Source organism: Thamnophis sirtalis, unplaced genomic scaffold, assembly GCF_051295495.1.
Source record: "Thamnophis sirtalis isolate CommonGarterSnake01/CBP01778 unplaced genomic scaffold, rThaSir2_p1.2 scaffold_2, whole genome shotgun sequence".
Taxonomy (NCBI): Eukaryota; Metazoa; Chordata; class Lepidosauria; order Squamata; family Natricidae; genus Thamnophis; species Thamnophis sirtalis.
The window spans coordinates 19,846,475-19,918,563 of NW_028261382.1; the positions used below are offsets into that span (position 1 = coordinate 19,846,475).

The window sequence follows — 72,089 nt, forward strand, 5'->3', positions numbered from 1 at the left end:
GGAGGATTTGAGATAGAGGAATTATTTTTTGTAGCCAAAACAAAATACTTTCTCTTGGGAACCAAGGACATTCTCACACCTGGTCGGAAGAAGGCGGAGTGACGCCATCCGGTTGATGGACTGCACGGTGATTGGACCATGTGACTGATTGTTTTGAGAAAGTAGAAAATCTTTTACTTCTAATAAGGTGAAAACCATGGGACTTTTCAGAGTCAGTTTTCACCAGATATGTGCCAATATGATATTTCCAATAAAAATAATCTTTGAGGAATTCAATTGCCTTGGAGTCTTTGGTTGCAATGGATTTATTACTTGGAACTCTTACATGTTGCTGAGCTGGACCACAATTTTGATTTAGGACATTTTCCTAAGGAATAACATTTCTTTCTCTTCCTTTTTATATAGCTCGGTTTTATGACCCTGCATTGATAAGAGGGAAACAAAAGAATGGTGGTTGAAAGGAATCTGTGCATCACAACACAAACCAGCATTGAGAGTGCCTGTGAAACCAGGCTTAAATAGTTGTAAGCCTTGAAAACTTTGACACGGAGATGCCTCTCTTGTCTTGTGCAGCTCTACTCTGAGTGTGATTTTGACAAATGTTGTGGCCAACCTTCCCTTTAATGAAACAAAAACAACAAGGGACTAATTGGAGAGGAGAGGGCTTGTGCGGTCAATGCTGTGCAACTGAAAACTGGAATTATCCAGGCAAGAGTCAAAAAACACAAGGCTTTGTGGTATTGGCTGCCGTATATGTCATCTGCTGCTTACCCAGAGATTTCCAGGACAGCTCTTGCCAGATGCACTTTTGTTGATTTTAGGGGAAAAAAGAAACAATCCCAAAATAAGACCCAGCCACCTCCCAAACCTATAGTAGTACAAGGGGAAACCCATTACGAAGTAAAAAAGATTTTAGACTCTAGGTTGTATAGAGCTCGCTTACAATATTTAGTTCATTGGAAACAGTACCCTACCTGGGTGAAAAGTTAGGATTAGGGCTAGGGTCAGGTAGGCTAGTCAAACAATTCCATAATAAATACCCTTATATGCCAAAGGGTCCACCTGGGGGGGGGGGAGTGGTTAGGATTTTGATTGTAACCCCGTGTTAATCTCTTTATAGGACACAATCTTCTGATGAAGGGGGGGCGGCCTGTCAGGCCTGGAAGCCATCTTTTGCATTGGGCCTTTAGGCCTGCCAAATATAATACTGTGGGAAATTGGGAGGGGGGATTATACGTAGTGTGAAGACGTAGTCAAAATAACATTCCTTTCTCAGAGAGTCAAGGACGTTTTGCCCTGCACCTGGAGTGGGGTGACTGGGAGGCATCTCCAGTTGGGACGGTGCCTCATTGGACCATATGATGGACATGTGGGTGCTGGGGGCAGGGACTTGAACTTTTGTTGGGGTAGGGAAAACCTGGAAACTTCCAGATTTGGGTTTTCCCAGATGTGCCAATAGGACATCTCTTATTAAATGGAACTTTGAGGAAACTCATGCCTCGGAGTCGTCTTTTTTACTCAGAACCCTCACATTTAGATTATTTAAACTGATACTCTGGTTGTGATAAGAGAATTTGTTGATGCAAACATGGATTGCATTCTCCTTGTAATACGGTACTTCGTGGCACAGAGAATGACTAATTTTTCATGAATGGCCAACATTTAGAACATACAACCTAGAATAATAGGGTTGGAAAGGACTTTGGAAGTCTTTTAATCCAACCCCCTACTCAAAAAGGAGACCATATACCATTCTGGACAATCCAAGCTCTTTTTGGAAACCTCCAGTGATGAAGCACCCACAACTTCAGGAGGTAGGCCATTCCATTTATTAATTGTTCTCCCTGACAAGAAATTTCTCCTTAGTCCTACGTTGGATCTCTCTTTAATGATCTTCCACTTGTGTTTCAGAGAATTGACATATTGCTTCTTCTTTGTGACTGCCCCTCAATACTGGAAAACTGTTATCATGTGTCCCCCCCCCCCCCCACAGTCCTTCTCTTCATTAGACATACTTAGTTCCCACAATTGTCCATTAGCCTCCAGATCCCTTATCGTTTTTGTTGCTCTTCTCTGCACTCTTTCTAGGAGCTGAAGGTTGGGTTTTGTATCTTGATGGACAAAAATTGGACACAGTATTCCAAGTGTGCCCCATTCGTAACCAGGCCGTGTCAGTGGCTGGCTGGCACATGTGTGCGGGTCAGATCCTCCCCCCCCCCCCAGCCACTAAACTGTAAAGTTTGGGAACCGCTGGTATGAGTTTTCCTCGGGGGTGAAATGCTACCGTTTTTGACCAGTTCGCTAGCAAAAAATGTTAAGGTTCCCCCAAAGCAATAGTAAAAATAAAGTTTTAAAAAGTGTAAAAAAAAAAAGGTTCCGTGACACTCAGCTGTGCGGCGCGATCATCTGTACCATTTTTTTTCACTTTTTAAAGCTTTTTTTGCTACCTATTCGACGGGACCAATAGTAAAAAAAAAAAGTTTTAAAAAGTGTGTGTGGGGAGCGGGGAAGGTTCTGTCAGGCATGCCTCCATCAATAACCAAGAAAATAACCAAAAAAACTCCCAACTCCAGGGTTGTTGGAATTAAAATACTTTTACTGGTTATGAAAAGATAGCAGCGAAAGTAAAGCAAGATCCGAGCCAGAAAGGCGCGAACAAGTACATATCAAATGATAACCCAGCCCCCTCCCTCCAACGACCCCACCCCAGTGTCCAATCTGCAACTCCCTTAGGTGTCATATGGGATGCATCTCCAAAAGGCATCATCATGTTGGTATACAGGACGCTTGACCTTGACCAGGTCCAGACACCGGCCATCAGCATGCGCAGAAGATGGTGAGAAGGAAACTCCCTTTTCCATATCCCCTCCTGTACCATTTATTCCCATCCCAAATACCATGTCCCCACCCTCACCGTTTCTATGGAAGCTGATAGCAAGTAAGCGAAGCAGAGGCTGACAGGTTCTGACAACTGCATGGATCAGCTGTGAGCCGTGCGATTGTCAGGCCCTCTTTATTTCACTTTTTAAAGCATTTTTCCCTACCTATTCACCTGAACAGGCAGGAGAAAAATGCTTTAAAAAGTAGGGGGAAGTTGACCATGCCCACCAGGTCACATGACACCCCCCCACAAAGCCACACCTACAAAACCAGTGGCAAAAAAAATTTAGATTTCACCACTGGTTTTCCTGCTTGAGGAGCGGGTTGGACTAGAAGACCTCTGAGGTCCCTTCCAACTCTGTTATTCTGTTGTCTCCAGCGATGCAGGCAGTTGCCATAGTTTGGCGAGATTTCTGTTTGTAGGTGAGACACAATAAAGCAAAGTGCTCAGATGTGTTTTTCTTGGTTCTTGGAGCCTGACACTCCTCCAGCTTGAAAGTTCATACCCGCCTCTGTAATATACTGATTGGAAGAACATTAGAGACCGAAAAAGTCATCGCTGTAACTCTCCAGAGCCCCGTTTTTTTACAACAACAGGGCTAGACAGATGCAAGGGCCTTCAAGCTGAACATCTTGCCCAGATAGTTGGGATTTTACTCTACTCTGATGTTCTCCCTTCATTCTTGATTCCTCTCCTTCCTCTCCCCTGCTTCTCCATTGTAGCAGGAATAATCTAATTTCCCTCTGTCACATGTTGCCGTTTGATGGATGGATCGCCAAGGGACATTTCATGTGTCAGCATCAGTGGAAAACGGCTTCTGAAGAAAGCGCGCATCCTTGTATAAGCATGGAATCCAAATCGCAGGAAAGCTTGTGCCTCCGTATGCTTCACTTTTCACTCCCAGATAATTTATTCCTTTGCCTCAGGAAAAGAAAAGAAAGGATGGAGAGTCTCCAGCGAATACTGATACGGCAACTGGCGGAGGGAGGAAATGTATAATTAGGAATATTCAGATGATGTGCACAATCACTTTACTGGTGCATTAAACGGCTTAAAAACAGAACTAGAGCCAAATCAGCAACTCAACATTTTGATAGGAATGAAATGAAAGGAACAAGGTGCAAAAGAAAAAGAAAAAGGGCATCGCTAAACAGCAAGGTGGAAGGTGGATTTCCATAAGTGATTTGAGATTCAGAAAGTTATTCTTGTTGCTTTTCCTGAGTGGTGCGGTGGCCTAGAGGGGGAGCTCTTACCTCACAATCATGAGGCTGTGAGTTCAATCCTAGGTAGAGGCAGATATATTTCTCGCTCTGGGCACAATGAGAATATATCTGTTGAATATACCTCCGCATTGGCAACAGGAAGGGCGTCTGGCCAGTAAAAACAACTCCATTCAGTTGCCCAGACTCCACACACCCCCGCAACGGATTATGGGGTCGTTGAAAGATGACGATGATTCTTGTTGCTTTTCCTCAAGCAAAGTAACTTAGTTCATTCTCTAGTTGAAAGATAAGAAGAAAGCAAAAGAATACCGATTGAGAGAAGTGATATCAATTTCTCCATCTCCGTGAGCATCTTACATCAGTGTTTCTCAAGCTCAGGAACTGTAAAAAGTTAAACAATAAAGTCTTAGGCTGCATCAACAGAGGGATAGTATCAAGACCAAGTAGGAACTGTGGTGGCGCAGTGATTGGAAAGCAGTATTGCAGGCTGACTCTGCCCACTGCCAGGAGTTCGATCCTAACTGGCTCAAGGTTGACTCAGCTTTCCATTCTTCCGTGGTCAGTAAAATGAAGATCCAGGTTGTTGGGGGAAAGATGCTGACTCTATAAATTGCTTAGAGAGGGCTATAAAGCATTATAAAGTGATATATACGTTTAAGTGCTATTGTTATTGCTATCACATGACATGCTAGTACCACCTTATATTGCACTGGTGAGACCATACTTGGAATACAACATACCACGATACAAAATAAACATCGAGACCCTAGAAAGAGTGCAGAGAAGAGCAACAAAGAAGACGGGAGGCTAAACCACGCTATGAACCGTTGCATTAAATCAGCACGATTTCAGAGTTACAAAGCTCCAATTAAAGCTTTGTTAAGCTGAAAAGCCTCATCAAAGCTTTGCAGACTCTTAAAGATTATACTGAAGACCGCAAGCAAGAAAAGAACAGGAGAAATAATAACAAAAAACTGCATAGTGTTTTCCAGGCTAAGATCCACATTTGGCCTCAAACCATCTACCAAGTAGCTTTACTCCAAAATGTAGTGAGGAGTGGGGCCAGGCTATCAACTAATTAAGATTCGAATGCCTTTCCAGTTACTGAAAATTAAATGGAGTTAATATAACTCTGCAGTTTTATATTTTCTTATTTATATTCTATATTTGTATTCTATATTTTCTGTTCACCTTTTCTTGCATTCAAAAAATTATCTGAACGTCTCCGGGAACGATCTCAAAAGTTTTGGGGGGATGCAGACCAGAGATGGGTTTCACATACGTTTACCACTGGTTCACCCTGTGTGCACACCGTCACTTCATGCAGGCCCACCAACTTGCAGGCCCAGGCAAGTTGCCACTACCACCTAAACCGCTCCAAACCCGCTGAATACCACCTCTGAGGCAGACCTCCAATTGTGGATCTGTTTCGCAGGTAAAATCCATTGGAACCCTTCCTGGTGTGAGGTAGACATTCTGCAAACTACAAGTTTAAAGCAGGACGTAAAGTGAGATTTGGACGTAAAGTGAGATGGTTCGGCATCAGACTAGATGACCTTTAGTCATTTTTATCTTTGTGCTTTGTAAGGTACAAAAAAAACATCTTTGAGACAGGAAGGTTGAACACAGGAAACTTGAACTTGGGAAATGGAAAAGTCAAACCACGGACACGTGCTTGTAACCACATATGTCAGAATGAAACTAATGTTTCCTGTATGCTTTTCTGCCTAGAAATAAGGAATTTAGCGAATAGAAATGATTTAGCAAATTTCCGTGTTAGCTGTTTTGAGGAAGTTATAAGAACACGCTTCTCCCTAAGAACCTCGCTCAGGTGTCAATTGTGGGTTTACACCGTCTGAGTCATTTGGCCAAATAAAGCTATTTCTTTCTTTTTTTCAATATATTTTTATTATTTTTACATTTAAAACAGTGCTATTTCTTGATCTTACAGTCCGAATCTCCTGATTTTCTGCAACAAGATCGTTCAGGAATTTCACCCAATTGTCACAATTTTACGCCACAGATTTTGCTACCCCAAACTGCCAAAAATTCTATCTCAGAGTTACATAGATTACCTCCTCTCTTAGTATGACAGACATAGCGAGTCAAATACACACCGGTTGTGTCGCACTGCAGAACCCATCTTCCTCTGCTGCCCGAGCACGTCCCTTGCAGCAAAAGGATTCTGCAGCTATAGACTAACGTAGCTAGAGGAAGCCAACTTTTTGAAAGCATTAGGTAGCTATACCAGCCGTGTGGTCCTTCTGCTTTGGCACTTCTCCAGTTAATTTTTTGATTCAGAGGAAGGGGAAAAAAGGAAATAGCCATTATACAGTTGCCAATTATTTGTACTCACTGGATGCATTAGAGGCTGGTCTTAACAGCCTCCCTCTTAAATGACATGGCACTGATGCTATTGACGCATTAGCTGTTTGGAATCAAGAGTCGGTTTTTAAAAGCAGTTCCATTGGCTTTATGCCTTTCTTTGTGATTATTGTTGTTTGTGGCTGCTATATATTGACTTTTGAAGGAAAAAAAGGTGAATATAAAAATATTAGTGACGCCAATAGAAATTCAATGTCCCTTGCTCGGTTTCTTCTTCCTGAAATTCCAAGTTTTAGCCACACTTTGTTGAAGGGAACTTTGCATGAAATTGTCTAGAGCCAAAACGCCTTATGAAATGTTGCGAGAACTGGGTTTGTCCAGTCTGACAAAGAGAAGGACCAAGGGTGGCATGATAGCAGTCATCCAATACTTGAGGGGCTGTCACAAAGAAGAGGGGATCAAGCTACTCTGGAAAGCACCTGAAGGTAGAACAAGAAGTAACTAGTGGAAACTTATGAAGGAGAAATCCAACCTAGATTTAAGGAGAAGTGTCCTGACAGTGAGAACAATTAACCAGTGGAACAGCTTGCCACCAGAAGTTGAGTGTGCTCCATCACTTGGAAGCATTTGTTTGACATGGTACTGGGTCTCCTGCTTGAGACAAACCTAGTTCTCTCAATCATTCATCATATGCTTTGGATAGAAGGAGAGAAGTAACATAGAATAGAATAGAAAGGAATGGAATGGAATAGAATAGAATAGAAATAGAAATAGAAATAGAAATAGAAATAGAAATAGAAATAGAAATAGAAATAGAAATAGAAATAGAAATAGAAATAGAAATAGAAATAGAAATAGAAATAGAAATAGAAATAATAGAAATAGAATAAAATAAACAAAAAATAGAATAGAAATAGAAATAGAATAAACAGAAAATAGAAGAGAAGAGAATAACAGAGTTGGAAGGGACCTTGGAGGTCTTCTAGTCCAACCCCCTACTTAGGCAAAAAAAAACCCTACACCACTTCAGATAAATGGTTATCCAATATTGTCTTAAAAACTTCCAGTGTTGGAGCATTCCGAACTTCTGGAGGCAAGTAGTTCCACTGGTTAATTGTTCTAACTATCAGGAAATTTCTCCTTAGTTCTATTCTATCCTATTTTTTGTTTTTCCTATTCCATTCTATTTTCTGTTTATTCTATTCTATTTCTATTCTATCCTATCCTATTATTCTTCCCTTTGTTACTCTTCTCTGCACTCTTTCCAGGGTTATTATTCAGTGAGAGTATTCTACAGCCATCCTCTGGGTGGCCTCTCCTGCGTCTTCATTGGGAGTTCTTGGAAGGAAAAACTCGTTTCACCAGGGAGATGGGATCACCGAAAGCTAACTGTTGATCTTCAGATGGCTCCAGGCCCACAATCTGTGCTTCGAGTTATCCTACTTACATTTTCTTTTCTTTTTTTAAATTAGACAAGAAGACAATATGATACAAGCCACTGTGCCGAGCTAATTAGGCCCTCCTGGGCAACACACAGCAGCATAAGGAAACTGAAACAAACAAATGCATTCTCCTTGTATGATTAAAGTTTAAAAGATGTCTGTCCCCCCCCCCCCCCCCCAAGGGTACACTGGAAATTCAGAGGTAGTAGCTTTCGGTTCTAAAGGACTTCACTGAAGCCAAAACTGTATTCCTTGGAAAAGGTGGGGGGACTTTTTCATCTAGAAAGAGAGCCACTGGGGGTGAGGGCGTATTGCCTCCAAACCTAAGAATTCTCTTAGAAGTTGGTAATTAGCAGGAGCTGTTAATGGAGTTTGGCTGTGATTGCAATGCAGAGAAACACGATTGTGGTTTTGTCAGCGCACAAATGCCTGGGAGACAGACGGGAGTTTAACAAGGTTCCGGTTGTCAGATGCACCCAGTGGGCTTTAATGCCACTGTTCAGCATTCATAATGCAGGGCAAAAACCATGCACCAGTTTGAGTTGCAAGCAGCCCTTCAGACACCAACAACGTCTTGCTTGTCTGGGTGACGTTGTCTCCACAATGGCTTATTGTCAGCCCTGGAGGCCCTCTTTTTCTTTGGATCTTCAGGGCTGCCATGGGAAAGGGGGAGAGGAGGGTTGCATGGAGCCGTAGAAGTATTTAGGCATAACAACATTCTTTTCTCTGGGAGTCAAGGACGTTCAGCCTGCACCTGGAGGGGTGTGACTGGGAGGCATCTCCAGTTGGGACAGTGGATTGATTGGGCCATGGGATGGACATGTGGGTGCTGGGCAGGGGTTTGGACTTTCGTTTAGGTGGGAAAAACCTGGAAGCTTTCAGATTCGGGTTTCCCCAGATGGGCCAATAGGGCATCTCTCATAAAATGGAACTTTGAGGAACTTCAACTTGGTTGGGGGTGTTACTTGGAGACCCTGGCATTTATCTTATTATGTTGTTTTTCTTCTTTGGAGGGTGTGGCAAAATCATTATGGGATGTCTAGAGCAAGTGCCTGTAGGAGCAGTAGGAGGGCGGCAACACAGATCTTGCCAGAAAGAGGTTGGGATTGTAGGAGACAACCAGCTGGAGAACTGGAGGTGGGGTTAAATGTGTCGTCTGTTTGGAGTCTCTCCACTTCCACAAGACGCCTAAGTCCAGCTGCCCCCCTTGAATTCTGTTGACTCTTATCTAGTGCCAATCCCCCTTGGCCATTAGGAGATCAGTTTCTTGCATATAAGTAGCATGTAATAAACCTAAAGTACTTTCTTTCTCTTCCCTCCCTCCTTTATTTCTGCTTTCTTTCTTGCCTTCCTTCCTTTCCTCTTTCTTTTTCTATCTCTTCCATCCCTCCTTTATTCTTTCCTTTCCTCTAAAGTAACTCTAGTAACTCTAAAGGAACATGGGGCTCTTCCACTAAGTAGAAATTCCTCATAACAATGATCTCTGCAGCTAAGGCCTCCGTGTCCAGTCCTTCCAAACCCCTGATTTTCTCTTTTTCTAATCAACAGAAAAGATGGTTGGATGGTGAGATGAGTGACATATAAATTTAATAAAGAAATAAAAATATGGTTTCTCTGATACCATCTATATATTTGTTTAGTTTCTTTGCCACTCATCTGAATAGTCTTTCTCTTGTGTCCTTGGATTCTCCTGGCTGCTTTACATTTATTGATATGTCTTTTCTTTCTTTCTTTCTTTCTTTCTTTCTTTCTTTCTTTCTTTCTTTCTTTCCTTCTTTCTTTCTTTCCCTTCCTTCTCCTCTTTCCCTTCCTCTCTATTTCTTGCTTAACATGATGCTTGGATAATCCACCTTCAGAATTACTTCAGGTAAATAGTAACAACATTAAACTAGCGAGAAAAACAATTGGTTGAGGTGCACCCCGTTCATTTGTTTGTTTGTTTGTTTTCTAACCCCTTATCTCGTGTCCTTTGCATGTGTTGGGACAACAACTCCCAGAATGGCCTAAATTTAATCACGGTTAGCCATTCTGGGAATTGGAATCCCATAGACATTTTAAGACATCTGGAGGAGTGGGAGGGAATACTTTTATTTATTTCTTTTATTTGGACTTCCCGCCTAGAAATTCAAGCCTTTTTTTTTCTTTTGTTTATGTTAATAGAATTGTTAAATTCTTTAAATATTTTTTTAAAAAATGATGTGGGGCAGGTTCTGTCAAAGATCAATGTACTTAGTGATACAATCTGTAAAACACCCTGGAAACTTACAGATGGAGTAAAATACTATCAAGAAAGTTATGACCAAACTGATCTTACTTCATAAATTGTTACCCCGGTTACTAATTCATTTATGGGCAAATATCAGGCTGCTTGTTATATTTAAATGCCTAAAAGCTTTAACACTTAAGATATCTAAAGAAGAAGCAATTTCCATGTCAGAATGACTACAGATACTATGCTAAGGTAAAGCTAAAGGTTCCCCTCTACATATGTGCTAGTCATTCCTGACTCTAGGGGGCGGTGCTCATCTCAGTTTCAAAGCCAAAGAGCCAGCGCTGTCAGAAGATGTCTCTGTGGTCATGTGGTCGGCATGACTAAACACTGAAGGTGCATGGAATGCTGTTCCCTTCCCACCAAAGTGGTCCCTATTTTTCTACTTGCATTTTTACATGCTTTCGAGCTGCTAGGTTGGCGAAACTGGGACAAGTAACGGGAGCTCACTCGGTTACGCGGCGCTAGGGATTCGAACCGCCGAACTGCCAACCTTTCTGATCGACAAGCTCAGCGTCTTAGTCACTGAGCCACCACGTCCCTTAAAGATACTACTCTACAAAGGGCATATTTCTCTTTGCAAGGGGAAAACCATAACATCTCTACATTGGAAGCAGACAGCAGGAAAAAAAAGAGTTGGAAAGAACCTTGGAGGTCTTCTAGTCCAGCCTCAAGCAGGAGACCCTATCCCATTCTAGACAAATGGCTCTCCAGTATCTTTTTCAAAGCCTCCAGTGATGGAGCACCCACAATTTTGAAGGCAAGCTCTTCCAAGAATTGATTGTTCTCAGCGTAGGGAATTTCCTCCTTAGTTCTAGGTTGCTTCTCACCTTGATTAGTTTTCAATCATTGGTTCTTGTCCTGCCTTCAAGTGCTTTGAAAAATAGGTTGTCAGCTCCCCCTTCTTCGTGCCGGTCCCTCAAATAGTGAAACATTGCTATCATGTCACCCCTACTTCTTTTCACTAGACTAGACGTATCCTGCTTCTGCAACAGTTCATTGTGTGGTTTAGCTTCCACTTCCCTAACTTTTAAGCAATCCTTTTAAGCAGTCTTCCAACATTTTTGGGGGAAGCTGAAATTTCCAAAATAGTATCTCAACAATTCAGCCAGAGAGTCCCTTTGGTTCAGTGAGCTTCAGCCTCAGCCAGTCTAGTCCAGAATAGGTAGAAACACCCATACAACCTTCCCTTTTCTGCGACAGTCCCTCAAATATTGGAAGACTGCTTTCGAAATCACTTCTAATCCTTCTTGATTAGACATTCCCACAATTCCCACAGTTTATGGTACAGTTTAGCCCCCATTTCAAATGAAATCAGTACAAAATCAAATGAAGAACGTTGGCAACTTTCCACTCAAGAAAGAGAAACTGTGGCGGGCACCTTTTGCCAAAAAAGCTAATCTCAATCATGGCAGATTCTCAGGTGGAATCCTATTTGCCTTGAAAGATGAACGGGTGTGTCCACGTTAACCTGACTCCCCATTTGTGGACCAGCAGGTGGTCCTGAAAGAAAGCAGGTTGTAGTAACTCATTAAGCAGACCATGTTCACACTCTGGCTTCGCAACTGAAAGCTGCCCAACTGTTGCAGCGTTGACGACATAGGGATGAGCACTCTTCGCGTTCTTCCAGGACGTAATGTACTTTTCAGGCATATGCTGTTTCTTGCCAAAGCATTTATTGGGATGAGAAAGCGCTGGGAAATGTTCTAGGAACATATATACTGTTTAGTGAAGCAACTCGTTGGTCTGGCAGACAGAAAGGTCTCTTCTGGCCAGCAGCAGCAGATGCCCAAAACCGCACAGAGAGCACCATCCTTCCTTGACCTGTTTATTTGAGATGCAAAGATTGCAGATCTGTGGGGTTCTGTGTGAGATCTTCTTTAATTAGAGGTTACAGTTGGCAAATATTAGATAAAGAGAGAAATAGAGACAGAGAGGTAGACAGATAGTGTTTGTGAGAGAGGGAGGGGGGAGAAAGAGAGAAAGAGGGAGAGAGGTGGAGAGACAAAGATAGAAAAAAGAGAAAGAGATGGAGCGACAAAGATAAAGAGAGATGGAAAGAGAGAGGGAGGGAGATGATGGAGAGAGTCAGAGAGAGAGAGATGGAGAGACAAAGAAATAGAGAGAGAGACAGAGAGGTAGACAGACAGTGTGTGTGTGTGTGTGTGTGTGTGTGTGTGTGTGTGTGTGTGTGTGTGAAAGAGAGAGAGAAAGGGAGAGAAGGAGAGGTGGAGAGAGAGAGATGGAGCAATAAAAGAGATGGAAAGAGAGAGGGAGGGAGATGATTGAGAGAGTCAGAGAGAGAGATGGAGAGACAAAGAAATATAGAGAGAAACAGAGAGGTAGACAGACAGTGTGTGTGAGAGAGGGGGGGAGAGAAGGAGAGGTGGAGAGAGAGAGATGGAGCGATAAAGAGAGATAAAAAGAGAGAGGTAGAAAGTTTGAGAGAGTCAGAGAGAGATAGAGAGAGATGGATAGCCAAAGATAAAGAGAGAAGGAAAGAAAGAGGGAGGGAGATGATGGAGAGAGTCAGAGAGAGAGAAATGGAGAGACAAAGAAATAGAGAGAGAGACAGAGAGGTAGACAGATAGTGTGTGAGAGAGAGAGAGAGGGGAGAGAGAGAGAGAGAAGGAGCAGTGGAGAGAGAGAGAGATGGAACGACAAAGAGATAGAGAGAGGGAGGGAGATGGAGAGTCAGAGAGAGAGATGGAGAAAGAAAGAGAGAGAATGAGAGATGGATAGACAAAGATAAAGAGACATAGATAAGAAGAGAGAGTGTGGCAGATGGAGAGAATCAGTGAGAGAGAAAGAGAGAGATGGAGAGAAAGAAAGAGAGAGAAAGAGAAAGGAGAGATGGAGGGACAAAGAAAGAGCAAGAGAGGGAGAGAGGGAGAGTCAGAGAGAGAGAGATGAGATTTTGATTTTTTTTCTTTTGTTGCTTTTAAAGTAATTTTAAAAGAAAAATGTAAAAATGAAAACACAAACACAATGTATTAAAAAATGTAAGAAAACACATAGAAAGTGTTTTTAAAAGAAAATACAAACAAAAATCTCACTGTAATAGTAAATATTTATCAATTCTATATAGACTTGTCTAGTGCAATTAGCACTCAGGTACATATGCAGAGTCATATTCAGTCAGATGGGTGGCTATATAAATGTAATCAATCAATCAAATAGAACTAGTTGATTTGGGATGACCATGAAATGGCTATAAAGAATTAGATTTTTTTCATATGTTCCAACTAGAGTGCCTGGATTTTTGCAGACCTGATATAGAAATTTAAGTCAGGCTTTCAATAGATGCAGTTCAGACGATCCTCCTCACATTTTGTACACAAGATTAGTAATTTAGGGTTACATATGGTGCAAAGCCATGTCTTGTTAAAGCAATGTTCATTGTATAAGTTACAACTGGCAGGGTTTGCAATACACATTCACATCCCTAAGCAAAGAAAGTTTGCAGCCACCATAGATAGTTTGCAAAGCATGCTAGACCAAGCACATCGTAACACTGTAGTTGAATTCATGCAACAGACAGAAACAGCAGCTACATTATCATTTCAATCTAAGCCTGGTCAATTTTAACTTTGTTTACGTTTGTGAAAGCGAGTTGCGTGAAGCTTGTTTGGATCCCTTGAGGTTCAAGCCAATACAGAAAAGGTTCAAGCCAATACAGAAAAGGGATTCGTTCAGTTAAACAGGTCCAGGGTATCGCATGAATTCAGTGCTATGTGTCAGCCCTGACACTTAAGTCAAAATGCATGGAAGACACTTGTGTCAAAATATGGGCGGACGCTGGTCAGAGGAAGATCCAACCTAGAACTAAGGAGAAATTTCCTGACCGTGAGAACAATTCATCAATGAGACAGCTTGTCTCCCAGAATTGTGAGTGATCCTTCACTGGAGATTTTCAGGAAAAGACTGAACAGTCATTTATCTGAGCCACAGCTGCGCAGTGGTTAGAGTGCAGTACTGCAGGCCAGTTCTGCTGGCTGCCTGCAATTTGGCAGTTCAAATCTCACCAGGGCAGGGGTTCGGTCTGTGCACGTGCGCATTAGCACATAAATAGGTCTGTTCATGCGCAAAATGTTTAAAAATGGGGAAAAAATAAATTTGTGCAATTAGAATTGTTCTGCGTAAGCACAGGACCAAAAATCAAGATGGTTGCACCATAGGAGAACCAGTTCTGGAGCGTGGCAGGCCTGGGTCGCTGCTGGTTCCAGCGGCCCAGGCCGCCAAACCACTACTGGTTCAGCCGAACCGGTCCAAAGCAGCAGGAACCCACCACTGCACCAGGCTCAAGGTTGACTCAGCCTTCCCTCCTTCCGAGATGGGTGAAATGTGGACCCAGATTGTTGGGGGCAAGAGGCTGACTCTGTAAACCGCTTAGAGAGGGCTGAAAAGCACTGTGAAGCGGTATAGAAGTCTAAGTGCTATTGCTATTCTTATTCTATTCTATTCTTCTATTGTCATGGTGGCACAGTGGATAGAATGCAGCATTGCAGGCTAATTCTGCAAAATTCCGTGGTCATTAAAATGAGGACCCATATTGTTGGGGGCAAGAGGCTGACTCTGTAAACCGCTTAGCGTAAAGCTATGTAAAGCAGTATATAAGTCTAAGTGCTGTTGCTATCTGAGATGGAATAAGAATTTCTGCCTTGGAGGGGCTTAGACTAGAAGGCCTCCAAGGTCCCTTCCAATTCTATGATTCTATTTCTAGAAACATGGGCCCTGTGATACAAGCAATTATCTACAGCAATGTTCCCCAACCTTGGCAATTTTAAGATATCTAGATTTCAACTCCCAGAGTTCATGCTGGCTGGGCAATCATGGGAAATTAATCCAGACATCTTAAAGCCACCATGATTGAGAAAACCGATGCACAATGATTGCCAGATATTTTTTCATTAAAATGCCAACAATTGAATTTGGGCCATGCCGCATACAAATCATGGTTCAATCTTTTCCAGGAAAGGGAATAAACCATTTAGTGAAAGCAGGAAGGAAGGAAGTGTAATATTTTTCTGGGGTTCTGTTTTGAGGAAATAAATCAGCATTTGGTGTGGGCAGCATGCAATGATGCTAAATAAACACCAGATGGCGCTTCTCTGCAAGGAAGGTTGACCCAGTTTATGCAAAACTAGCCAGCCTGATTTTGTTCTTTACCAAAAAATGAAATTAACCAAGCTTTGTCAGGTGGGACTTTCCATGCCACTATATGCAAGAATTATATCTTCAAAGCAATATCAGAGGCAGAAATTGGAATTGACAGCAGGATTTTCATAAAGACCACAAAAGAAAAAGAGAGGGGGGGGGGAGAGAGAGACAGAGAGAGAGACAGAGACAGAGACACACACACACACACACACACACAGAGAGAGAGAGAGAATTTTCCTTTTTATATATATAATAATTTTTATTTACTTCAAAGATAAAATAAAAACTAGAACAAAAAAACACCTACAGAACAAAAAAACAAAGAAAAAAATTACAAAACAATAACAATGACAATGACAAACACAAAGAACCACCAACAATCCAAACTGTCGACTTTGCAATGAAAAAGTTGAAACTGTTTCACATTTAATATGTGAATGCAGCAAAATCGTGAAAACTGCTTACAAAGCTAGACATGACTGCATTGCTAAACTAATCCACTAGGCAAAATGTAAAATAATATGACTTACTTCTATCCAAAAAGTCATGGGAGCACAAAGTGGAAAAAGTTGTCGAAAATGAGACCTTGTGGGACTTTCAAATACAGACGGATCGTCATTTAGAACACAACACAACAGATATCACAGTCATCAGAAACCGAAGCATACAATTTATTTATTTTTTAAAAAATTTATTTCTCATATATACAGTCACAATTATATGATCTCATAACTGTTATTAATAATATGTATTTGTAACAATTTTTCTCCCCTACAGTTGACAATATACTTGAAATTGCTTTCTTACCATCCCATAAACCCATCTTATCTTACAACAATCCTACTTCCTCTTCCTTCCTTCCCTCCTACCTTCCCTCCTTTCTTCTCTCCTTCCCTCCCTCCTTCCCTCCTTCCTTCCCTCCTTTCGTCTCTCCTTCTCTCCTTCCTTCCCTCCTTCCTTCCCTCCTTTCGTCTCTCCTTCTCTCTTTCCTTCCCTCCTTCCTTCCCTCCTTCCTTCCCTCCTTCCTTCCCTCCCTCCTTCCTTCCCTCCTTCCTTCCCTCCCTCCTTCCTTCCCTCCTTCCTTCCCCCCTTTCTTCTTTCTTCTCTCCTTCCTTCCTTCCTCCTCTCCTTTCCCTTCTCTCCTTCCCCTTCCCCTCCTCTACCCATCCCCTCTTTTTCCCTTTCCTCCCCTCTCTCCTACTCTTACATTCCCTCCAATTCTTCCTCTACTTTTCCCACTCTCCTATTCCTCTCCTTTCTCCTCACCTTCCTATCTTTCCTTCTACTACTCCCTCCATCCACTCTATCCGTTGTTGTGTTTACATATTTTCCTCTTCAGGGGGTGACCTGATTCTTTTTTTCTTTTCTTTTTTTTCTAATTGAAAGTTATAAAAAAGGCAAGATTTACAAAATACAGAGTACAAAAAGAGATAAAGCTCTTTACATATTTACAGCGCAGATGGCGCTGTTCATCTCCCATAGTTCATCTCACCTTGCCTAGTATAAGACTAGGTTACTAATTCCATGCAGGTAATTATAATGGATTTTCCTATCAGATTTTCAAGTTTTTCCAACATTGTGGTCTAATGGTATTACTTGTAGGTGAATTCTCACCTCTAATACATTTCTACTCTCATTTGTCACTCAGTCTTTGTGTATTGTGTATTTAAGTTGTTGCTTAGATCATTTTAAGTTAGTCAACTATCTCCTTTTATATCTTAATTCTCACTGTCTTATCAAGCCATTTGTATAATTTCTCCCAGACTTTGTAGAAGTCTGTGCCTTCTTTTTCGTTAATCCGCATTGTCAATCTCTTCATTTCCGCTATTTCTAAGATTTTATTGATCACCATTGTTCTAGTGGGGGCATTTTCATTCTTCCAGCACTGCGCGTAAGCGATCCTTGCTGCCGTCAAGATATGGACGAGAAGATATTGATTATTTTTACTTATTTTTGGATCTATTATCCCTAATAGAAACATTTCCGGATTGAGGCTTAATTTAGTTGACATAATTTCATTCAGCCACCTTAGCGTTCGCATACAATTTATTGATATTGCTGTACCAGGAGATGCCCAAGTCGAAGAAAAAAACCTGGGAAAATTACAAAATATCGCAACCTGACCATCAAAACTACCCGATTATGGATGAAGCATGTAACAATGATACCCATTGTCCTCAGAGCACTTGGTACCATGCCCAAGAATTTTACAAGATACATCAACAAATTGCAGCTTCCTGCAATAACACCAGCAGAACTGCAAAAAACTGTGCTGCTCGGAACATCTTATATTTTAAGAAGGAACTTGGTTGATACCTAAGACGCTGGCAGCAACCTGTATCAGTCATTAGCACCAGCCAAAGGTATTTGTGATGCATTTTTGAATGTTCAGTTGACTGAGTTTCATGTTTAATGAATAAAGTATACAATAATAACAGTTGATACCCATTGTCATCGGGGCATTTGGTACCATGTCCAAGAATTTTACAAAACACATAAAGAAATTGTAGCTTCCTGCAATAACAGCAGCAGAACTGCAAAAAAATGGGCTACTAGGAACATCTTATATTTTGAGAAGGTTCTTGGTTGATTCCTAGGATGCTGGCAACAACCCGTATCAACCATTAGCACCAGTGAATGGTATTTGTAATGCATTTTTTGAATGTTCAGTTGGCTGAGTTTCATGTTTAATTGATAATAATAATAATAATAATAATAATAACAACAACAACAACTACTACTACTACTACTACTACTACTACTACTACTACTACTACTACTACTTAATCAGTGGGTGCAGCAAAATTTCACAAACTGACTACCTACAACGCCATGACCATGTTGCTAAGATCATTCACTGGAAATTGTGCCAAAAGTTTGGATTTGAGTACAGCAAAAACCACAGGAACCATCAGGTTGAGAAGGTTTTAGAGAATGAGAAAGTAAAGATCTTGTGGGACTTCAGAATTCAGACTGACAGGCACTTGACCCACAACACACCTGACATAACAATAGTTGAAAAGAAAAAAAGTATGGTTCATTGACATTGCAATACCTGGAGATGCACGAATTGAAGATAAACAGCAAGAAAAAAGATATTACAAAATCTCCATTCCCGCCCCACTCTGGGGCCAGTCAGAGGTGGTATTTGCTGGTTCTCCAAACTACTCAAAAGTTCTGCTACTGGTTCTCCAGAACCGGTCAGAACCTGCTAGATTTCACCCCTGGTAGAGAGTCTCCTGCTTGAGCAGAGGGTTGGACTAGAAGACCTCAAAAGTCCCTTCCATGTCTTTTATTCTGTGTTCTAGAGGGAAGCAAAGAAGGGTCTGCTTTCTGGAGTTAGATCTTTCCAGAGTGCCCCTACTGATCCAGGGTTGTTTGCTACTGAAAAATGAAGAGGAATCCTCCTTGTAGGAAGCATGGAAGGTGAAAACAACAACAAAACAACAACAACAAAGCCCTGATGATTCATAATGTGTGATCAGAAAATAAGAATGGTAGCAAGCCGAAAATGCTTCCTGTAAGGTTAGCAAGGCCAATGGAAATGTGGGGGGTCACGTCCTATTAAAAAGAAAAGCGGGGATGTCATCATTTTAGTTAATGGAACAGCAGTGCTCTCCTTCTCTTCCTTAACGGTCCAGGGGAGGTGATTAAAAGGTAGGCGAGGAAAGAGAGCGGAACGATTTTCCCATTAAAAAAAGAGGAAGGGCAAACAACCACCAATTTTCATTAATCCCCCTGATGGCAAATTGTAGTTCTCATCATCCTCGCCGCCACCATCAGTCACCATCTACAAGGGCAGGAGCTGAATGTGTGAAGCTGCTTGTTCCCCAAACCTTTTCCCTGCCCCTGTAGTTGGCCGGTGTTTAATCCTGAGAGATAAACCATCTTCCAATAGAATAACTTTGTCTCTCTCTTTACTGTGGCAAATAACCAGTGATGACTCTACCTCTCATAGGTACATTCTTGACCTCCTCACTAGCAAGGACTTCCACTCAGGAATGAAATTCAGCAGGTTCTGACAGTTTCTAGAGAACTGGTTGCGAAAATTTTGAGTAGTTCGGAGAACTAGCAAATACCACCTCTAGCTGGCCCCAAAGTGAGGAGGGAATGGGGATTTTACAGCAGTGTTTTTCAACCACTATGCCGCGGCACACTAGTGTGCCGTGACATAGTGTAAGGTGTGCCGTGGGGAAAACACCCGCCTATAGTCAATATAGGCACAGAGTGTTTTTTTTTTAACATTTTCTAATGGTGGTGTGCCTCGTGATTTTTTTCATGAAAAAAGTGTGCCTTTGCACAAAAAAGGTTGAAAAACACTGTTTTACAGTATAATTCCCCTGGAGTGGAGAGGGAATGGAGATTTTGCAGTATCCTTTCCCCAGGAATGGAGAAGGAATGGGGATTTTGCAGTATCCTTCCCCTGGAGTGAGGAAGGAATGGGGATTTTGCAGTATCCTTCCCCTAGAGTGGAGAGGGAATGGAGATTTTGCAGTATCCTTTCCCCAGGAATGGAGAGGGAATGGGGATTTTGCAGTATCCTTCCCCTGGAGTGAGGAAGGAATGGGGATTTTGCAGTATCCTTCCCCTGGAGTGGAGAGAGAATGGAGATTTTGCAGTATCCTTCCCCTGCCACGCCCACCAAGCCAGGCCCACAGAACCGGTATTTTAAAAATTTGAATTTCACCACTGCTTCCACAGGTAATTTTATTGTTGTTTTTTCCTAGTCTGATAGTTGGGATACTGGGCACTGGGCACCTCGCAAGTGGAGACTTAAGTCACCAAGAACTCAACTATAGTGCCAATTGGATCATGTGACTGGTGACTCTGGGGGAAAGTTACAAACTTGAAAGTGAAACCGGCGGTAAAATAGAGTCGGTTTCCCACCAAAACTGTGCCAATATGATATGTCCCAATGAAAGGTTCTTTGAGGAAGATGCTGCCTCAGGGTTCTCTTTGCTGGGGATGTATTAATTGGAACCTGGACAGGGAGTCCCTTTATCACAATGAAGTGTGGGCCTCATTTGTACAGGCTGTCCTCGGCTTACAATAGTTCATTTAGTGACCATTCCAAGTTACTACAGCACGGAATAAAATGGCTTATGGCGGTTTTTCACATTTATGATGGTTGGGGTGTCCCCATTGTCACGTGACCAAAATTCAGCCATTGAGCAACTGGTTCTTATTTATGAGGGTTGCAGGGTCATGTGAGGGTCACGTGACCTTTGGAAATTAACTTTCAGTTTCCGGCGCATGCATTCACACCGGCCGGCCAGTTATGGCACGGCTGCATGCACGACAATCATTAGCTGGCCCGTATGCTCACACAGGAGAATGGAAGACCACCTCTTCCAGTTTCGGCACTGCTGCATGCATGAAGGACAGCTGATCATCGTGTGTGTATGCATGCCAAAAACCCAGAAGAGGAACAGTTGACGCCATGCATGCCAGGCAACATAGGCTTGTCATCACAGATCCAGGGTGTTGGCTATTCCTGCCAGCTTGGTATCATCCACAAATTTGGTAAGTTCCCTTTCTATTCCCTACAGAGGAGAGGAGATGAGCCCTACAGTCAGACACAAATGAACAGAGAAACATTTACCTTTGGTTAATGACTGCCATAAAGATTGATTTGATCTGAGAATCTCCTTAGCCTGGGGCGGTGCAGCGGAGAACGTGGTGGTGGTTGTTAGTTGCGAAGTTGTGTCTGACCCATTGCAACCCCATGGACAACGTTCCTCCAGGCCTTCCTGTCCTCTACCATCCTCTGGAGTCTATTCAAGCTCACACCAACTGCTTTGGTGATTCCATCCAGCCACCTCCTTCTCTGCCGTCCCCTTCTTCTTTTGCACTCAATCGTTCCAGCATTAGGCTCTTCTCCAAGGAGTCCTTCCTTCTCTTTAGGTGGCCAAAGTATTTGAGTGTCATCTTCAGGATCTGGCCTTCTAAAGAGCAGCCAGGGTGAATCTCCTCTAGGACTGACCGGTTGGATTGCCTTGCAGTCCAAGGGACTTGCAGGAGTCTTCTCCAGCACCAGAGTTCAAAGGCCTCCATTCTTTGGCGCTTAGCCTTCCTTGTGGTCCAACTTTCACAGCCATCCATTGCAACTGGGAAAAACATAGTGGTGATGATATTGTGGTGCTAAACCCCTCAAAATCATTCCAGAAATGGCTGGCCACACAACAGGCAGCCATATGTGGCACTCTTCAGCTTTTGTTTTACCGAAGAGCTGTGTAAACAACAGCTTAACATCTAAGGCTGAGAAATTGAAACGCTTGCAGATGCTAACAGCTGCATAAGCAACTTTGCATGTTTAAAATCACATAGCTATATCGTCGAGGATGGTGGGGGAAAGCATTTATTTTTGTTTTTAATCTACCATAACACAGCTGGCAGCATGAAATTATCATTAAAACATTGTATTTAAGATGATTTAATGAGTTTGATTGCCAAGTGAGAACTACAGCAGTTTACTCAAACTACTGACAATAAAATCGGGTGCAACACTATAAAAGGGTTTGGGTGAGTGAGAGAGAGGAAGAGAAGTGACAAGAGAATGATTTTGTAAAAGAAAAAAAAGGAAAAACAGGCAAAGTGAATTCGGCTAGCTGCTAATTTTTCCTCTTTCAGAAATTGCTTTCACTCGGGGATAATCTGTGCAATGTGAGGAATCAAGAGAATTTCTGGGAAGGGTCACCATGGTCTCCTTCCCAGTATCCCTTCTGACTCACCAGCACTCAGAAGGGATTTTCCCAACCCAACATTCTATTTTCACTTTTTCTTCCTCTTTCTCAAGAAATAGATGGTTTTTGCCAGAAGAAGAACATTCTTAGTAGAGTTAGAGAGATATACAGATAACAAGTTACCACTATTCGTTTCAACGAAGTCAGAAGTTAATTAAGAACAACAAACAAAATTTGGCCTCCTAAATGTTGATGTCCAGTCACTATTAAAAAAACGGAAATCCAAAAATAACAAGCCCTAACATTTGCATTGCCCCTCCAGTTCTGTAAGTGCTTCCTGGGCATTAGGAGTTCCTATTCTCACAAAAAGTGCATAGAAGTCAATATTATTATTGCGGCCCCCCTCCCATATGGGAAGGCCAGAGGGATATCTAGCAAAGCTTGTCCACGCAATGCACAAATTGTAGCAAGTAGGTTGTGCCAAATCAATAGCCTGCAAAGATTACTTAAAAAACTGAAATGCTTCTGCATGATAGGACATTTTTAAAACTTAAAGGTGAAAGAATCTAGGTTGTCACTCTTCAAGCACATAACAGGTAATTTCCAATACTAAGAACTGACAGAAAGAAGGGAAATTGTTGTATAAAACAGACAAGCCTGAATATTCTAGCAAACAATCGCTGCTCCCCATTCCTTCACGCTGATAATATTAAAGGTTCAATGAGGATGTGTGAACCTTCAAGTCAGTTTTTTAACTCCTGGAAACTGCCTGGAAAAGTCTCTGTTGTTTCTTGGCAAGGTTTTTCAGAAGTGCTTTCTAGAGTTGAGAGAGAGCGGCTGGCCCAAGGTCACTCAATCCTCAGGTTGCCTTTGTATCTAAAGCAGGATTAGAACTCACAGTCCCCCCCTTTCTAGCTTGGTATCTGAACCACTTCCACTAAAATGTCTTAATATTAATATTAAACAATATTCAGTGATCTAATAAAAGCAGGTCCGTGTCTTAATTCCAACAGGGGTAGTTAAACTCTGCCTCTTTACAGTAAATGTTGATGGGTTATTCTTCCTAACTTTTCTTAACACTGATCAAAGCACTCAACTCAACAATATCTGCCCAGCAGTGGTTTCACCGGCCATGGCTCAGCAGCCAGGCATCTGTAAGGCAACCTACGAGGTTTACAGCCGTGCTGAATTTTGTCATTCATCAAAGATACAAAAGAAAGAGAGAAAGAAATGAAGGAAGAAAAATAAATAAATAAATAAATAAATAAATAAATAGAGACACACACACAGAGAGAGAGAGAGAGAGAGAGAAAGAGAAAGAAAGAAAGAAAGAAAGAAAGAAAGAAAGAAAGAGGAAGGGAAGAAGGAATGAGAAAGAGGGAGCGAAAGAAAGAAAGAGGAAGGAAATAGAAAGAAAGAGAGAGAGAGAAAGGAAGAAAAAGAAATAAATAAATAGAGACAGAGAGCGAAAGAAAGAAAGAAGGAAGGAAGGAAGGAAGGAGAAAGAAAAAAGAGGGAGGAAGGAAGGAAGGAGAAAGAAAGAAAAAAAGAAAAAAGAAAGAAAGAAAGAAAGAAAGAAAGAAAGACAAATGAAGGGAGGGAGAAAAGAGAAAGAAAGAAAGATAGATAGAAAGAAAGATAGATAGATTAAGGAAGGAAGGAAAGAATGAATGAATGAAAGAAAAAAAGAGGAAGAAAAGAGAGAGAAGGAAAGAAAGAAAGAAAGAAAGAAAGAAAGAAAGAAAGAAAGAAAGAAAGAAAGAAAGAAAGAAAGAGGGACAGAGGAAGGGAGGGAGAAAAGAGAAAGAAAGAAAGAAAGAGAAAGAAAGAAAGAAAGAAAGAAAGAAAGAAAGAGGGAGGGAGGGAGGGAGGAAAGAAAGAAAGATTTTAAAAAGCTGCCTTCCAAATAGGCCTCTTCTCTTTGAGCATCAGGTATGTTTGCAATCTATTTTATAACCTTTTCATTAACTTTGAGATAAATTGAGGGCAGGCTAGGGGATAAGCTCTTGATTTTTTTTTTGCATTGTAAAATCAGCTTTACTTTTGCCGCAAGAACAAATACTGGCCAAGATTAAAATACACTCAATTCAACTCTCCAGCCAGTTTACCTAATATTTGCCTTTTAAAAGAGGGTGCGTACCTCATGCCAGCACAATCTCCTGCATTTAGCGTGTTGTTGATGGGCTAGGGATCAGAATCGGAGGGTAAGATATGTTTGCTCCAGCTTTGAAAAACAGCCATTCCTGGTTCCCGTGTTCAAATGTCACCTTGCTTTTCTGAGTAACAGCCTGCTGGTCTTCTCAGCCTCGCTAAATAAATCAAAGATAAGAAAAAATCTGCACAACTGGATACAAAAAAGGATGTTGAGACCGTAGAAAGAGTGCAGAGAAGAGCAACAATAGGGGTTAATTTATCTGATGAACAATTGCAGGAACTGGGTATGTCTAGTCCAACAAAGAGAAGATACAGATACAAATTAAGAGAGTTGGAAGGCACCTTGTAGGTCATCCAGTCCAACTCCCCCATCGCCCAACCAGGAGACCCTACCCCATTTCTGACAGATGGCAATCCAGTCTCTCTTGAAAGCTTCCAGGGATGAAGCTCCCACAACTTCTGAAGGCAACTTCTGTTCCATGGGTTGATGGTTCTCACTGACAGAAAATCTCTCTCCTTGATCAGTTTCTATTCATTATTCCTTCTCTGGTGTTCAGGTACCTTAGAAAATAGCTTGACCCCCTTCTTCTCCATGGCAGCCCCTCAAATATTGGAAGACTGCTGTCATATCTTCTCTGGTCCTTCTCTTCACTAGACTAGCCATGCCCAGCTCCTGCAACCATTCTTCATATGTTTTAGTCTCCAGTCCCCTAACCAGTCATCCTGGTTGCTCTTCTCTGCACTTTTTCTAGAGTCTCAACATATTTTTTTCAGTGTGGTGACCAAAACTGGATGCAGGGCTCTAGGTGTGGTCTTACTAGGGCTTGATAAGAGTGGTGTTAGAGAGTGGTGTTAGCATCTGGGTTGCCATCTGACGTCTCCTAATTTTATAGCCAGGAGAGCTAAATTACAACTCCCCCTAAATCCTAATTGCAGAAACACCTTGAGCAGAAGATAAGGGGGTACATAGGAAACTCTACACTCCCATACAGCTGTAGGAAGTTAGCACCCACCCCTCTCCTAGAGAAATGAAATATTTTAGGAAATATTAAAAGGGCAGAATATTTCCCCTAAAAGGGAGGCAGTAACTCTCACACACACCGTTTGTCAATGGAACATTAAGGCCTGGGCCAGTCTATTCTACATAACAAAGATCTACCTGCTTCAGGCAGAGCCATAATAGGAATTCCAAAGCCCTTTCATTGCATCATCACCCAGCAAGAGTCAACCAAGCTTGGGACTCAGGACAGCCTACAGAATTGTCCCTGCATAGCCACAAGGGCGTCTGACAATCAATCAGAATACAACCTCAAATTCAAATCCCAACAGAGCCAAGATGGGTTGCTCCCGGTTCGGCTGAACTGATAGTGGAATTCAGGCCCGGGTTGCAGAACCGGCGGTGATCCAGGCCTGCCAGGCCCCCGAACCGGTTCCCTCGCCACTGCTGGGCTGCCACCATTTTGGTTTTTAGTGACTGCGCATGAGCAATTCACTGTAAATTGTTCTGCGCATGCACAAAGAACAATTTACTTTGAACAGTGCAAGCGCACACAGCATGCATATGGCATGCACATGAGCAGTACAAGAGGGAGTCCAGCTATTCTCCAAAGCACCAGAGGGCAGGACAAGAAGCAATGGGTGGAAACTAATTAAGAAGAGAAGCAACTTAGAACTGAGGAGAAATTTCCTGACAGAACAATTAATCAGTGGGACAACTTGCCTCCGGAAGTCGTGAATGCCCCAACACTGGAAGTCTTTAAGAAGAGACTGGATAACCATTTGTCTGAAATGATATAGGGTTTCCTGCCTAGGGCAGGGGGTTGGACTAGAAGACCTCCAAGGTCCCTTCCAATTCTGCTATTCTATTCTATCTTAAACCAAGTGGTCCTGCCCACCACCATTTAACCATCTTTCCAAGCAGCCTCCATGTTTCCAGTGTGTTTCTCCCCACTTGGAACTGAACCAGTAGTGGCATGTGACCGGAATGCCTGCTTGGAGCACCAGGTACCATCCCAGTAGGGTGCTCTGGAGGGCCCGCCCGTCCTCCTTACCGCTATTTGAGCTGTTCGGGGCTTCCACGCACTTGCACGGAGCGTACGGCACCTGCGCAATGCTCCGCTGAGCAGCTGGAGAGTCACAGAGGCGGGGTGGCCAATATGTATACATGTGTGAGCTGCGCACTTGTGTGCGCATGCTTGTGTGCATTTGTGTGGTGGGTGCCCGTCCCCATTGCACCGGTTGCACCAGGATCTGGAACCCACCACTGAACTGAACCCAGGTGGAGATTTCTTCCCATACATTTCTCTTAAATACAACTTTCTGTCTCCAACCCCGAAGATAAGAATCAGCCAGGCTCCAATTCTTTTTAACGACACAACTGGAATTCACAAGGCTTCAGGAAAAGGGGGCGGGAGGGGACAGTTCAGGTCAATTCATTCATTAGTGAGGTTTTGCCCTCTATTCTTTTCTCATTGGCAGCCCAAATGGGAACAATGCAGGGGAGGGGAGATTCTATCAAAGGTGTAGAATGTTCTGCTTGGTGTTGTAGCACGTTGAAAGGCTTTGTTATATGTTCCTCGCTGGTATTTGTTTTCTTACCCTCTGGAGTCTTTCATCTCTTGTGTTGTGTTTTGTTTGGTTGCCATTTTGTTTCTGATCTCCTGCCTGATTGTTGCTTTGGGGGGGGGGGGAGCAAACAAACAAGCAATAAAATCGTCAACTCTATTCAACAGTATAGCAGAGATTCCTTATGTTTCGGTTGGAAACCTTTTTCTTTCAGAATTGCTCGCCAGAAAAGAGGAATACAAATATTGCAACCACAATAGAAGTGAGTCATGTCCCTTGTTACTTTCAGTACTCCAAAATAAAAGAGCAGAAAGTTTGAAACACCCATGCACTAACTTTTCCAAAATTGCAGTATTTTGTCAGTAAGCCTAAGGATCATTTTTGTTCCATTTTATTCAGGAGATGCTAGGCTGTGGGAGGTTACAAAAGGGGTGTTAAATTGCTTTATTTAGGGGGCAGGGGAGCTGAGATCTTGTGTAACTCTACATGCTGGTTAGTAAAGATAAACCTAAGTTGATAAAAGCAGGCAGTGATGTATTTTACTAGCTCAATTAAAAAGAACAAAATCTACTTTCTCTAATTCTCTCTACTTTTATGGGTCCAGTATGATGTGGCCACGGCTGTTTCCATCTTGGGGAGGGAGGGAGGGCATGTTGTCTTTCAGAAGAACTTGTCACCCACTGCAAAATGGTCCTTCAAACACTAGGTGTAGACTTGGCAAGAAACAAGATGAGATGGCTCACCTCCAATGGCAGTCCCAGTAAAAGCAGAGCAACTTTTTCAGAATATCACTTTGGCTGTGTGGATTTGCTCAGGGCACCAAGCTATCCAGGGTTATCCTTGGTCCCTTGGTGCTCTCTGAGCCTGGTTGTTTTCTTGCAGACGTTTCATGACCCAACTAGGTAACTTCATCAGTGCTAGAAGGGAGTTGGATTTGTGAATGGGGAGGAGGGGGAGGGGTAGGAGGAGGAGGAGGAGAAGGACGAGAACGAGAAGGAGGAGGAGAAGGACTACCACCACCACCACCACCACCACCACCACCACCACCACCACCACCACCACCACTACTACTACTACTATTACTACTACTACTGAGGGATCCTTGGTGCTCTCTGAGCTTGTTTGTTTGCTTGCAGAGGTTTCATGGCCCAACTAGGTAACTTCATCAGTGCTAGAAGGGAGTTGGATTTGTGAATGGGGAGGAGGGGGAGGGGGAGGAGGAGGAAGAGGAGGAGGAGGACGAGAAGGAGGAGGAGAAGGACGACTACTACTACTACCACCACCACCACCACCACCACCACTACTACTACTACTACTACTACTACTACTACTACTACTACTACTACTGAGGGGTCCTTGGTGCTCTCTGAGCTTGGTTGTTTTCTCACAGACGTTTCATTATCCAACTAGGTAACCTCATCAGTGATAGTAGAGTGTTGGGTTTTGCTCTCTCTTTGTATACAAATGGTTTGCCTTGCCAGTGTTGGGCGGGGGAGCAGGTTTCTCTTTGGTAGTGCCTTGATTAGGGAGCTAACTAATTAGTGTCAGGGTTCCAAGTAACACCCCTAATGAAACCTAGACTGCTAGGTTGGCCTGACAATTAGAGAACTTTAGCTGAAGAGTCCTTGGTGCTCTCTGAGCTTGATTATTTTCTTGCAGACGTTTTATTACCAAACTAGATAACATCATCAGCGCCAGAAAGTAGGGGGGAGGTGTTGCTTTCTCTTTTTGTACAAATGGCTTGCCTTGTCAGTGTTTGGGGGTGGAGGGGTTCTCTTTGGTATTTCCTTGATTCAGAGACTACGTAATTAGAGAACTATTGTAGAAAGTTAGCACTCATCCCCCCACTCCTATAAGAATGAAACATTTTGGGAAATATTAAAAAGGCAGAATATTATATTTCCTAAAGGAAAACATATGCTCTTGGAGACAGAAAGCAGTGCCCACCTTCCTTAATAGCCCACAGCAGATGTCAGCACTTAAGATAAAGAGATAGATAGCTCTATGCATAGGCAAAGCAAATACTGCAGACAGAAATCCATTCGAGACAGGATATTTTGAAATTCCCTTCAGGAAAGTCTGAACAAAGGTAGGCTTAGCCCTCAATAGCCACAATAGGAATTTCCCAACGCCCCTTCATTGCATCAGCAGTCCAAACTTCAACCAAATTTAGCTCAGACAAACATCTAGGATTTATACTTTGCCTATGAAGCCAGTTATATGTAGAATAACCCCTACGTGACCCCATGGGAGTCTGACAACAGCCAATAGAAGACATGTTCTTGCACAGGAACAGAAAGCTCAAATACAAAGCCCCAAAAAGGTATTAAAAATCCTCACTCTCAACTCCATGTCAGCTATCCAGAACCCATTAGGTTCTGCTTCATCATTAAACCATCTTTCCAATCAGCCTGCAGCCGCCATTTTGTCTCCAGTGCCTTTCTCCCAGCTTTGAACTGAAGCAGATGGATCTTTCTTCCCAGCTTATCAAATTAGGGAACTTTAGGTGTGCAGCCCTTAGTGCTCCCTCACCTTGATTGTTTTCTTGCAGATGTTTCATCAGAGCCTCCTGCTTGGGTGAGGGGGTTGGACTAGATGACCTACAAGGTCCCTTCCAACTCTGTTATTCTGTATACCCAAAAGTGCACTAGAAGAGGGGAATGGGGCTTGTGCTGTGTTCTAGCCCTGAACCATCCAGCACTCAACAACATCTTCATCAGTGACTTTGATGAGGGGTTAGATGGGGAACTCATCAAATTTGCAGATGACACCAAGCTGGCAAGAATAGCCAACACTCCAGAAGACAGACTTAAGATACAGGAGGATCTTGACAGACTTCAACATTGGGCACTATCTAATAAAATGAAATTCAATGGTGAAAAGAGTAAGGCTCTACATTTAGGTAACAAAAATGAAATACACACGTACAGTATAGATGGTACCTTGCTCAATAGTAGTAACTATGCGAGGGATCTTGGAGTCCTAGTGGACAACCATTTAAATAGGAGCCAGCAGTGTGCAGCAGCTGCCAAAAAAGCCAACACAGTTCTAGGCTGCATCAACAGAGGGATAGAATCAAGATCACGTGAAGTGTTAATACCACTTTATAAGGCCTTGGTAACGACACACTTGGAATACTGCATTCAGTTTTGGTCGCCATGATGCAAAAAAGATATGGAGACTCTAGAAAGAGTGCAGAGAAGAGCAACAAAGGTCATTAGGGGACGGGAGGCTAAAACATATGAAGAACAGTTGCAGGAACTGGGTATGTCTAGCTTAATGAAAAGAAGGACTAGAGGAGACATGATAGCAATGTTTCAATATCTCAGGGGTTGCCACAAAGAAGAGGGAGTCAAACTATTCTCAAGGCACCTGAGGGCAGAACAAGAAGCAATGGGTGGAAACTAATCAAGGAGAGAAACAACCTGGAGCTAAGGAGGAATTTCCTGACTGTTAGAACTATTAATCAGTGGAACAACTTGCCTCCAGAAGTTGTGAATGCCCCAACACTGGAAGTTTTTAAGAAGAGATTGGATAATCATTTGTCTGAAATGGTATAGGTTCTCCTGCTTACAGGGGGTTCGACTAGATGACCTCCAAGGTACCTTCCAGCTCTGTTATTCTAACCCTCGGAGGGCGCCCGGTTGGGGAAGCCGCTAGACACTCTCCCCACCAACCCACGCCACCAACCCTTAAGCCACGCCCCCACCCTGTTTACTAGCCCATGCACATGGCTCGCGCCCGCTTCCGATTGGCTGCGGGCGATCCGACGTACCGCACGGGCGGCCAATGGCGGCGCGGTGCATGCGCCACCGCCCCGTCCGGGGTTAGATGGACCGGGCGCCCGCGCGGGGGAGGGCGGGGCGCCTGCGCGGCGGCGGCGGCAGCAAGTCCGTCTGAGGCGGCGGCAATGGCGGGCCGCGGGTGGCCGCTGCTGCTGCCGCCGGTGAAGGCGCTGTCGGTGTCGCTGGGCGAGGCGTCCGGCGCCGCTCAGGGCTACCGCGGCGGGCAGGAGGTCTCCGGGCAGGTGTCGCTGGAACTGGCGGCGCCGCTGAGGCTGCGCGCCCTCCGCCTCCAAGCCTGCGGGGGCGCCCGGGCGGCTTGGACCGAAGCGCCGCCGATACAGCCGCCGCCTCGATCTACTCGTCCGGCGGCGAGCGGGACACGTGTGGAAGCGGAGGTGCCTTACCTGGACACCCGGCGGGAGCTGCTGCTGCCAGGCGAGCCCAGGGAGGGGCCGTGGGAGGGAGGGAGGACTACCGCCCCCATTATCCCCGGCCGCGGCGTGTGGCGCTTCAGCAAGGAGCCCCTCTCGGCAAAAGTACCTCCTTCGAAAAAGCGGGACTGCACTCCCCATCGTCCGCAGCCGCCCCACTTCCTTGAGCGACCAGAGGGTTGAACTCCCCTCCTTAGTCCTCCTCCCGTAGCTCCTTTTCCCCGAAATCGGCTTTTCCTGCCAGCCGCTTTGCCCCGCGCCAGAGACGTCGGGAGTCCCGTCTCCCATCATGCCCAGCCGTTCGTACTACGATCCCCCCCCCGGGAGCTAGGGGGGAGGGGAGGGGAGGGGGGGTTAGGGTTTGGCCCGGCATGGGAGTCCCGGGAGTCATTATTCCTTCCTTGTTTTGCCTGCATCTGCCTCCCCCTTCTGACTCTGCCCTTGTTTGGGGGATGATGGGCCTTGCAGTCCCACCAGACTGCAGGATGACAAGCGGATCTCTTCCTAGTATGTCCAGTAAGTTCGGTGGAGAGAATGGGGCTAATCACGTCCACATGCTTCCAGTCTTTTTCCAGCAGGGAAAAAGGGGGCTGCGCCTGGCTTCAGTTCCCATGGTCCTGGTGGCTGTGGATGATGGATGCTGCATTCAGTGGGGCAGAAGGGAAGCTGTTTCTGAGTGTGCATGCATGTATTACCAGTAGGAACAGCGGTTAAGAGGCTCACAAAGGCCATTTCTTGATAGATAGAAGATAGATAGATAGATAGATAGATAGATAGATAGATAGATAGATAGATAGATAGATAGATAGATAGATGACAGACAGACACGTACGTAATGTCTTTTTATTTTTTTAATAAATAAATCAATGCATGAACAGTGTGGCACCTGGGTGTCCTACATTCCAATACAGATAAAACTAATGAAATTAATCATAATTATTACATTCAATCAACTCATGTGTTTCCAGCAATAATACATATTTATATTAGATCATAGTCCATTGTCATTCTATTATTCCATGCTATATAAAAAATTATTTCTGTCTATCCTAACTTCTAATCTAGTCACCTACCTAAAAAGAAAAAAGGCCATTTCTGAGCTCAGCCGTGTCCCAAAAGAAGATCAAAACGGAAAACATTCTGTTCTTCCAGCTTGCCAGGCTTATTTATAGGAGCAGAGAAAGCAATAAATCTCCCTGGAGGATTGATATCCTGGTAGGGGAACTCAGGTTGATGAGGCTGGAGCCTGTCTAATCGAGGCTGGGGAGAGCCCCAGAACGACTGTTTATAGCCTTTTCATTTTTTTTTATTTTATTTATTTTCACTGCCTGCTGCTGTGTAAAGAAATTGTTGGCACTCTGGAACAATTGGGATCCTGCTTTCGTAGTGCGCATGCTGAAACATCCCCCTCCCCCATTAAATAATGCAAAAGCCATTTAAAGATCAGCCAGCTAAGATAAGGCCGGTTGGTAAATATACAGAGCGGATATGGGATGAATCCATAAAATGGGAATGGCTTCACAAGGTGCAGACTCAGTCAGATGAAAAGAGGGGAGGAGCATAAGAGAAAGGATAGGAGTAGAGAGATAGCTTGGGTGAGCCAGGATGGGGGAGAAAGAGGCAAAAATGGTGGCCCTCTTTCTGTCAAAAAGCTTCCAAAATAACAATAATCGCAGCATTCTAAAGCACTATCTTATGCAGTATCAGAGAAACAATCAGCCACTGCCTTTTTTTGCCCCAGAGGCTCTCTGGATTAGAATAAAGGTGCTGGCAGCCGAGCCAGGAAGGAGATGGAGATTCACATGTGCACATTCAAGAAGTGGAATCTACAGTTCTGGAAAGGGGAAGGGCAGCTCATTTAGTACCATGGGAAAGTGGCTGGAACCAAACTTTAATTGAGGAGCATGAGCTGGGATAAAGTCTGTCATTTCCTTCTGAAGGAAAACACACCCAGGTGATGGGCTCCTTTCAGAGGACAATACTCAGAGACACTAGGAAGATTAGAGGGATTGCTTTGAATGTACCCAATTTCCCTATACTGTCTGCAAAATTAGGCAGATTTTGACAAGGAAAATCCATCACTAATTGCAATATATTATCTTGTCTTTTTCATGATTGTCATCACATGAAGTATTAGTGCTTATCAAGTTTTAGCAAAGCCACACTTGGAATACTGCACCCACATTACAAAAAAGAAGATGAGACTTTGGAAAGAGTGCAGAGAAGAGCAACAAAGACGATTGGAGGCTAAAACATTGAAAGAACAGTTGCAGGGATTAGGTTTGGCTAGTCTAGTGAAAAGAAGGACTAGGGTGACATGATAAGCAGTGTTCCAATATTTCAGGGGCTGCCACAAAGAAGTCGGGGTCAACCTATTTTCCAAAGCACAAGAAGGAAAGACGAGAAACAATGGACGGAAACTAATCAAAGAGAGAAGCAACTTTAAGGGGAAATTTTCTAACATTGAGAACAATCAACCAGTGGCTTAAAGGCTTGCCTTCAAAAGTCGTGAATGCTCCGTTACTGGAGGCTTTTAAGAAGAGATTGGACATTTGTCTGAAATGGTGCAGTGGACTAGAACAGTGGTCTCCAACCTTGGCAACTTTAAGACCTGTGGACTTCAACTCCCAGAGTTCCTCAGCCAGCTGGCTGTAAAACTCTGGGAGTTGAAGTCCACAGGTCTTGAAAGTTGCCAAGATTAGAGACCACTGGACTAGAAGACCTCCAAAAGTTTGTTTCAATTTGTTATTTTGTGTTCTAATGCTTTTTATTTGTAATACTGATCTGGGACAATAATAAAAATTACTTACTGGGAAGATTTGAAAGGAATGAATGTATCCACGTGGTTGTTTACTATTATCATTGACAGATCCTCTGTAATTCTAGTCTGTAGTAGCAAATGCTTGAAGTTGATGAGAGGATCCCTGGTACAAGGGAGAAGGGCATGTGCCAAGGAATTGAAAAGTTTTATGCCAGCGGAATTGGAGGAATAGTTGTTGGAATTGGGGGGGGGGGGGGGACGGGACAGGTAATCCTCGAGTTACAACCTCAACAATTGAGTCCAACATTTCTGTTGCTAAGTGAAACATTTAAGTGAGTTTTGCCCCTTTTTACAACCTTTCTTGCCACAGTTGTTAAGTGAATTGCTGCAGTTGTTAAGCTAGTTTCATGGTTGTTAAGTGAATCTGGCTTCCCCATTAACTTTGCTTGTCAGAAGGCTGCTCATATCATCCTGGGACACTGCAGTGGTCATAAATATAAGACAGTTGCCAAGCATCTGACTTTTGATCGTGTGATTATGGGAATGCTGCAATGGCTGTAAGTGTAAAAAATGGTCATAAGTCACTTTTTTCAATGCTGTTGTAACTTTTAACAGTCACTAAACAAACTGTTGTAAGTGGAGGACTATCTGCAATGATTCCCACATGTTGAGTCTGATCCCTGGTAACTACATAGACATCGTTTTCTTGATAACAATACAAAAGTGATAATGTCTTTTTCCTTCTTATTTGATTGCTGTAACGAATGAAGTTACTTCCCATCCATAAGTCATTACAGTAGGTGCTTAAAAAGGGCCTGTAGAAGTTGAGTCTTCTACACAACCATTAAAAGCACTAGAAGCTTTAGCATCTTTTTTTTTGGGGGGGGGGGGGAGGTGCCAAAATAACTTGATTGGTCTTTTAGGGTCCTATAGAGTTTTGCTGAATTTTCTTCTACATGTTAATGTTTCAGTCACAAATTGACTTCCGTGGACCTTCCTACTTAAATGGTCAGTAGAGGGGGCATGCATAAGTGCACTAACATGCCTATAGTCTCTGGTATTGTATTTTTATTCTCTTATTCTTGTTCTCCTTTTTGTTTGACAAATTCCCATAAATAAATCAAATACGACTCCCTACTAGAATTTTCCAGGATTTACTGGCAGCTATGTGGGAAGGGGCAAGCAGAGTTCTCCAGAGGCTTTGATTCCGAGCAGCTTCTATTTTAAGGCTGTGTTCTCACTGGCAGCTATATCTGGTGAAACTAGGCCCGTTTGCATCCCCAGCAGTTGTAGCGTGTTTAACATATCCTTGCCTTCATTAGAAGTTGGCTGTTAAGTGACTACAAGAGATTTAGAAACTCCCTGCCTATGCCTAGAAAACAGAAAAAATAGAATTTGTCCCCCCTGAAGAAAATTAAATTAAAAATGAATTTAAAAAGGAGGTATTATATTGCATGAACTCGGCTTTTCATTCCATGCCAGAGAGCTATCCAAAAACCAGTTTCAGCCCGTTTTTTAAAACAGCATAGAAAATCAATGGCAATGTGCCTCTACTTCAAGCAAGGCACAGAATTTGGCACATGGTGCCAGTTTACCTCCTCCTTCCCTTGCTCTCTCCCTTCTATAGACTTTTCTCTACACAGGGAGGAATCTTAAGCAATTAGCACTCAGATTTATATACCACTTCACAGTGCTTTTACAGCCCTCTCTAAGCAGTTTACAGAGTCATCCTCTTGCCCCCAACAATCTGAGTCCTCATTTCTACACCACCACCACCACCACCACCACCCCGGAAGGAGGGAAGACTGAGTCAATCTTGAGTTGGTCAGGATCGAACTCCTGGCAGTGAGCAGTGATTTAGCGCCAGAGATAGATATATAGGTAGACAGATAAAGCAATAGCAATAGCACTTGGAGTCATATACCGCTTCACAGTGTTTTCTCAGAGCCTTCTCTAAGCAGTTTACAGGGTCAGCATATTGTCCCCCAACAATCTGGGTCCTCATTTTACCCACCTCGGAAGGAGGGAAGGCTGAGTCAACCTTGAGCCTGGTGAGATTTGATAATATTGCCTTCACCAAATGAATCCCCCTTATTTGCGCTTTAATCCATGAATAAAGATTGATTTAATGCGTAATACAGGTAGTCCTCAACTTACGACCACAATGGAACCCATACTTTCTGCTGTTAAGTGAGGCATTTAAGTGAATTTTTCCTTGTTTTATGACCTTTCTTGCCATAGCTGTTAAGTGAATCAGTGAAATTGTTAGTGACAAGGTTGTTAAGTGAATCTAGCCACTTGTCACTGACTTTGCAGCCGTCATAAATATGAGTCAATTGCCAAGCATCTGAATCTTGGTCATGTGGCCATGGGGATCCGCAACAGCTGTAAGTGTGAAAAAATGGTCATAAGTCATTTTTTTTCAGTGCTGTTGTATCTTTGTGCAATCACTAAATGAACTGTTGTAAGTTGGGGACATGTGAGTGAAGAGCCCTTTGGATTACTTTGCCCTTCCCTTTGAACAGCTTGGAAAACAAACCTTCAAAAGAAGAAAATTTCACAGGCAGGCCAGGATTTCTGGCTTGTACTTGACACTTTTGAACTATTGGGCTACCTTACTCATATTGGCAGGAGTTATTGTGGTTGTGCAAGTCACCGGAGTGCTTCCATTCATAGATACCCTTGTAAGGCATATGCTGCCCTTGGGGTAGCTTACAACATTAAAATCTAATTAGTTCCCTGTCATTCATGTTATCCCATTTCACTTCAGTCAAGTTCATTGCTTTTTTAAAACTCTCTCTCTGCATAAAGTGACATCACAAATGTTTTTCACTTTTGAAGATATAAAACACAAAGACAAACATGCATAGCACTGTGTGTGTGTGTCTGTGTGTTTTCTCCAGCATAACGCTGGAACACCTCAAGCAATTTCAACCAACCTTGGTACACCGATGATTTACTCTCTGGAAAAAATATTGTGGGGGTAAAACACCCCTAACACCTCTCGGGGTGTGTGTTCTATTACGATACAGCCTGTTGTGCCTTAAAATGGCTTCTTCTGTACAGCTGTAAAATGGCTTCTACTGGCAGCACAGTGGAGTTGCCATGGAAACAGCTTCGCAAGTATTACGCAAGGTAAGGGGGAAAATCCAACATAAATTATGTTTGGTCTGGACATTTTCCCCCTATAAATAAATACCCGGGCAATGCCGAGTTACCAGCTAGTAGAAAATACAAACCATGCAAAGCACAGCAGAATTTTCTGCAATGCTAATTGAGTTCTAAAATGTTTGCTTACATTGTCTGGCTTGAAGAAGCTGTGTTCTTCTAGATGTTGCACAACTACAGCAGAATGTTGTGTTCCTCAGCACAACCTGACCCAATTTGTGGGGCTCAGCAGTTTCTGAAGGATCTCTGAAGGGTTTCCTGCCTTTGCCTGATAGGAAAAGGTCTATAAAATGATTTAGCCCTGCTCACTGACCATGCAGAATTTCCCGCAGTCCCTTTCTGCTCTGCTTTCTCTCACTCCAGTGGCCTTTTGAGGATCTTGCAAGGAATAAAAGCAGTATAGATAGTCCTCCGCTTACGACCACAACAGAGCCCAAAATTCCCATTGCAATGCAAGACAGTTAAGTGAGTTTTGCCCCATTTTATAACCGTGCTTGCCACAATTGTTAAGCAAAGCACTGCAGTTACTAAGTTAGTACCATTATTCTGTTGCTTTGATGTACACAGAGAGCTTCTGCACCAGAGACAAATGTGTCAATCAACCAGACAACCAATCAGCTGCTCGGAATTTAAATAAAGCTCCAAATGAACAACCAATCGCATGACCACACTGGCACACGAGACATTTGTAAGCTAAGGAGAATAGGACAAGATTGATGATGTAACCTAGTCTGGTAACGAAACGTTCAGAAATTAAATTGAAACAAGCTTGGAGAGCAAACCACTGCCAAAAACAAATGTGTGTAATCACACTTGACCAAATAAAGTATAAGCTAAAGTAAGAGCCCTTACAACCCAGCCTGCCTCTGCCCACAGCAGGGTTCAGCTGAACATTGGAAGTATCACCTCAATTTGTTCAAATAACAGTAAGAAACCAGGGTTTAATGCAACTAAAATAGAATCGCTGAATAGGAATGTACAGGCTGTCCTTGACTTACAAATCATAATGGATCCTGCCCATTGCGGTCACAGGTCGTGACAGTCATAAAACAGATCACTCACATGACCCATCGACTTTTACAACCTTTCTTTGCGGTGGATGTTAAGCAAATGCACCCACAATCTCTGGAAGCAAGCTGTTCCGCTTGTTAATTGTTCTCACTGTTAGGAAGTTTCCCCCTTAGATCTAGGTTGCTCCCCTCTTTGACTAGTTTCCATCCATTGCTTTAAGGGTGGATTTGATTTAAATCAACTCGATTTAAAACATGGTTTAAATCACTAGCAAAAAAGGCTTGGTTTAAATCAACTGGGTATAAACCATAATTTTTAAAGAGCAACTGTCGTCTCTGTCCCGCTGCGGCTCCTCCTCTGACCCGATATTGGCTCACCATTCACTTTAATGGGATGGCAGGTGATGCGGCAGTGACACAACAAGGTGAGAGACATGGTGGGCAGCAGGTGAGTGGATGCCCGCTAACGGACGCTGCCATGATGGATCTAAAATGACAGGTGCTCTTTAAATGCAAGGACTCATTCTTGCTGGTAGTTAGAATCTTGAATATTATTATTTGCAAACAAAATGAAGGTTTCCTATTTAGCGTGCATGTCATCTCAGCTTGCAGAGCTTGGATTCATTGAATGAGTTTACCCAAAATGTGAATATTGCAGAATATACAGCCTCATGCTACATAACCAAGCTCCGTTTCATGCTGAATAAACTAAATTATTAATGTATCTTAAATAGAAAACTATATTTAGATAAATTTTATTCCAAAAGCATTTTATTAAAATAAATATGATAAAAATAAATCAATTTAAATAAAAAAAACATTTTTTTAACTTTTCTTTTTTTTAAAAAAAAGCTTCGATTTTTATCCACCCTGCATTGCTGCTTATTCTGCCTTCAAGAGCTTTGGAGAATAGCTTGACTTCCTCTTCTTTGTAGCAGCCCCTTGGATATTGGAACCCTGCTGTCATACCTCCCTTAGTCCTTCTTTTCATTAAAAATTTGCTCAAGGTTAATTTTAGTTCTGTCATAGTTGTTGCATATCAGCAGAACCAAAAAAATGTATTTAATGAGCACATAGATATATTACTGATTTTACTCTTTGGGGGCTTTTAATAATGGCTATGATTAATAAGCATGATTTTAAATTATATACTTTTTCTTTCGTCTATAGATGCTGAGGGCTTCAGCCTTTTAGAAGCTGGGAAACACGAATTCCCTTTCAGTTTTCAACTTCCTCTCCAGTAAGTGATGCCACTTAAACTGAAATGCTGGTTTTCATTGTAAATATTCTCACAGAATCTCTGTAAGCTTTGTACCAATGGTACACAAAGTGGATTGGACATAGTACACTCTTCTGACATGATCCTGATTTAATTTTGATTTGCATTACATTGATTTTGATTTGCATTATATTAAAAGGGGTTTTTTAAGCTAATGGTGAGTACCCGGTAAATCCTTAAATGCAAAAAGTTGGACTTCAGAACTGAAGTAACTTTGTCCTTGATAATGACGGCAAGAAGCGAGGGATGCACAATCCACTCTTCATGTGGAAGAGGCATTATAGAATACAATTAAACTCTGTTGCAGCAGAAATGCGGATTTAACAAAGATACATTCGGCAGTTTGAATAAAGACAAAATCCTTAAGTACCAACTCTATGAATAGCTGTAGCTTTAAATAAATTGAATACCATTTGCATGGACTAAGCTGATTGATAAACCTTGTGGGAGAAAGAAGAAAAATGTGATTAGGACAGTGACTCAAGCGGAGACCAAATTTTCTGCTAGCAGTAGCAGGTTTTTTTGTACTTCTGCTGTTCACTAAGGTTGATTGTTTGATGAATCAAATAGATATTTAAATAGTTGGAAATATACACCAGAAAGTGTATCCATCCAGTCAGAGTTGAAGAAGCTTCTTGGATAAAAAGTGAAATGTCTTCAAAGAAAACCCCCTCAAAAAGCATCTTTGGGACAACCGGGACCTGGATGACCAACAATCTCCATAGACAGATACACCAGAGTGTTTTCTGAGCATCAGAAGTTTTAGTATTTGCTGCCAGTTATAAAATAAATAATGTGTCAGGGTTCCAAGTAATAGATCCATTGCAAGCAAAAACTCTGAGGCGGGTGAATTCCTCAAAAAATAGCTTTATTGGAAGTATCACATTTGCATATACCTGGTGAAAGCCAACTCTGAGAGGCTAAGAAAACCTGCCAGCAGTGGTGACCAGGGAACCGGTTGGGGGGCGTGGCCAGCCTGGGTCGCTGCCAGTTCTGCGATTAAGGCCAAAATACCATTACTGGTTTGCCCAAACCAGTAGCAACCAACCTCTTCCATCCTTCCGGGGTGGTTAAAAATGAGGACCCAGATTGTTGGGGGCAAGAGGCTGACCCTGTAAACTGCCTAGAGAGGGCTGTAAAAGCACTAAGAAGCAGTGTATAAGTCTAAGCTCTTGCCTTCCTTCCTTCCTGTTAGAATGTAGTATTTTAGGCTAACTCTACCCACTGCCAGCAATTCAATCCTGCCCGGCTCAAGGTTGACTCAGCCTCCCATCCTTCCGAGGTGGGTAAAATGAGGACCCATATTGTTGGGGGAAAGAGGCTGACCCTGTAAACTGCTTAGAGAGGGCAGTAAAAGCACTCTGAAGCGGTAAGTGCTATTACTATCTGACCACAAGTAAGGGGTCAATCAAACAGCCCCCGAGCCATCATAATGTGCCAGAATCTGAATTCTGTTCAGCATAATTTCTTAACCCATAGTCATGTGGAATGCACACATGGCAATCTCTCATGACCTGAGCATTTCGTAAATATGCCTGTCAACGCCACAAGGGACCTGCCAAGCTCCCTTGTGGTGCTGTCATCCGAGCAGGAAAGTCGTAAACAGTTGCCTAGGATAAGTCGGCCTGCGCCAAGAAAAATGTGCTTAAATTGCCCTTTCTCTGTCTCGTGTTTCAGCCACTTGGCGACCTCTTTCACAGGGAAATTCGGCAGTATTCGGTACTTTGTCATTGTAACCCTGGAAAGCGCCAGTGGCCCCCATCAGACGGTGTCGAGAGAGTTTCAAGTGATCAGCCACATCGACCTCAATTCTCCCGTTCTCTTGGTAAGAGCAGCACATGTCAAGCACCAGGGAAATCAGGAGATTGAGCTCATTGAGTGACCGTTCAAAGCTACAACGAGGCAGGAAAAAGTGACATAAAATAGAATAGAATAGAATAGGGATGGCGAACCCATGGCACACGTGCCACAGGTGACACGCGGAGCCATTTATCAGGGCACGCGAGGCGCTGCCCTGTCAGCTGGCCAGCGTGCATGCGCGTGCTGGCCAGCTGAGTTCACCCTTTTTTAAAGCCATTTTTTGCCCTCCTCAGGCTCCAGAGGCTTTATAGGAGCCTGGGGAGGGCGAAAAGACCCCCCCCCCCGAGGCCCTCCAGAGGATTCATGAGCTTCCGTGAAGCCTCCGGAGCACAAAGTGACTTCTGGTTTGCTCAGAGGGTCGTTTTGACTACTCCGGAGGCTTCAGGGAAGCCTCCTGAAAGTCCCTGAAGCCTCCGGAGGGCGTCCGGGGGGAGGGGTGCGGGGAAGGATGTTTTTGCCATCCCTAGGCTCTTATAAAGCCTCTGGAGCCTGGGGAGGGTGAAAAAAGCATGCAGAAAATGGTGGGGAGCACCTGTAGTGCACGCATGTGCACTGGGCGGGTGTCGCGCATTGCATTATGGGTGCGGCACGCCCGCACACGACCCTCCCCCGCGCGCTCCCCCCACTTATGGCACGCGAGCCAAAAAAGGTTCGCCATCAGTGGAATAGAGTAACAGAGTTAGAAGGGAGCTCAGAGGTCTTCTAGTCCAACCCACTGCCTAGGCAGGAAACCCTACACCACTTCAGACAAAGGGTTATCCAATCTCTTCTTAAAAACTCCAGTATTGGGGCATTTACAAGTTGTTCCACTGATTAATTGTTCTAACTGTCAGGCAATTTCTCCTGAGTTCTAAGTTGCTTCTCTCCTTGACTTATGAGCCTTTATCATACAATACGATATAATGCATTTTGCAGACCATCCACGCCCCTATTGAACCATAGCGCAGTCATTCACAGAAAAGAATACACACCCTTACTTTTAAGTACCATGCCATTGTTCTCATTGTACCACGTTGTTCTGGAGGGAAACTGTACAGCCAGTCTTTGGATGTTCTTTTCAAAAAACCTAAAACGCCAAAGCAACATTTCTGCTTTCAAATAGGGAATTGTTAGGAACACAGATGACTTTCACTACAAATACTGGCAATTCTCGACTTACAACAGTTCATTTAGTGGCCATTTAAAGTTACATCAGCTCTGAAAAAAGAGACTTATGAACATTTTTCATACTTTGGAAGCATCCCCATGGTCACATGATCAAAATTCACCCACTTGGCAACCGGCTTATATTTACAATTGTTGCAGTGTCATGTGGTGGTGGGGGTGGTCACATGATTACTTTTGGAGACCTCCCGACAAGCAACGTCAGTGGGGCAGCCAGATTCACTTAACAACCCTGTTACTCAATAACTGCAGCAATTCACTTAACAACTGTGGCAAGAAAGGTCGCAAGATGGGGCAAAATTCACTGAACAAGTGTTTCAATGTCTCTGTGGGCTCCAAGCCTGTATATCTGCAAAGTTTTATTGTGGGCATACAGAGACTCATGACTTATGACGTGTTTGATCCCTCCCTCGGGCGCAGCCTGGTTATCCTGTGGCCGCTTCACATAATCCTTGGTCCCCAGCTGCAGCCTGGCCCTTTATACTTTGGTCTGTTGCTCCACTGCCTTTTCAGTGAGCTCCCTTCTAGGTTTTCCTCTATAAATAGATAGCCCCAGGATGCGAATTGCAGAGAGTGTTGGCTTCTCTTTCTCTTTAAATGCTGCTAATTGCATTCTGCCAGAACAAGCTTCAAGAAGGGTTTTGAATAGCAAGAGCAGCCCAGGTTGGAACGGATTCAGTTTTATGAAGAGTAGTGACGTTCACAGGGCAAAGGTCAAACCCTCCCCAGGAATAGTTAGCAAAGGAATAATAATTATAATTACAGGTAGTCCTCAACTCACAATGGTTCATTTAGTGACCGTTCAAAGTGACAATGGCACTGAAAAAAGTGACGTATGAACCATTTTTCACACTTAACCTTTGTAGATTCCCCGTGGTCACGTGATCAAAATTCAGAGAGGCTTGGCAACCGGTTCATATTTACGACGGTTGCAGGGTCCGGAGGGGGGGGGGCGTGTCATCTGTTTTTGTGACCGTCTGACAAGCAAAGTCAATGGGGAAGCCAGATTCACGTCACAGCTGTGTTACTGATTTAACCACCACAATGGTTCACTTAAGAAATGTGGCAAGAAAAGTCATAAAATGGGGCAAAGCTCACTTAACAAATTTCTCACTTAACAACATTAATTCAATTGTCTTTCAATTGTCAAGGAGTATATCAGTAGTTATTTATCTTTCATACAGGTAGTCCTTGACATACAACCATTCATTTAGTGACTGACTGAAGTCTCAACGGCGCTGAAAAAAGTGACTTACGACCGGTTTTCACACTAATGACAGTTGCAACATTTCCCATAGTCATATGATCAAAATTCAGCTGACTCATGATGGTGGCAGTGTCCATGGGGCATATGATCCACTTGTGCGACCTTGTGACAAGCAAAGTCACTGGAGAACCCAGATTCACTTAACAACTGTATTACTGTCTTCACAACTGCAGGAATTCCCTTGGCAACTGTGGCAAGAGAGGTCGTAAAGTGGAGCAAAGGTCATTTAACAACACTCTTTAGCAACAGAAATTTTGAGTTCAATTGCAGTTGTAAGTCAAGGACCCACCTGTTACAGCTATAGTCACAGAAATAAACCCGAGAGCCCACTTAGTTGCAGCATCCCCAAAGTCACGTGATCAAAGTTGGGATGCTGGCAACTGGCTTGTATCTGTGACAGTTCCACGCGTCATTTGAAGGGAAAGCCAAACACAGTGAGCTAATATTATGAAAAGATAACCTAACGCCTATCCCGTAGCAAAGAATTGCAGAGCTCTTGTAAAAAAAAAAGGGAGGGGGGGCTTCCCTTTCAAAATATTTGTTTACAACTAGTAAAACCAAGGATAGTAGCAGAGAAAGTCTCTGAGTTACCTTGGAAACCTTCCCGCAATCTCAAGCCACCGAGAAAGCAGAAGAGTAACCTTAAAAATAAATAAACCCATGTTTTTATTTCCACTCTATTGTTAAAGAAAAGTAGCATTTTTGCATCTAGGGCAGTGGTCTCCAACCTTGGCAACTTTAAGACCTGTGGACTTCAACTCCCAGAGTTCCTCAGCCAGCTTTGCTGGCTGAGGAACTCTGGGAGTTGAAGTCCACAGGTCTTAAAGTTGCCAAGGTTGGAAACCACTGATCTAGGGTAACCTTTGTTTCCATTTTAATGGAAAAACAGGGCTCATAAGCAGTAAAAACCACAAGCTTCTTAGTCAGGTGTCGGAAGCAGAGTGTATTTCTACCATAGAGAAAAGAGTAGGGCATGTCTTTTCATAGCATCATAGAGCTGGAAGGGACCTGGGAGGTCTTCTAGTCCAGGGTTGTCAAACTCAATTTCATTGAGGGACGCATCAGGGTTGGGTTTGACCTTGGGGAGCCAGGATGAGCAGGGCCAGTGTAGGCGTGGCCAGCTCAACATAATTCGTGTCGGGGGCGCAAGCACTCTGTCAGAGAAAACGGGCTTCCGAGCTCTGTTTTTGACTGCGACAGACTCCTGCAACCTTCTGCCAGCAAAAACGGAGCTCCATTTTCCCTGGCAGAGGCAATGTGGGCCAGATCTGTTTCCAGGGTCGCTCCGTGGACCATATCTAAGCATCCCGTGGGCCAGATCCGGCCCCCAGGCCTTGGGTTTGATACCCCTGTTCTAGTCCAAACCCCTGCCCAAAGCAGGAGATTTCTTTTTCCTGTGTCCTCGCATCTTGACCCTCCGAAAATCAGAATCCCAAATCTGCAGAGTCACCATGAGCTCTTTTCATGCACTCCAGAAAAGATGCATTTAATATTCCACAGTCATTTGCAATAATGTCATTTTAGGGATCATAATAACCAATAATGATTGCCCACCTGAGGTATCTGATGGCTGCGTCAGAGGACAATGAGCTAGCAAGTGCTTCAGGGATGTGTATGTATGGGTGTGATTGTGTGTTCTTTGGCAGACTGCAACGAGGAAGGGGAGAGAGGACCACATATCTTTTCCAAAAAGTATTAGAGGTAATTCTCGGCTTACAATCACAATTGAGCCCAGAATTTCTGTTACTAAGAGAGTTTTTAATTTTGTCCCATCTTATGAACTTTCTTGCCACAGTTTTTAAAAGAACAACTGTTCAACAACTGTTAAGTGAATCCTGCTTCCCTATTGACTTTGCTTGTTGTACAGAGGAATTATTAAGTCTGTCATCTGCACCGCCATAACTGTCTGGTTTAGCTCTGCAACCCAACAAGACAGACACAGACTTCAGAGGAGAATCAGAACTGCAGAAAAAACAATTACTGCCAATCTGTCTTCCATTGAGGATCTGCGCACTGCACGAGTCAAAAAGAGGGCTGTGAAAATATCTCCAGACCCCCCCTCATACTGGACATAAATTGTCTCAACTCCTATCCTCAAAACGACGCTATAGGGCACACTGCACACCAGAACAAGTAGACACAAGTACAGTTTTTTCCCAAATAACATTACTCTGCTAAAGAAATAATTCCCTCAACACTGTCAAACCATTCACTAAGGCTGCATTACTGTTACTATTAGCCTTCTCATCATTCCTATCACCCATCTCCTCCCACTTATGACTGCAGGACTGTAACTTTGTTACTTGTATCCTTACAATTTATATTGATTGTTTCCTAGTATGATTTGATTGCTTATTTGTACCCTATGACTATCACTAAGTGTTGTTCCTTATGATTCTTGATGAATGTATCTCTTATGTATCACTGGGAGCATCTGCACCAAAGACAAATTCCTTGTGTGTCCAATCACACTTGGCTAAAAAGAATTCTATTCTATTGTCAGAAGGTCGCAAAAGGGGAACACACAATCTCAAGATACTGCAACCGTCATAAATATGAGTCTGTCGCCAAATGTCTGCATTTTGATCCAGTGATCATGGAGATGCTGCAGTGGTTCAAAGTTTGAAAAGTGGTCACCTTTTTTGATGCCATTGTAACTTTGAACGGTCACTAAATGAATGGTTGTAAGTCAAGGACTTAACCTGTACAGTCACTGTGGAGCCCACTAAGAATATTTCAGAATCAGAGCAACATGTCTGGCATGTCTCTTGTTGGTCACATCTACCACTAGAGCAGGGAGGCAAAGCAAGGAATGTTGCAGATCCCATCCCCTAGCTAAGTACACCTGGTGGGGCCCAGAAGAAGGGCCTTCTCTGTGGTGGCTCCCTCTCTCTGGAGCATCATTCCCCCAGAGATTAGAACGGCCACTGGACTTTCTGGTTTTTCATTGAGGAACGTTTCGCTTCTTATCCAAGACGCTTCTTCAGCTATTCTTCTTCTTCTGAAGAACTCTGTAAGCTTCTTGGGTGAGAAGCAAAACGTCTTCAAAGAAAGTCCAGTTGCCTCTTGAAACAAAAGCCCCTTTGGGACAACCATGACCTGGATGACTGAGAATCTCCACAGACATTCACGGATTCTTATTCTTGCCCCTTTTTGCAGAGTCCTGTAAGACAAACTCAAGATAAAATGGTTGGGTGCTGGTTTTTCACTTCAGGTCCAGTTTCTTTGAGTGCCAAAATCGATAGGAAAGGGTTTTGTAATGGTAAGTATATTCCCTTCACGCTATTATGTTTGGCTTTGGAATATGCTGTGAATGCTGTTCTTTATGAATTCATAGAAATTCTGTTTTCCTAGCGGAAACAGATTTAGAAAGAGAAATCTAGTAAGCCTATATACGTGTGACTAAATCAATTTAATTTCCATCATAACAAGTATCTGCTTAAGGCCCGCTGTCATAACGAGTGCTTACATTTCGAAATGTATTAGCTTAGAGGGAGGAACTAAAAGAAGGGGGGGGAGCAACAAGAGGGAGCTGTCCTAAAAATACAAATCTTTTTCATCATAATAGATTAGTTTACAAATGTGGCTTTTTTTTCCATGTTGCCTATTGCACAATTAGAATTTTTTCCTGAATTGAATATTACCGACAATAATTACTACTTTCAAAGGCATACTTAAGAAAAATCTGTTCTACAGAAGAAGGAGGCTGTGTAGGTACAATATAACTTACTCAGTGTTCCTGGGCTCTTTTCTTTGGCTCTAGGTGAAGTTATACCAATTTATGCAGAAATCGAAAATTGTTCCTCGCGGCTAATCGTGCCCAAAGCTGCCATTTTCCAAATACAGACTTACGTAGTTAGAGGGAAAACAAAGACTTTCCGTCAAATGCTCGCGAATGTGCGAGGAAACCACATTGCCTCAGGAAGTACAGATACCTGGAATGGCAAAACTCTGAAAATCCCACCTGTCACGCCTTCTATCCTTGACTGCTGCATTATAAGAGTGGAATATTCCTTGGCTGTGAGTATGGTTTTCATCCGGTTCAATCAGTCATGATCTATTGATTGTAATGCAAGCACTGATGGGGTTCAGCCGGTTCGGGTGAATGGGTTGTTAAATTGCTGGGTGGCCCTGTGTCCTTTCCAGGAGTCCCTCTGCGCCCCATTTTTGCTCCCAGGAGACTGCAGGGAGGCCAACTAGGCCCAAAACGGGGCTCATGGGGGTGGCACACTCCCCACAGCCCACTTTTGCTCTCAGGTGGGTGCAGGAGGCCGAATACTGTCTGTCACACAACCTCGCCATGCCCACCATGGCCATGCCAACCCAGCCGGTCATTAGGGCAGAGAACTTGTTGCTAAATTATTTGAATCCCACCACTGAATGCAAGAGACAATCAGTCTAGCTGATTTTGCCTAGCCTCAGAAACTAAGAAGAATGGAACAACTGAGACTTATAATAGGAAACCGTTAGAAGACCACAGACTTATAGAATGATAGAACCAATCTGTTGAAAGGGGCCTTGGAGACATTCTAGCCCAACCCTCTCCTCAAGCAGGAGACCCTATACCATTCCAGACAAATGGTATCCAGTCTCTTCTTGAAAGCCTCCAGTGAAGGAGCACCAAAAACCTCTGGAGCCATTCCATTGGTTAATTGTTCTTACTTCTAGGTTGGGTACCCTCTATCAAGCTCATTACTTCTTGTCTTGCCTTCTGATGCTAGACTAAACTGTAACTGTAGGAGATGACCAGACTGAGCTCAAGGGAGGGTTCAAAGACATCACTAGTCTCAAGTCCCTTCACACTCACAAGAGATCTAAGTCCAGCCCTCCTTGAAATCCATCGACTCTTCTCTACCACCAATTTGCCTTGACCATTAGTAGTTCAGATTCTTTTAGAGAGCTTTAGCATACTTCCTAAAATTCTTTACAAGGAGCCACTGTGGCGCAATAGTTAGAATGCAGTATTGCAGGCCAATTCTCCTAATTGCCAGGAGTTCGATCTTGACGGACTCCAGGTTGACTCATCCTTCCATCCTTCCGAGGTATGTAAAAATAAGTCTTAAGCGCTATTGCTATATGTCATTGAAAAATCCTGATTTCCTATTGCTATACAAATATGAACTACTAATGATCAAGACAAATTGGCGGTAGATAAGAGTCAACGGAATTCAGTGAAGGCTGGACTTAGATCTCTTGTGGGCATGAAGGGACTCAAGACTGATGATGCATTTGAAAACCTTAAAAATATTTCCAGGGAAAGCATTATTTGTTTAGAATAGTATATAGAATGAGCTGGAAGGGACCTTGGAGGTTTGTTCGTTTATTTGTAGCTCACCTTTATCATCTTTACAAATAACTCAAAGTAGCAAATACATCTAACATTTTCCTCCTCCTATTTTCCCCACACTGACAACCCTGTGGGTTTGGGCTGAGAGAGAAGTCACCTGGATGGCTTCTGGGTCTGGTGCCTTAAACACTAAACCAGACCGTCTCCTTTTTGTCTAACTTTTGAAGCAGGGCAATAAAGATTAGGCTAGAAACAACACCAAAATGTTTCCTTCCTGCCTTTCTTACAGGATTAGCCCTGTAAAGTGGGAAAATACCACTATCTAGATATGTCCTATTGGGATATATCCCTTGAGATATACTCCTTTTTAGATATGTCCTATTGGGACCTGGTGGCTTAGTGGCTAAGGCACTGAGCTTGTATCAGAAAAGTCGGCAGTTCAAATCCCTATCACTGCATGAGCTCCCATTACTTGTCCCAGCTTCTGCCAACCTAGCAGTTTTACTTGTAAAAATGCAAGTAGAAAAACATAGAAACCACTTTTGGTGGGAAGGTAATAGTGTTCCATGCACCTTTGGCATTGAGTCATGCTGGCCACATAACCAGAGACATCTTCGGACAGCGCTGGATCTTTGGCTTTGAAACGAAGATGAGCACCAACCCCTAGAGTTGGGAACTTTTACCTTTTTAGCTAGATATGTCCATGAGGTTAACAGGAGCTTAACTCACAAAAGATTCAATATTATTATAAGGCAACTAAATGAAATGAGTGAAAAAAAATTCTTCTGAAATACGCCTGAAAGCTCCAGGATATAGCTTGGAGAGGTGATTCCTGTTGCAAAACTCTTAGCTTTATCCAAAATTACTGTGTTTGTGGGTATTTGGCAGCTTGGAAAATTACCAACTTGCTTCCCCTCAGGTAAATTGTTTAAATTTGTCTTCTCTCTCATCACAGGTATACGTTCATATTCCCGGTGCCAAAAAGCTGATGGTTGAACTGCCTCTGGTCATTGGCACAATTCCATGTACAGTTTTTTCCAGCAGGAACTCAGATTTTGTCAACCAGCTGGCCATGGATATGAGGTGGCTGGCTCAGACTCTGCCAGATCATCCGGAAGGTAGCATGCCTTTATTTTTTCTCATTGTTTGGGGCTGAGGTTTTTTTTTAGTTCCAAGGAAAAAACAAATCTTGAAAAAAATCTCAAAAGAAAACTGGTATACTGAGGGAAGCGTTTGACTTGGAGAGAGTGAAACTGATAATCAATTTGTTTATAAAAGCTTTTTTGGAAGCCTAGACCAATTGCTCTTTTTCACTGGAATGTTAAAGAATTGTTGAAATAAAATGCCAGATTTTCTTGGCACGCCTTTGAGAGTGGATGAGATATTTTATGATAGGTTGGATAAAATCAGTTATTTTACTTAAAATATGTACATTGAAATTGTTTTTTTTAATGTTCAAACGTTTGATGATGGTACCCATAGAATATTTGCATTTCAGAGTTGAACTGTGGAATCCTCGGTGTTCTCTGAGCTTGGTGGTTTTTCTTGGAGATTTTTTATGACCCAGCTAGGTAACATCATCAGTGCTAGAAGGTTTGCACACTCGCAACACTGATGATGTCACCTAGATGGGTAATGAAACGTCTACAAGAAAACAACCAAGCTCAAGAGAGCACACAGAACCCACAATAACAGCTTTGTCAAGCTTGTCCCAACTTTTAGGAAAGAAAGATCCTCAACTCGATTTTGTAGCGAAAGGTTCTTTTTTTTTACTAAGTTCAAGTGGTTACAGCGTAAGCAAAGTCTGCCTTTTCTCCTCTTCCCCGGCCCTCCCCTCTTGATCAGTTCGTGAGTGTCCAATGGAATTTGAATTACCGTATTTTTAGGCCTATAAGACACACTTTTCCCCCCCTAAAAGAAGGTGGAAATGTCAGTGCATCTTATAAACCAAATATGGCCATTTTTGGCCTCCCGAAACCCCGCCCGGCACATCCCGTTTTTGCCAAAAATTGGGCACACAGAGGGTTTGGGAGGCTTGCAGAGTGTTCCTGGGGGCTCAGGAGAGCAAAAACAGGATGCCTGGGGCTTTGGGAGGCCAAAAGCGAGCCTGTTTTTTGCTAAAACGGGGCACGCAGAGGGTTTGGGAGGCCTGCAGAGTGCTCCTGGGGCCGGAGAGGGCAAAAGCTATTTTTTTTTCCTGGTTTTACTCTTTGAAATCTTGGTGCATCTTTTACTCCAGGGCATCTGTAGTCCTAAAAATACAGTAGGTGTTTTGGTAACAGCTTTAAGGTTTGGCGCCTCCTTGGTGGAGTTTTGCATTCCATTCTCAAACTCACGTCCCTGATGGGCAGATCTGGTTCCTTTCATCCTGTCACTACTCCCCATTCTCCGCCCCTTCCTGTGTTTTATGGCAGGATACCAGGAAAGCAAAGTCAGCTGAAGATGGCAGACCTGACAAGCTTTTACTCTGAAATCCATGGGCTCTCCGTGTTATTTCTGTGACTACACCAATTTGCACAAAGTGCAGGCTGAATAGAGCATAACTCCAAGCTTGCTTAATGGGAAACTGAGCCTAGCATGTTGGTCCATTGGGGGGGAAAATAGATTTTTTAGGAAAGGATTGAAATACTCTAGAAAGGGGGTAGACATTTTTTATCGTAATACTTTATCCAAGGCTGGATATAAGAGGCAAGTACTTGTTCCTGCGTCAGTATCATGTTCTTTAAAATCATATAAAATACACCCTTTGTTATTTATAAATGATGGGCTTATTTGATTTGATTTGTACTATTGCTTTAAAAATATGGAGAGAAACGATCAGTGGCAAACTTTATTTGTCACTGATTTAAAGTAAGGTTTTCTGCCTATAATTTTAATTGCTCTTGATTGATGTTAGTCTTTTCATCCAGGAATGGATTGTTCTTTGAATTGAAGCCACTCTTTAAAAGCTGATGTACTAAAATTGTATCATGGCTGCAATTTGGATCGTCAGTCATCATAGTTACAGCTCAGGAACTGATTGGTCTGGAAAAGAAACTCATTGTAGTATGATTTTACTTTTTTTACTTTTACTTTGAGAGGAAGAGTTACATCTCCATTCACATGTGTTTGTTCCCCAGCACCACCCAATTATGCTGATATAGTATCGGAGGAAGAATATGGAAGACATGTTACCGTTTATCCCACTTCAGTGGATTGTGAGGAACAGCTGCCTTGTCCTATGCTCGCCTACATCCAAGAATTCCGATTTCAGCCGCCGCCTCTCTATTCAGAGGTAACCGACACGCTCAAGTACAATCTTGAAAGCTCATATACCATATTTTTTCAGAATATAATATGCACCTTTTTCCCTCAAAAAAGAGGGTGAAAATCTGGGTGCATCTTATACACTGAATACAGCATTTATGGCCTCCTGAAACCCCGCCCCCTTTGCAAAAATGGCCGTGCATAGCCTTTAGGAGGCTTCCAGAGTGCTGCTGAGGGCTTGGGAGGGCAGAAAGGAGCAAAAAACTGGCCATTTGGGGGGGGGCAGCCCCCAGGAGCTCTCTACAAGCCTCCTAAAGGCTATTCGTGCTCTCTTTTTTAACAAAAAGGGGGCCCATTTTCATGAAAAACGGGCCATTTTTGGGAGGTCTGCAGAGTACAAAAACTTTTTTTTAAAATAGCAATAGCAATAGCAATAGCAGTAGACTTATATACCGCTTCATAGGCCTTTCAGGCCTCTCTAAGCGGTTTACAGAGAGTCAGCATATTGCCCCCAACAATCTGGGTCCTCATTTTACCCACCTCGGAAGGATGGAAGGCTGAGTCAACCCTGAGCCGGTGAGATTTGAACCGCTGACCTGCTGATCTAGCAGTAGCCTGCAGTGCTGCATTTAACCACTGCGCCACCTTGGCTCTTCAAAATCTTGGTGCATCTTATACTCTGAAAAATATGGTAATTCTTATGTCAATTCATGAATCCCGTAAATACTTTTATTTTTCTGTGCAGGTTGACCCCTATCCTCCTGAAGTAGAAGACAATCTGCCAGTTGCACTCATGGATTAAGGGCGATTCCAAAAAGCCTTGATTTGGGTTTTTTTCTCCTATTGCCTCTGCTTGAAGCAAATCTTTTTTTGTTTTCTTCCATTAAAGCAATTTAAAGTTGGAGCAGGCACCAGAAGACCTAAGTAAAAGCGAATCTTGAACAAGAAGGGAAGCGTGGAAGAATGGGTTGTTGAAGTCATTGGCCCACACAACAAAGCCTGGACATTTTTTGGCCAGATACTTATTATTTATTAAATTTTTATCCCACCCATCACCCCTAAACATTGACTCTGGGCCATATCTGAGAAGAACCTGAGTTGAGGTTGTGGTGCCTCTTCTCAGTAGTGTTCAGAATATTTCAGAGAGCAGTAAAATAACCAGCTACAGAAGGTCTGCCTTTGGGAATACAAATATCTGCAACTGTATCCAGATGCAAGGATTTCTGCCTGGAACGTTCAACTCCCTATCAAGATTATGTGAGATTTTGACTCCGCAGATTATTTTTCCTGTTATACACACGAACGTACCATTCCTAAGATTAATAATCACAGAGCAACACTGTGACATTTTTTTTTACCAAGGGAGCGATATTAAAAAATACTCTATGCAATGTTGCATAGGCAGAAGCTTAGTATCACTGCCAGCTTTGGAAATTGCAATTTTAGAGCCGAGGCTGGATTTCAAGAGTTGCTTTGCTCTGCACTTCTGATTGTTGAGATTTTTTTGTGGGGGGAGGGGTGCTTCAGCAATGTGGCATGATTTGGCAAGGGGCCAGGACAGCCCAACCTTTCAATCAGGATGTCTTCGGCAACTTGAGATCCTGTGTCACAACTTGAACCTCTAAGTAAAAACGATCCTTGGCTCCAATCTTTGGGATAGGTATAGCTTTATTGCAAGTTAAGTGTATAGCAGTCATACATTGCCAGAATTGAGCATTGTGCACCAAAAACCCTAAGTTCACATTTTCCCTTAAGTGTCTCCCATCGCTGATTTCCCCCCCCCCCCTCTCCCCGCATGACTAGTCAGGTTCAGGCAAGATATTTTCAGAACCTGTTCGTCTCCCAGCGGATGACCTTGAAGCAGCCTCTCGGGGAGACACAGAAGTTATTTTCGCTTTCCCCCAAGTGTCCAACCCTTCCCAGAGTTCATGGTGGACTTTCGCCACATGGCAGTGAAGCACACAAGCGTAAGATGGCAGGTGACATGCTGCTGCTTTGGCACTTTATATCAGCTAAGCTGAACATAACAAAGATGCTTTTGCGCTCTTTAAAAACTTGCATAGTGAATGATGAAACTCTATAGGAATATATCCATTGAATGATAAAAGATCCTGTAAAAATAAAAATCCCTCTACTCCTTCCTAGGATAGGAGTTGAGACCAAAAATATTTTCCACTGAGGCCAGCTTGCCTTTCTTAGGATTAACAGAATCCAAATAGAGACCATGGTTAACAGATCCAGATAACCTTCTGTGAAGTTTTATGAGAAATGAATTATAGGTACTGTGATACGTGGATTTAAAATTTAGGATTACATTATTAGGGTGCAATTATTCTTTAAATTTGTTTCTCAGGTCAGGGTGCTTTGTTCTGAGGGTAAAGTCTTATCTTCCTTCTTAATTCCTGGAAAATTCTGTACTGTAACCTTTTAGCCTTTGCACTACAATTCCCGTCCAGGAATATCACCCGCGTTTCCATCCATAAAACGATGGTCCTCGACTTAACCACCACAAAATTTCTGTTGGCAAGCAAGAAAGTTGTAAGTCGAGGACTGCCTGCACTAAAACCAATACTTCTGCAGGGTGAGAAATGTCCTATTTTCTTGATTGGTAGGCCACACTGGCCATCTGCACTATGGCACTTCTACCTTGTCTTTGAGCCGTGGTGGCGCGGTGGTTAGAATGCAGTACTGCAGTTGCCTGCAGTTCGATTCTCAGCAAACTCAAGGTTGACTCACACTTACATCCTTCCGAGGTCGGTAAAATGAAATTTGATGGGGGCAAGATGCTTGCTCTGTTAAACTGCTTAGAGAGGGCTGTGAAGCACTGTGAAGTGTATATAAGTTTTAAGTGCTATTGCAATTGCTATTGTTATTGTCTTTCAGAAGTTTTGGGTTTGGACCAATGGTGGGTTCTGGGTGGTGTGCCCCAGTACACACGTACCGGTGCCTGTCGGAAACAGCAGCCACAGTACCAGAACAGTGCTTTGGAGGACCCACCCACCCTCATTCCTTACCCGTATTTGAAGGAAACGGGCCATTTGTGCACGCACGCACAGCATACGGCGCCGGCACAACACTCCACCGAGCAGCTGGAGCTCCACAGGTGGTGGGTGCGCATGTGCGCATAACGTGCCTGCCAATGGAGGCGCCCGGCCCTGTCGCAGCGTACCAGTTGCAATGGAACCCACCACTGGATTGGACTAAGAGTATCTATACCCCAAAGCTCTATTGTTGCACATACGCCCTACATTTTTGCCCAGATGAAAGACAGGGTGACAAGTTGAAATGAGGAGGCACATTGTGGACACAGGGCTCGGATGATGGCACAGCATGTTTTGCAAATGTTGACTCCCCTGGTTGCAAGCTGGATCCTAAATAGAAGCGCCTTATACTGGCCTGTGCGTAATGACTGAGCAAAGTGTGTTTGTTTTTAACTTTTTACCAGCCTTTCATGACATTTGAAGGACCGAAAGGAGAGAGGTACTCTCAAGCTGTGTTTCTCAAGTTTAAACTGGCTTTCTGGCTGGGGAATTCTGGGAGTTGAATTCCACCTATTTTCCACTCTCCAAGCTTGAGTTTAGACAGAGTCACCAGCCACAAGCTTGTTTTCTGGTAAAAAAAAATGAAGCCAGGTGTTCTGTTTAAAAAGCAGCCTTCTGAGAAAAGAGAACCAAGTTGGTTAGAAACCATCTTCTCTTCCTCTGTCCTCATTAAATAAACTTTTGCCAGCCCTAAGCCCATCCTCCAGGCTTACTTTTGAACTGTGGTGAATGAAACAGATTTCGTTTCCTCCCCAAAAGGGGGAAATGCTGTGAAGGGATATGACAGCCTCTGTAGGAGGTCAAGGAACATTCAGTCTTCCATTCTGAAGAAATTAAGTTGCACAACTTGGTTGCAACAACAACATTGGAAACTGACTCGCTGGCCTTTTTAGCAGTCCTCTAAAAAGGGCAAAAAAATACATTTCAAATCCAGTCTCTTGCCCTTCAAACCATTAGTTCTGTTTATTTCTGTAAAAGATAGTCCAAGAGAGGAAAACTGAAGCAAAAGGTAGGGGTGTCCAAATTTGGGAACTTTAAGACTTGTGAACTTCAACTCCCAGAATACCTCAGCCAGCTTTAAGACCTTCTTTAAAAGAAATGAAATGCCTTTTGTTTTGCTTTTCAAGTCAAAATGTAGACAAAACCAAATTTCCTTGCTAAACACTTCTTTTTCTTGATTTCTTGAAGAGCAATAATACAATGGTACAAAATGCACATCTTTAAAAGGTTGAAGCCATGATAATTATTTGGTGCTTTCAGGGGGGCGATTAAAATACTAGTAAGAGCTGGCTATTGATATTTACAAAGATCATATATCAAAAGGAGAAGATCAGCACAAATCAAGGTGATGATCTTGAGTTCACGTATATCATGCAAATCAAGTGTGGCCTTAATATATTGTTAAAACAAGAAGGGGGAAAATATTCCCAAGCATGCTGTCCCTCGGTATAAAATTGAATGAGCATAAGTTTTGCATTCTCTTCTCAGGACAGATTTTTGCTTCTTAATCATATAGGCATTGCACAATGATTTCTCAATAATGAAAGGGTATGTTTTGTTATGTTTTCAATTCCTGTGCGAAGCAAGCAAAATAATTACAATTATTGTACTTTGTATTAAAATGTGAGCCCTATGGGTTTCTTAATAAAGAAGAAAGGTTGCTTGTTTTTTGTCTTGATCCTTTTTTTAGAAAAAAAAGTTGCACATCCAGACATAGGATAGTATGAGGTGTCATCATTTTTTTGAAAATTAAAAGCTATTTCACCACATGCAGGGGGTATTTTCCCAAGTTAGCGTCTGGGAAAAAGGCAAAACAATGTAGCTCATGACATTTCAAGAGAAATGCACTTGCAAAAATCAACTGAACAGAAATCCCCTAAAAATTCCATTAAGTTTTAAATTTAGTCCTTGGAATCCAGCCCAGGAATTGTGTCATTTATGACCTTGATAAATACCAAGTGTCCTAAGACTTTGTTTATGCTTTTGTACGATAAGCCCTCTGGAAATTTTCTTTGAGAGGCCTAAATGAAAACTGTTTTGCTTTTAGCACACCCAGATATTAATTTCCCCACTTTCTGTTCAATTTTTATTCTTTATTCAATACATATTTCACACTGTTGCCATAGATTTTGTTTTGCTTAGCTTATTTACACCTTTAATATTCTCTTGGAGGCATGGTGGCGCAGTGGTTAGAATGCCATATTGCAGGCTAATTCTGCTGATTGTCAGGAGTTCAATCCTGACCAGCTCAAGCTTGTCTCAGTCTTCCATCCTTCCGAGGTGGGTAAAATGAGGACCCAGATTGTTGGGGGCAAGAGGCTGGCTCTGGAAACTGCTTAGAGAGGGCTGAAAAGCACTGGGAAGCGGTATATAAGTCCAAGTGATGTTGCTATTGTAATATTTTCATGTTGTCTACCCTGTATAACTTGGTCAAAGAGCAGTGATGTGATTCTAATGAAGAATATGTTTGAAGGAACTGCTTGCAATTTATTAAGTTTCCTTCTTCTGGCCTCTGTGCAAATTCAATCAAGCAGAACTGATGTTGCATCTCAAATAATCCAAATGTAGCATGGTTTTATATAAAAGACTACAGGAAAACCCAACATAGAGCACTCACAAGATGTGTCATTTTATGTGGAGTGTGTTTTTAACTCTGGAGTCTAACCAAAACTGGTAGAAAAGATATTCCCTTAACCTGCAGAACACGCTGCATTTCTTCATGTAAAACCTTTAGTTAATTCTGCCTTGTCTATTGGTAACGTTTTTAATATCCAGCTGCAATCATTCCTTTCACTGCAATAACTCACTGAATTGGAGTCTTCTAAGCGATATAAGTTATTTCATTTTAAAGACCTGTCCTTGTTGCTTTGGTGATAAATCATATCTTTTTCAGCCACCTTTTTCAGGCTGAAAGAGCTTTAAAAATGAATAACTCATCGGAGGTTGTAGCAAATTAACATGGGAAAGAAGAAAAAAAAATCCAAAGGTTTGTAGAAAGAGAGCAGCAGGCAGGCAAGACTGTTAAGAGCACACATGAGTTTAATCTAAAGCAAGCAAGACCAATAAAATACTCTTGAGATAAAATCCAGGGAAGAGCTGATAAAGGTAAATGCATTTTAAAATATTTCTTGCAAGTTTGCAAAGCACAATTGTGTGTGTGTGTGTGTTTGTGTGTGTGTGTGTATTCTGCCACTACTGATAATAGTATGTTTAAACAGCAAAGTACATCGGCTTTGGCTGATCTAAAAATAACACAAAATTCCCTACTGCAAAGCAGCTGTAAGGTTTTGACAATATCTTAACTTTGCTCTCCACACCAACTCAACATTATTCTTTTTCTTCTTTTTGCTTAAATGAATTTGAACCTGGCAGATCATAATTACTTGGTAAGCCTTGGTTTAGCATAGCACAGTTTAGCAAAACAAATGTGAATCCAGTGGCTAAAAGGCAGATCCATATGACGGATTTTAAAAAAGAGCAGCTTCAGATGAAAATATCAATTGTTAGTTGTAAAGTTGTGTCAGACCCATTGCAACCCCATGGACAATGTTAACCCTCCCAGCCAAAGGTGGGATTAGCCAGTTCTCCGAACTGATAAAAAAACTTAACCGGTTTGTGTGAACCACTGTGAACTTCCCTGTCATTGCAGAACTTTGGGAGATCCAGATAACCTGGAAGTGGTGAGGCATGATGGAAGTTGTAGCTCAGCAACACCTGGAGAATCGTAAGTCCAATGGTGGGCTTCAAATAATTTAACCAGTTCTCTGCCATATTAATTGGCTGGGTGGGTGTGGCCAGGGGGCGCGACAGCACTCAGCCTCCTGCAGCACTCTGCCAGCCAAAACGAGGCACGGAGTTAAATACAAAATGTGGGCTTTGCTTTGTGACATTCAGATCCAGTGAGCAAGGAGTGTGAATTGCACAGAAAATACAGTTTTGTTTGCTTATGAAGAAATATCCCCAAAGTCAGATGTAGACTGACTTATAGCTACACGCCTCCCCAGCAAACAGCAAATGTTGAAGCTCCAGGTAAAGAGGATTCATTTTATGAATGAGTAACCACAGGTTTGCATTTTGGAGGTTCCTAAAGGAATACTGGAAAACTCTGTATTTTAAAGAACATTTGAGGGAGGGGTGCACAATAGCTCTTCTCTGCCTGAGGCTGTAAAGACCCGGCACCAATCAAAACAATTTTTGTGAAGCAACTGATCAACACTGACACAGAGAAACCACTAGTAGATGAAAATAAGACCAAACTCCACTCCCTTCTAGTACTGATGATGTTCTCTAGTTTGGTAATGAAGCATCTGCAAGAGAGCAAGAGAAACACCAAGCTCAGAGACCACCAAGGACTTCACCGTTCAACCCTGAACTACAAATATTGTCTTTTATCGATAAACACTTTTTGGTTAGAAGGACTCAGAGCCTGCATTATATGAGATGGCTCCTGGTGGATTTCATTCTAAATTTTGATATGATTACTGTAAGTAAGGAATGTAGAATTATAATGGCTATTTGATCCTTCATACATCAAAAAAAATACAAAGCTAAGAGATAAAGAAATGAAAAAAGATTTGAAAAAAGAAAAGGCTCAGAAAGGAAAAAGAGTGAAGAAAGAAAGGAAAAGAAGGAAAACTGAAAAAGAATGACTTCCAACTTTCTTTGGTACAGATATAAGTAAAAAATATATCAAACTCTTATTCTAAGATTAACATTTGTCTACATTATTTCAATAATCCTTATTTAATCATCAAAGCCCAGATCAACTTTTCATTTCAGTTTCTCACAAAAAGTCCAGTAATGGTTCTTATCACTTTAATCACTATTTGTTAACGAAACCACAACTGATTTATTAAATTGCACCAAACTCTAAATAAAATAGGAATGGAAAACCCTAAGCTCTAGTGTCGACCTATGCTTCTCAACTTTGGCAACTTTAAGGTGCATGGACTTCAATTCCCAGCATTCCCAAGGCAGCATGAAGTTCGCCCATCTTAAACTTGCCAAGAGTGAAAAACGCTGATCTACAGATAGGGATTTTACCATTCCTCTTTTACTGGTTCCTACTTATTTATGAGCAATCATAATGCAAAATCCCCATTTCAAATTCACCCTACAGCAGGGATCGGCAAACTTAAACACTCAAAGAGCCATTTGGACCCGTTTCCCACAGAAAAGAAAACACCGGGAACCACAAAGGTCTTAACTGGAAGCCCCCTGTTCAATTCTGGAGCTGACCGGAAGTTTGGTTCCCCCACCATAGAGTCTCCTCCTAGTGCTGCGTACTTTTTCCTCTACCTATCATAACCGAAAACCTTATCAGTTGTGGAGATAACTGGAAAACCCTCCCAGCCAGAGGTGGGATTAGCCAGTTCTCCGAACTGATAAAAAAAACTTAACCGGTTTGCGTGAACCAGTGTGAACCGGGTGCAGCCCATCTCTGCATAAGTCCCTCCAATGATGGTACATACAACAGTCAAGGTACGACCAAGTCAAACAATAAACCACCACGTAGTCAAAGAACCACCCAGGACACTCCCACCAAAGCTAACAGGCCGAGCCCCTTTTATATAAACAGAATAAAACCCACTCCCTTCCAACACTGATAAAGTTACCTCATTTGGTCATGAAACATTTGCAAGAAAACCAGCACATTCACAGTCCTCCTCCTCCCTTCCCCACCATTCCCTTCCAGCATTGATTATGTTACCTAGTCAGGTCATGAAATATCTGCAAGAAAACAACCAAACTCAAGAGAGCAACAAGGACCCCATACTACTACTACTACTACTGCTACTACTATTACTATTCCTCCACCTTCTCCTCCTCTCCACAAACCCCACTCCCTTCTAGCACTGATGATGTTACCTACCTGGGTCATGAAACACCCTCAAGAAATCAACCAAACTCAAGAGAGCAACAAGGACCCCATACTACTACTACTACTACTACTACTGCTACTACTATTACTATTCCTCCACCTTCTCCTCCTCTCCACAAACCCCACTCCCTTCTAGCACTGATGATGTTACCTACCTGGGTCATGAAACACCCTCAAGAAATCAACCAAACTCAAGAGAGCAACAAGGACCCCATACTACTACTACTACTACTACTACTACTACTACTACTACTTCTCTTCCTCCACCTTCTCCTCCTCTCCACAAACCCCACTCCCTTCTAGCACTGATGATGTTACCTAGCTGGGTCATGAAACACCCTCAAGAAATCAACCAAACTCAGAGAGCACCAAGGACCCCACAGTCCTTCCGCTCCTCCTCATTAACCCCACTCCCTTCTAGCACAGATGACGTTACCTAGCTGGGTCATGAAATGCCTTCAAGAAAACAACCAAACTCGGAGAGCACCAAGGACCCCCTAGTTTATCTCTGGGCTGCAAATATTCTCTTCTATCGATAACACACTGCATCATTAGGCAAAGTGTTCGTCTTAGAACACTGCACAAAGCAAGTGGCATCTTATTAATTTACATAGGACTGGTTGCTGTTATTGTTTTTCACTTCCATCTGAAGAGGTCAGGAAGGACATCGGAGTCCATTAGGAACCTGGCCTCCTTTCTCGAAAACAAACTCGGGAGCCTTCTGAACGCAGCCATTTATTCAGCCCATCTATTTCAGCTCTCTGCTTAATTGTCTGTTTGCTAGAGCAGCGTTGTCTTAATGCAGCTTCAAAGCACCACAAAGACAGATGCGTGGAGTGCAGCAGTCCAAACATTGATTTTAGTGGTAGGAAAACCCTGTTAGGCTCTATTAAGTTTAAGAACTAAACTCTGGAATGGGGAGGACAGGCAGAGCTTAGCTAACTTGAGTGCCTGCCCCTCTCGCTAAGAAAACATTGGATCCTGGAGAGGGAAAGAAATTAAAGAGGCAAAGCGGATAATCCTCCCCTCATCGCTCTATGAGAAGGAAATAATTTAAAAGGGGACAATTTAGTTAGAAAAAAAACATGATCATAGAAGATACTCTCTGCAGCTCAGGTTTGAACGTTGGAGTCCTTGGTGCTCTCTGAGCTTGGTTGCCTGCCTACACTTCATTACCCAACTGGATAACATCATCAGCGCCTCCATGATGTCCTACGGCAGCACTGATGATGTTACCTAGTTGGGTAATGACATGTCTGCAAGAAAGCAATCAAGTTCAGAGAGCACCAAGGACACCTCAGTTGTTCTTCCTCCTCTTTCTCCTCCCCTCCCCACTCAAAAACCCCGCTCCTTTCTAACACTGATGATGTTACCTAGTTTGGGTAAGAAAGCAACTCTACACTAAAGTTCCCTCATTAATTTCCCAATCAAGGAACAACCAGAGAGAAAAACCACACTCCCACCCACATTGGCAAGACAAACCATTTGTACATAAAGAGAAGACAAAGCCCCTTCTCATCTAGCACTGATGATGTTACCTAGTTGGGTAATTAAACATCTGCAAGAAAACAACCAAGCTCAGAGAGCACCAAGGACACTTTATCTATGGCACATTATTGTCACAGATTCATTGGAACCAGTGTCACTAAAAGGGCTTTTTATAGAAAGACAATTTATTTTATTTTTATTTATTTATTTCGTCAAGCTTGTATAAGATAACAGATATAAGTATAAACATGATTATGAATACAGGAAATTGATATGAATAAGTGGGGACAGTAGGGCAGGGATAGTAGGCACACTGGTGCGCTTATGCACACCCCTTACAGACCTCTTAGGAATGGGGTGGGGTCGACAGACGGTCTTAGGTTAAAGTTTTGGGGGTTTGGGGAAGAAACCACAGAGTCAGGTACAGCATTCCAGGCATTGACGGCCCTGTTGCTGAAGTCGTAATTTCTGCAATCGAGTTTGGAGCAGTTAACCTTAAGTTTGTATCTATTGTGTGCTGGTGAATTGTTGCGGTTGAAGCTGAAGTAATTTACAGGAAGGACATTGTAGCAGATAATTTTATATACTATGCTCAGGTCAGACCGGGCAACATAGTTCAAGGTTATCCAAGGCCAAAATTTTGAGCCTGGTGGCATAAGGGATTCCACTGTGAACAGAAGAGTGGAGGACTCTTCTCGTGAAATATCTCTGGACTCACTCAATTGTATTAATGTCCGATATAAAGTGTGGATTCCAGGCAGACGAGCTGCTTTCGAGAATTGGTCTGGCAAAGGTTTTCTATGTCCTAGTTTACAGTACTATGTTACCGGAGAAGAAGCTTTACAAAATTAGGTTAACAACTCTTAATGTCTTTTTTTTCCCTAAAGAACAATCCACATAATCAGTTGCAATAGCAAAATATGAGTCAACTTATAGATTTCTCTGTGTGTATGGAGACAATGCTTTTCTGAGCAGCAAATCCAATGCCAGGTTTCAAGTTTGTAAAAATGGTTACAAATCAAGAAAAAAAGCAGGGAAACATAATTGGTGCTTAAATAGTAATAGCAATAGCAGTTAGACTTATATACCGTTTCATAGGGCTGAAAGCCCTCTCTAAGTGGTTTACAGAGTCAGCATATTGCCTCCAACAACAATCCGGGTCCTCATTTTACCCACCTCGGAAGGATGGAAGGCTGAGTCAACCCTGAGCCGGTGAGATTTGAACAGCCGAACTGCAGACAGTCAGCTGAAGTAGCCTGCAGTGCTGCATTTAACCACTGCGCCACCTCGGCTCCTAATCACACTCACGGTCTTCATATTGAAATAGTCAGCAATAAATAAAATGAATAGATGTGAACTTTGTCAGAGCAAAGAAACCAGCAAATGATTTTTGAGTTCCACCCAGTTTTTATATATAAATTACACTTATTAAAATATAAAATGTAACTGAAAATGAAAATAGTGAGAAGGGAAAGGGGTAGAGAGAGAAGTGTAGGATGAAGAGGGAAAAAAGAAATGCAGACTTCTGACTTTCTCTAGTGCTATCGAATAAAATAACATGTTGGCCTCTACTTTTTATTTTATTTTTTACATGTTTAATGCAAGAATAAAAAGCCTGCTGCAGCTGCCAAAAAAGCCAACACAGTTCTAGGCTGCATCATCAGAGGGATAGAATCAAGATCACGTGAAGTGTTAATACCACTTTATAATGCCTTAGTAAGGCCATACTTGGAATATAGCATTCAGTTTTGGTCACCACGATGTAAAAAAGATCCAGAGACTCTAGAAAGAGTGCAGTGAAGAGCAACAAAGAGGATTAGGGGACTGGAGACTAAAACATATGAAGAACGGTTGCATGAACTGGGTATGTCTAGTTTAATGAAAAGAAGGACCAGAGGAGACATGATAGCAGTCTTCCAATATCTCGGGGGCTGCCACAAAGAAGAGGGAGTCCAGCTATTCTCCAAAGCACCTGAAGGCAGGACAAGAAGCAATGAGTGGAAACTAATCAAGGAGAGGAGCAACCTAGAACTGAGGAGAAATTTCCTGACAGTTAGAATAATTAATCAGTGGATGTACTTGCCTCCAGAAGTTGTGAATGTTGCTCCAACATTGGAAGTTTTTAAGAAGAGATTAGAGAAATATTTGTCTGAAATGGTACTGGGTTTCCTGCCTAAGCAGAAGGTTGGACTGGAAGACCTTCAAGGTCCCTTCAAACTCCATTAGTCTATTCTGATATACCATTTCTGCCTCCACTAAAACTAAAAGTTTCCCTTTTTTCCCCCCATCTCGAGCACAACATCTCAGCATTTGACAATATAGGATGCAGTGGTTAGCAACTCCACTCTGAAATACAAGTAGTCCTCAACATACGACCACAATGGAGCCCAGAATTTTATGTTGCTGAGTGAGAGATTTGTTAAGTGAGTTTTGCCTCATTTTATGACCTTCGCTGCCATAGTTGTTCAGTGAATCACTGCAGTAGTTCAAATGAGTATACAGTGGTTTAAGTGAACTTGGCTTCCCCATTGACTTTGCTTGTCAGAAGGTCGCAAAAAGGGATCCCATGACCCCAGGACACTGCAACCGTCATAAGTACAAGCCGGTTGCCAAGCGTCCAATTTGTTTTAACTTTATTTGTGCATTTTCACTTAACATACATAAGTGCTTTGTGAACAGTGGATTGTCTGGGTTGATTGCTTACATAGCAATGTCTTCCCAGCTCCTAATTTCTATTTCTATTATCCAACCATTGGCATTGGCATCCTTCAGTCTGAAAAGACTCTGGTATCCTGCTCTGGGAAGAGGTCAAAGCTGGAGTGTCCTCTCCATAACAAGGCTTGGGTAGATTAATATGGAGGATAGACTGTTACCCAAGCAGCAGATCCCCCCTCTCCACGTTGCTGAAATAATCCAATGGAATGGCAGAGCCAATAAGATTAGTTCAACCTGCGTTGCAGGAGTCACCAGAACATGGTTGTACATGGGACTCCGGCTCCGGATTTTGCCTGGAGGTTGACTCTGAAGCCTTTTCCAGGAGTGGATAGAGCTACAAGGCAGTGGAGGTTTGTCATCAGAGTTTCCCTTATCCGCCATTGGGCCAAGGAGTCCTCTTCCGCCTTCAAAACCATTATTCAACCATTTATAAAACAAATCCCATATTTGAAAGTATTCTGTATCTTGCTTTCCTTTTATCTTCGATGTCAGTCTATCCATTTCTGCACAATCTAATATTTTTCTCTCGGTGTCTCCTCATTTTTCTAACGCTGTGCAAACACAATTCTTGCCGCCATCAAAACACTGTATTGTTAAATGCAAACCCCCCCTTATTATATTTTTCTGGCACTGTGCCTAACAAAAATATTTCTGGCTTATAATCTATGTGTAGCTTTAACTTTATTTTCTAACCATGTATGTACCAAGCATCCAAGTTTTTAGTGACATGACCATGAGGATGCGGCAATGGTCATAAGTGTGAGAATCGGACACAAGTCAGTTTTTTCAGTGCCATTGCAAATTTGAATGGTCACTAAGTAAATGCTTTTAAAACGAGGACTGCCTGTAAAATGGAAGGCATTTTTTTTTTTGCAAGGCAAGAAAAACATTGGAGAAAGCGCCAGGCTGACTTTGGTAGCCCCTGCGTGCAAAATGGCGTCTTTTGCCTCATTAAATCCTGCTATAAAATCTCTCCTCCATCTTTTCGCTCTTCTGGGTTTCCCTCCCCCTGCGTCTTTCTCACCCCCCCTCCCCTCCCCAGCTTCACTCCACTTTTCTGCCTGACTTTCAGCTTTCATAACCTAATCAGGCATTTTACTGGGTGAAACATCTCTATTAAGGCTCTCATTTCGCAGCCGTGCGATTCAAAAACAGGGCCGTAATTGAGGCTGTATAATTGACGCGACGGCGGAATATCAGAAAGGGCCCCATTAGCCAGGTCACTTCATTAGCATACATTACATTCAACAAGATTGCTCTCTTCACCTCTGATTTATGAATGGGTTAATCCGGCCCCTCTGCTTCCACGTAGCAAGGTTCAGTCAGCTGCTTCCCTGGAGAATAAGGGGAGTTTGCATGGCTGCCAGCAAAGCATCATTGCTGGGAAAAGCAAACAGCATTTCAAGCTGGCTACAACGGCATTGACCTGATTCGCTTATAGCAAGAGCACTTAGACTTATATACTGCTTCATAATGCTTTATAACCCTCACTAATCACCTAAAAGCTATTGCTAATAGCACTTAGACTTATATATCGCTTCATACTGCTTTATAACCCTCACTAACTGCCTAAGTGCTATTGCTACTGCTAATAGCACTTAGACTTATATATCGCTTCATAGTGCTTTATAACCCTCACTAATCACCTAAGAGCTATTGCTAATAGCACTTAGACTTATATATCGCTTCATACTGCTTTATAACCCTCACTAACTGCCTAAGTGCTATTGCTACTGCTAATAGCACTTAGACTTATATATTGCTTCATAGTGCTTTATAACCCTCACTAATCACCTAAGAGCTATTGCTAATAGCACTTACTTATATATCGCTTCATACTGCTTTATAACCCTCACTAACCGCCTAAGTGCTATTGCTACTGCTAATAGCACTTAGACTTATATATCGCTTCATAGTGCTTTATAACCCTCACTAATCACCTAAGAGCTATTGCTAATAGCACTTAGATTTATATACCACTTCACAATGCTTTATAACCCTCACTAACCGCCTAAGTGTTATTACTAATAGCACTTAGACTTATATACCACTTCATAATGTTTTATAACCCTCACTAACAGGCTAAGTGCTATTGCTATTGCTAATAGCACTTAGACTTATATACCGCTTTACAGTGTTTTACAGTCCTCTCTAAGCAGTTTACAGAGTCAGCCTATTGTCCCCCAACAATCTGGGTCCTCATTTTACCCACCTCGGAAGGATGGAAGGCTGAGTCAACTTTGAGCCCATCAGTTCCGAACTGCTAGAAGTCAGCACAGTCAGTCAGTCTGCAATACTGCATTCTAACCACTGAGCCACCATGGCTATCTTATCCAGCTAGGATGCATATTATAAGTAGGCAGGGAATCCCCAGTGGACAGGAAATCATTGTTTCTATCCTTCTGACCTTGTCCAGCAGGATGGGCGTGCTGTGATCCTGTCAACCAGGGAATGCCAGCTGACGTGGGTAATCACACCAGAGTAGTGCAAATGGGTATGGAGCCTTCTTGGAATTGCTGAAAAGATATGAAAGGAAACCAGAACGAAGTCCAGCTGCCCCTTGAAAAAGTACATTTGGGTTATATCCAGAGGTGGGATTCACTTACCGGTTCACACACACGCCTCATCTACACATGCACACTGCCGTCTGTGCTTGACAATGCTCGTGCATACGTCGGGACAGGTGGGTGGAGTTTCCTGCAGCCGCTGCTACCTGTTTTCCCAAACCAGAGCGAACCGGCTAAATCCCACCTCTGGTTATATCAGAAAGATGCACAAGAATCTGAAATCTGATTAGCTGATCTGACCAGCTGGTTACTGCTTAAGAAACATCTACTGTGGCAAACATAGATTTTTCAAACGTTTCTCTCTTTCTCTGTAAAATGTATTTTCTTCTTTTCTTCAACTGAACGCCTGGCTTTTAAAGCCTGGAAAAAAAATCCAGGGAGCTCCCTGTGGGTAGACCATGCCACTTTTTGACACCTTAAACGCACTGATGACATTCTTTCTAATTTGGGTCACACAACCTTCCGAGAAAGATCACAGTCCAGCATATCCAACCGATTTGCAAGGATATTCCTTCTCTGATCAGAACTGGCTGCTGGTTTTGTAGGTGGCCCCCAAACAGCATTTCAAAATTCTCCACTGTGTTGTGGGCCATGTCAAGGATTCGGGGCAGTGATCAGTGCTCAAGCAATGGAGTCTTTTGAATCCAGAGATAAGGAATGCTCCAAGGATTTTAAGCTTTGTTCTTAGCTCAAGCAAGCAGAAATCAAAAGCATAGCAAAAAATGTGTAGATGCCAACCAAAATGATATCCAAATCAATTACAAGCTGTCAAAAGTTCCTAGAACAGCAGAGAGTAATCAGGGACAAGGGTAGTCCAGTGGGTGCCAACACTCCAGAAGACAGGCTTAAGATACAGAAGGATCTTGACAAAGTTGAACATTGGGCACTATCTAATAAAATGAAATTCAATTGTGAAAAGAGTAAGGTTCTACATTTACGCAAGAAAAATGAAATGCACAGGTACAGTATAGGTGGTACCTTGCTCAATAAAAGTAACTGTGAGAGGGATCTTGGAGTCCTAGTGGACAACCATTTAAATATGAGCCAGCCGTGTGCAGCAGCTGCCAAAAAAGCCAACACAGTCCTAGGCTACATAAACAGAGGTATTGAACCAAGATCATGTGAAGTGTTAATACCACTTTATAATGCCTTGGTAAGATCACACTTGGAATATTGCATTCAGCTTTGGTCACCATGATGTAAAAAAGATGTGGAAACTCTAGATAGAGTGCAGACAAGAGCAAGAAAGAGGATTTGGGGACTGGAGACTAAAACATATGAAGAACGGTTGCATGAACTGGGTATGTCTAGTTTAATGAAAAGAAGGACAAGGGGAGACATGATAGCAGTGTTCCAATATCTCAGGGGCTGCTCCAAAGAAGAGGGAGTCAAACTATTCTCCAAAGCACCTGAGGGCAGAACAAGAAGCAATGGGTGGAAACTAAGCAAGGAGAGAAGCAACTTAGAACTGAGGAGAAATTTCCTGATAGTTAGAACAATGAATCAGTGGAACAGTTTGCCTCTAGAAGTTGTGAATGCCCCAACACTGGAAGTTTTTAAGAAGATGTTGGATAGACATTTGTCTGAAATGGTGTAGGGTTTCCTGCCTAGGCAGGGGGTTGGACTAGAAGACCTCCAAGGTCCCTTCCAACTCTGCTATTGTATTATTGTATCCCTGGAGTTTTTTAAGAAGAGACTGGACAGTCACTTGTCTGAAATGGTATAGTTTTGATTGATGGATGGATGATGGATGGATGGATGGATGGATGGATGGATGGATGGATGGATGGATGGATGGATTAGTCCTTGGGCCGTATCAAAGTGCGGAGTTCCAGAAACAGATTATTACTAAAATTTGATAAAAGCAATTTAATATAAAATTGGAATATGATTTAAAATGAAATTGGAATAAAGTACAATTTAAAATGAAATGGTATAAAATACAATAATTTCATATATAGATAAATAAAATAAGATACAATTATATTTCAGTGTCGAATTCTTATTTGATTGAGCATGCTCTTTGGAACCTGACATTAACCCGAATCTCCTCTAAAACAAACTTCCCCAGCTCCCCGGATCCTGGGCTGCTGTCCGGGGTCCTGACTGAGCTACCTGACCATAAGGTTCTCCACTTGCACAGGGCCTTGGACTAGAAGAGCTCCAAGACCCCTTCCAACTCTGTTATTCTGCAACAGGAAACACACCTGGCCTTTACACCCGCTTCCTGCCTTTGGTCCAATCCAATCAGCCTGTTCTTTTGTTCCTGACACTTTCAGAAAAGAACACAGTCAATCAGGACACACACACACCTTCCTAGCGAAAGAGGAGACGTGATTTATTCAAGAAAGCCACAGAATGCCAGCAGCGGTCAATGACTTTATTCCCCAGGCATAAAATCTGAATTCAATCCACCAGAATTCAGAAAGGGGAAGAGACCGAGTCATCCCACCCATTTCAGATGGATCGCCAAAGGCAACTCCAAGAAAAAATATCCAGAGCCTGTCGTGTCTTCTCCTTTTGTCAAAGATTTCTTGCTAGTGCTCCCTTCCCTCTTTGTGGGTTTTTTTCTCTCCCAAAGACAGATCAGCCACTGCTCCCTAGGCTAATTAATATGCATAAATTATCGCATAATTAGTTGCTGGAGATAACCCTTCTCTAAGGACGCCATGGAGCAGCCCACACGAGGCTATCGGCTGCCTTTTGAGCGAGCCTGTGACAGTCTTTCATGGTGGGGGCATGTGTGTGTGTGTTTTTAAGCCCCCCGTTTCGTAAAAGAAAAGGGAGAGATTTGAATAATATGCAAATAAGGTGGATGTTATTAACAGGGTGCCAAGGTTTGACGGTTTATGTTATTGTGGAAATAAATGAGTTTTGACACAAATAAGTTAGAAATGCATTGATTTTTCTTCCCCCCTTTTGAGCAAATGCCGTAATGAGATGCTACACACGGCACCTTGCATTGGAAAAAGTTTTGATGAGTATTAGAAGGAAATATAACATCAGATCAATTATTAATGGAGTCGTTAATGCATTCCAAGGTGTAACAATAATTATTTCTCTCCCAGGTTCCGGCAGCCTGGGCTTTTGATATTGAACACAATCATGCAGACACAATCACCTCTGATGCGGATTGTTCTCCTTTGCATATTTAATCTCCCCAAATCAAAATGCACAGCAGAGCGCCAAAATATTAATGTCCCGATCAGAAGCACTAGAGATCAAAAGCGCCGCAAAGAGAAGAAAGACTGAGCTTAACGGGCACTGACAAATATTATTTGAGCCCTCCTCATAATCTGTCCTTTTCTATTATGACTCCCCGGTGAATGAAAACCCATTAGCCTGTGTGAATGTGCACCTGTGTGCCTGGTTTTGTATCCTGGAATGCTCGAGGTGACCAGTGCGTCTTACTGTTGGCCAGAGAATTTCCATGAAATATCCCTTGCCCTGGCATTTTGATCCAAAGAGAAACATGGCAAAGATGCATCCAGTGAGCCATCATTGCCTACAGCCAAGCATCTGTTTGAAAGGATTGCCAGCAAAGGTCTCCAGCTGAGGGACCCAGGGTTGATCCAGTCCATCGGTGGTTGCCAGCTGTCTCTGTTTTCCACTCAGGGTAGATTGTTGGAAGGATCACTCCGGAATTCCACAAGGAGGTCAGCTGACCTGTCATGAAATCATGCTCTTATAAGCTGTACATTTCAACAGATGGCCACCTTAGGTTCCAAAGAGGTTAGAAAGAAGCTATTCGCCATCTGACTGCTTTGCACGGCTTCATAATAATCTAATCAGTGTTATTGTTTGCTACAAAGGACCATCTAATTTGAGTTATAGGATGACCTATAAATATGGAGCAGGGAATAATAATAATATACATTAGAATAGAATAATAGAATGGAGTGGAGTGGAATGGAATGGAATGGGATTGGATTGCTTTATTGGCCAAGTGTGATTGGACACACAAGGAATTTGTCTCCGTGATAACCAATGTGATAAATCATGATTATAATCACAAAATACATTCATCATAAATCGTAAGTTACAACTCTCAGTGGCAGTCATAAGATACTAACTAAATAAGCAATCAACATAAATCATACTAGGATACTAACGTCCCACAGGGGGTTTTTACAAGAGGCAACTGGACTTTCTGTTTTTCTTCGAAGACGTTTCGCTTCTCACCCAAGAAGCTTCTTCAGCTCTGAAGAAGCTTCTTGAGTGAGAAGAGAAACGTCTTTGAAGAAAAAAACAGAAAGTCCAGTTGCCTCTTGAAAAAACACCTTTGAGACAGCCATGACCTGGATGACTGAGAATCTCCATAGGCAGACTAGGATATTAAATAAAACAGGTAATATAAATACCAAGATGCCAGCAATCAAGTTATAGTCATAAGAAGATAAGGAAATAGGAAATATGAGAAGAAGAATAGTAATGCAG

General features: G+C 42.6%; 1 protein-coding gene across 1 annotated transcript; it reads left to right on the top strand.

The window, feature by feature from the left end:
* Nucleotides 1-30,595: 30,595 nt before the first annotated feature.
* On the top strand, nt 30,596-56,668 carry ARRDC4 (arrestin domain containing 4). Its single transcript, XM_087704364.1, has 8 exons — nt 30,596-30,922; nt 39,028-39,097; nt 40,814-40,961; nt 46,587-46,689; nt 47,191-47,447; nt 49,670-49,832; nt 51,834-51,988; nt 52,706-56,668. Exons 1-8 carry the CDS (start codon nt 30,613-30,615, stop codon nt 52,760-52,762), a joined length of 1,263 nt encoding a protein of 420 aa, XP_087560490.1. The 5' UTR covers nt 30,596-30,612; the 3' UTR covers nt 52,763-56,668.
* Nucleotides 56,669-72,089: the final 15,421 nt, after the last annotated feature.

What these genes read in the sequence shown, in the direction of transcription:
- ARRDC4 (XM_087704364.1), top strand. Translation starts at nt 30,613, where the DNA reads ATGGCGGGCCGCGGGTGGCCGCTGCTGCTGCCGCCGGTGAAGGCGCTG. An exon ending in GCGGGAGCTGCTGCTGCCAG is followed by an intron (nt 30,923 to 39,027) that starts GCGAGCCCAGGG and finishes TTTCGTCTATAG; the next exon opens with ATGCTGAGGGCTTCAGCCTT. An exon ending in TCTGCCAGATCATCCGGAAG is followed by an intron (nt 49,833 to 51,833) that starts GTAGCATGCCTT and finishes TTTGTTCCCCAG; the next exon opens with CACCACCCAATTATGCTGAT.